We start from the raw sequence: 72,089 nt of genomic DNA, 5'->3' as shown, positions 1-72,089 counted from the left end.
TTTTCTTGTCTGATTGTTGCCGCTAGAAGTTCTAGTTGTATGTTGAATAGAAGTGGCAAGAGTGGGCTTCCTTGTCTTGTTACTCATCTTGTAAGAAAACCTTTCAGTTTTTCACCATTGAGTATGATGTTAGATGTGGGTTTTTTATAAATGGAATCTATTATATTGAGGCATGTTCTCCATAAACCCACTTTGGTGAGAGTTTTTATCATGAACGAATGTTGAATTTTGTCAAATATTTTTCTGCATCTATGGAGACAGTCATGATTTTTATTCTTCTTTTTGTTGACTTGTATCACGTTGATTGATTTGTGAATATTGAGCTGTTCTTGCATCCTCAGAATAAATCCCACTTGATTGTGGCGAATACGCCTTTTGAGTTGGCTGGGGCTGATATGCGTAGGAGCCCAGGGCCCACTGAGGCAGCAAACCAGTTAGCACATGTGGGCCCTGCACTAGTCTGTGTTTTTGAGGTGGATGGGGAGCCTAGACCATGTCTACCACCCGCTTTCACCCAGAGTGGGTTCCAGCAGCTCCTTGGCTATTTGGTGGCAGTCTAGGAATGGCTCTTCTATAAACTAGTTGTTGTTTTGAACCATTGCTTTTTTTCTGGGCCCAAAGACAGATAAATCTGCTTCTGGTCCTTGAGTACTATCCCTTCTCATTGCAGTTTGCAGTAGTAAGAGTGGAATGTTTATTCATTGCTGTGTTTTGATCTCTCTTGCTCTTTTCTTTTGCATTCTGTATTTTGTTGTGCTGAAGCTGTTCAGTCAGGCCTTAATTCTTCAGGAGGATTGCTCTGTAAATAGTTGCAATTGGTGTGTTTCATGGAGAAGGTGAGTTCAGGGTCTTACATTGCCATCTTGGACCAGAACCTCCAGCAAGTGTGCTTTTATATGTATGCCTATTCAGTCCAGGAATGGCTCATTGTTTTACAGAAATCACTTATGCATTTTTTAATGTAGAGCTTGTAATAATTAAATACCCAAACCAAATAATTAGAAGACTAAATAAATGGCATAATATATACCTTGTTCATGAAAGCTTGGATCTGTAGTCTTTAGACTTTTTGTCCCATGATTGGGGCATTGAAATTAGGAATTTATTCAAAAGACTAAGGAAGGGATTTAAATGTGTCACTCTTTTGTTTTTATTCTTCTTGTGAATAATAATTTGTTCAAACAAATGTTATTCTAAAGCAAGACTCAGAGGAATTCCCCAGCTATCTTGGCCTTCATTTATCATAATGGGTCTTCTGAATATAGACTTAATAAAGACCAAGTGATAAATGAATCTTTGGCCCAGATCTTGCTCTCAGTGAGAACAATGAGACTGCTGATAACAGTATCATCATTTCTTTTATTCGCAAGTGGATAATTGAAATACTTTTAGCAGCTGACAAAGTTCTCATGTTGGTTACCTGTCTTGCAGATAATTGTCCATTGTGATAAAAATGGCCACGTGTAAGCTGCTAAAATTTCCCCATACCCAGAGAGTAAAGCAAATGCAACACAGAGTTCTAGGAGGAATTACAGCAATTATTGCATGGTAAAAGATGTATTGGTGGTGACCATTATCATATCTTCCTTCAGTCCATTTATATTGCCTCAGGGAAAATAAACTTTATTATGACAGGTAATAATGAATTTTGATGTAAGCTTAGTCAAATGGTAGCCGCAGTTGTATCTGTTATACTGAATGTGGTGTGTTAATTAGATAGATCAATGTCACCTATAGATATTGCAGACCAATAAAATCTTTAATGCCCAAGTAGAGTAAATGCAGTTTTTAAAGGAATAGAAGTATACAAGGGAACTGATTTTTTTTTCTTTAGCCTAAGGCTTTAATGTTTTTCACCTATTTTCTTTTATATGTCTGCTAAAATAGTTAGGTTCGTATATGGATTTTACAATGTAAACTTATTTGACTTTGCTTCCTTAGGTAATATGGTGATACAACATGTTCAAAATAGAATTTTCTTTGGAATCAGTAGTGTACACAAAGAAAATATGGTTTATTTCCCAATGTATATATCCAATTTATACAGATTTTTCCAAACAAAATAGGCTTTATGTGTTTTTATTGTACTTACATGTATTATCAGGTTTTTTTTTCTATCTTGCCCCCCTTTAAATGACTAACCAGTTAGTCCTTCACATTATTTTTTAACTTAGATGGTAACCTAATGTCGAGATAATCTTTCTCACTAATGAATATAACTTTGTATCTATTTTATGTTTTAACTAGCACAGATCCTAGCTAGTCAAAGATTCACAGTTCTAAAGATAACTGTATAGCACATATGCATGAATAACAAGTTAAGCATTCCACCTTAAAAAGAATTTACGTATAGTTTACATGGATTTGTGTTTACATTTAAAATTCAGGACTGAAGAAAATGCAGATAGTTTTATTTTTTGTTTTAAGGCAGGTCCCTTAAATATAGACACAATTTGCTTATTGACAGTTACCACTATATAATAAGATTTTATGTTAAAACATAAAGAGGAAATATAGCAGAATATGTTATGCAAGTATTAGTAAAGAAAAAATCCCAGAATACTTTTAAGATCAATTCAAATATTTAGTTAATATCTGACAAGTACTAGAGCAGAAAGTTCTCAAAGCTTTAACTTTTAAACACGATAATCAATTCTAACTTACTTTGTCAGATTTCAAAATTTCAAGCTTTCTAGTCATTTTTAACAACTTATACATATTTGTATAAGTTATGAAATATTAACCATTAGTGCAATGAACAAATAATTAATGGTATCTTGATTATAATTACCATATATTTAAAATTTATTTGCTCAAAATGGAATATATGACTTATTTGTTACTATAAAGGGTACAATAATGTAAATTTAAAAATAAAATTAACCTGGTGATATGTTACAAGAGAAAATATTTTAGGAAGCTCATAAAAATGCTTAAAATATATGTTATTTACAATTGTCAAGGGAGAAACAAGAAGAATCAGCTGAGATATATTGAAATTAGTTGCCACTGAAATGTAAAAGTTATCTTAGAGAATTAATTTTAATTAGTTAATTAAATTAATAAATTAAGTTAATAAAAATTAGTTAATTTTTGTTGGCATATAATCCATTATTATGTTAACAACTTAAAAAACACTTTGACCATCTGACAATTTCAGAATTCTGGGCATGACTAATTGGGTTCTCTGTTGTGTGTCTCCCAAGGCTGCAATCAAGATATCTACTAGGCGGCATTCTCACGTGGAGCTCAAGGTCTGTTATCAAACTTATTCAGGTTGCTAGCAGAATTTAGTTTCTTGTGGTCGTAAAGCTGAAAATCCCATTTTTTTGTTGGCTGCTGGCAACAGGTTGTTCAGTGACATGCTCAGTGAGTAGAATGGTCTACTTTCAAGGATGGCCCTCAAGGACTTTGCTCTTTGTATATACAGTCTTGGCCAATAATTATTCTGGAAGTGTGGGCTCAACCCAATCACCTGCTTCTAGAAAATAAAATAAAACAAAATGAGGCAATGTCATTTTCATGATGAGGTTAAAATGTCTGTCATACTAGCTCTCTCTGCTGGAATGCTAATTAAACAGGATGATATATTGAGAGATGTTCTTTGGGGAGGTGCACACGGCAAGAAACTGAAGAAGGCCCCTGGTCAAAGGTTTGGGAGGAACTCAATCCTTTCAACAGACATCTAAGCCAGAACCACAGAAACTGGGAGGTGGCAAATTTTCGTGTTTTAATGAAATACATTTTGGAGTAGTTTATTACATAACAATGTATAACCAACACAAGTTGTAGGTATACATTCATTCAAATGGTAACAGTTACACTCAGTTTAATAATTTTTGAGTGCTCTTAAAATGACATTTTTGCATTTATATGGAATATTTTGCACTTGATTTATCCTTGTGATGTATGCATAGAGGGAAAAAAATACCTTTTATATTAAATTAAAAACTATTACCTCCAAAGTTGGGTCTATGTTATATTTGTTGAATTATTGAGAAATTTTAAGAATAAGCAGGTATTTTAGAAACATATGAATTTTTGAATTTACTATGCAGATTTTTTCCCACTATGATGTAAAAACCATTTGTATGAGAATCACTAGGGTTTAGACTTATTGGAAAAAAATACTAAAATGCAGGCCCAATATCCTGTGAAATAATCTCTATATGTAGAGTCAAGGAATATACATGGTGACTTCCCCATCCCAAAGTAGTCTTTCTAACCAAAAAACCCAAAAGTCACTGCCGTTTAGTTTTATTTTATTGATCATGTTGCAAAAGGGTGAGTCACATCAGAAAATAAGTTCACATTTTTGAGTGCTTATTTTATGAATTAACGTAAATGAAAAATGAGTAATTTTCCTAAAGGTGGTATTCAAAATCACTGCTCATTTTTCTTTTTGTCACAATGATTTCAAATATATAATGATGACCTAAATAAAGATGAATTTTATCTGTTTTTTTCCAAGAGTAAATGAAATATTTTTTTTTTTTAGAATACTGATGGAAAAATCTTTAATGTTGCATTCCATAATATTAGAAAATAAAGGTAAAAGGTGGATAACTCTTCACATTGAACCAGAAATATAACTTAAGGGTGCTACCTGCCTCTCTTTAAATTATTTTTTGTTAAATGTATTGTTTCTTTTCTATTTTTGTAGAAAATATTTTATAAGTTTGATAATAATATTTTGGCAAATGAAGATTTACTTTATTTTAATATCTACATAATTCTGAGTTAGGAATGTAAACATCTAATCAAATAACTTATTAATTTGATTATTTTTTTCAAATTTTGCTTTTACAATGCTGTAATGAATATTCTTATCTTACTATTTTATACTTAAGTAATTTTTATGGATATATCATAAAAGTCATATTTAAAAGCCACCATGAGACCTCCTTTACTTCCAGTAAGTTTCTATCAAAATTCTTTGTCCCTCTTGGAAAAATAATATCTTTGAGTGGTTAAGCCTGGAGTTTGATAGCAGGATTCAGAATATGCATCTTAGCTAAGTTTCAGCTAGGTAACAAATTTATTGAATCTTTTAATACTTCAGTTTTATTTTTTGTAGGGTGGTTCTAATGATAATGCCCACTCCCTCAGGTTAGTGCTTAAGAGTAAATAAGACAGTTAATATATATAAAGCACTTAGGTTTGATTTGGACACATGGAAGGGACCCAATAAATTCTGATAATCATGTTTATTGATGTCATTATTGTTGAAGTTATTATTCTGGTTGTGCTCTTCTTATCTCTTATACCTAGTCGTACACTCTTTAGAAATAGGTTTTGGGGATTCTTAATCTTCATGATCTAAAGCATATTAGGATTGCAACTGGATATAGGTGGAATTCAATAAATGTTTATTTAAAAAAAGATTTTATTTATTTATTTCACAGAGGGAGAGACGGGAGAGAGGGAACACAAGCATGGGAGTGGGAGAGAGAGAAGCAGATTTCTGGCGGAACAAGGAGCCTGATGGGGGGCTCGACCCCAGAACCCCGGGATCATGACCTGAGCTGAAGGTAGACGCTTAGTGTCTGAGCCACCCAAGTGCCCCAGTAAATGTTTCTTTAAATAGATGTTGAGAAGACATTACTCAACTTTGATCCAAATTCATTATGCCTCTACCATGACAAGAGGTTCTGACTGATTAAAAGGGAGCTCAGCCTGATCATAGTCCTGAATTAAAACTTTTCTAGGAGATGCAAATTAATGCAGTATGTAGTTTTGAAAGTCCCCAACTTGGCACCTTATTCTCCACAAGTAACCACTTTAAAATCTTTCAATATTTATTATTTATTTATGTAGATCTCTCTCTCTCTCTCTCTCTATATATATATATATATAGCTCTTATATATATAGTTTTATTTATATAAATATATAGATGATAGATAGGTAGATAGACAGATGATAGATGGATTGGTAGATAGATATAGATTGTCTTGGTTCCTTGTTTCATTTTCTCTAATTTTACATACTGTTTAGTAATTTCCAGCTATGGAAAAAGTGTAATAAATCTACTTTACAATCCCTTGCCTGCTCCAGTTGACTCTCTTTCCTCTCTAAGACTACCAATAAAAATTACATCACAATTTTATGCCTATATTTAAATATTGTTTATGTAGTGGTGCCTGGGTGGCTCAGTCATTAAACATTTGCCTTCAGCTCAGGTCATGATCCAGGGTTCTGGGATCGAGCACTGTGTTGGGCTCCCTGCTCAATGGGAAGCCTAGTTCTTCCTCTCCTAATCCCCCTGCTTGTGTTCCCTCTCTCGACATGTCTTTCTCTGTCAAATAAATAAATACAATTTTAAAAAATTAAAAAATATTGTTTATGTAAATATTGTTTATGAATATCATCAACATTATAATTTTATTTCTGTTGGGTTTGCTCTGTCCCCAACCTTTAGACTGATATGTGTTTGTTTATTGCCATTATTTAGCATTTAAATCTTCTTACATAAATATTCTTTGCAATTTTTTAACTGTAACTCCTCTCAATAAAGGCAAACATGTAAATTAAATTATTAATTCCAATATATTCTTGGAATAAGCTTTCAGTGGTCCCTCTACCATTCTTCCTCTATCTAGACCTTTGCTCACTAGACTTACTGCACAAAGACTAGATGCTCTTCTCACCATCTTCAGGGAAAATCTCTTTATCTTTCTTTTCCTTCTATCTTGAATCCTTTAATCACTGGATCTTATGTCTCATTTTAAAATTTTTGTTATTTTGTTATTTTGTTTGCTCATTTTTGTAGAGTATGCCATCTCACTGCTTTATGTTAAAGAAAGAACTTGTGTATTGTGAAGTTATTTTATTACATATTTTCTGGTTAGAAATAATTTTTTCCTTAGAAATGTAAAATACTTATTTTATTTCCCATTTTGTTCCTGTAAAGATTTATGTCATTTAAGTCACAATCATTTGCATGAAAATATATTGTTTGTTTCTTCATATTTTTGTTTTTGTTGTTACTTTCCTAGTTTTCACATTGCAATCTTTAGGTTCCCTCTCTATATTTGATGTTTATTATTCTATTACACACACAAACACACTCACACTAGGATTTTTCAGTTATTATTATATTAGACTCAGAGTGGGTCTTCTCAAGCCAGAACCCTAACAAATTTGCTTTTGATGTATTTTAACTATTATTTCTTTGGTTCATTTTGTCACTCAAAATTTTTCTCTTTTTCAGTTCTCAAACTCTCATTGGTTGAATAACGGACCTCCTGAGACTATTCTGTTCTTGGCATTTTTTCTACTATTTTTTTCCACTTTCTGTAAGATTTCCTTAACTGTATTTCTCCTCTGAATACTTGTTTTCTGTTTATTATTTCTCATTTGTTTTTCATGGCAGAGGCTTTCATATTTGGTGTTTCTTGGTTGCTCATTCATAACATGGTGACTGGGTACTTGTTCTGGGTTTATACGCATGTATTATGTGGTTATGAAGAGTCCCATGAGGCAACTGAGACATTTGACTGAAGATGAGTCCTCCAAGTGACAAAATATAAAGAAAAGTTGTTCCAAACAGAAATATTTCAAGATTCTGCATGAAAGTTACAAGCCCAGCTGTGCTGCTGAGTATCAGAAGGGGACTAAAAATTTCATTTTACATTGTACAGATTAGAGGTCAGCAAATGATGGCCTATGGGACAAACATTGCCCACAACATATTTTTGTACTGACTACAAGTTACAAATGGTTTTAATATCTTTTAACGATTAAAAAAACTCAAGACTATCTTATAGCACTTGCAAATTCTATGAAATTCAAATGTTTTTGTCTCTAAATAAAATTTTTATTAAAATCCACCCAAATTTATTTGTTTATATATTGCCTGTAGCAACTTTTGCCCTACAACATCAGTTGTACTAGTTGAGCAGTTGTGACTGAGATTGTAGATGAGTTCTCATCGCTTCACACTGTTCTTGGGCTTCTTGTAAATTGCAGTGTTGTAGTTATAACTTGGCAATATTTTGAATGTCATATATAACACAACACATTTTTTCTTACATGTAGTATCAGTAAATATATATCATGTAAAAAGAAAAAGTAGAGTTCAAATGTCACATTTTTAGGCACAGTGGAATATAGATTATTTTGTTTTATAATATGGCAAAGCATTTTCGTTATTATGTGAGTATCCTCTAGCTGGGTTAAAATAATGAGCTATACAATGATATTACAAGAACAGGCATTTATCACAATATTCCCGATTCACAAAAAAATGAACAGAGAAATTGGAAAAGTTAAAACAAAATATTTTATCAAAATCGAATTTCTACACACACACAGTCAACATATAGCTGAAACCAAAGTACGTTTCCAAGTGACTCATTTGTTAGCCAAGCAGTGAAAGCTGTTTACCTATGGTTGCCTTAATTAAATAATGTTTAATTGCAAATGCTGAAGAAATGTGTTCTGAGAAAATAAATTGTTTAAGACTATTAACCTCCCATTAGAACAGTGGCTTTACCAGTTGAAGACCTCAGGAACAATATCAATAGGCAATTAAAAGACAAGTAGAATTTATAGTGATTTTTATTTTGGGTCTTGATGAATTGATAGATGTTCCCAACACTATCCAGTTGTTTTGTTTGAAAAGTCAGTGCTGAAATTGAAGTGACTGAATAATTAGCCTGTATGAATAGACTATGTGGAACAATTATAGTCAAGAAGTTGAGAAAACATAAATTAAGTACCATCTGAATTGGAATTTGCTGAGACAAATTACAATTGATGGGGGGAGAAAAGATGTGTGGAACAGAAAATGGCAAAATTGGACAAATGTTAAAAGCTGGCAAGATTTTAAGAAGTTTAATGTTATGTTTATTCATCAGATTAATTATTAGAAGGTAAATATGAGGAAATTATTTGAATCTCATGTGTAATTAAACATAGGGGTCAGTGGTGAACTTCATTTGATCTTATGGACTTAACCAACCTCAGCTCTATCCATTTTTGTTAAAAATAGGAGTTAAATATTTGGTTTTGCCCTGATACTTAGCTGTGTTGAAAAGTTTTAAGTGTTATTTCAATTTTTTGGGCTCAGGGCTGAGATCGAAATTTTTATGAAAGAGAAATGCTCTCAACTACTACTGTCAGACACTGAATGTCTTTGGAAACTAGCTTTTCCTGCAGACTTGATAATATTCTTTAAATGAATTCAAACTAAAATTACAAGGCCAAAAAAAAAATTCTAATGCACACAAATTATACTACAATAATGTCATTTAGATGAAAACTAATGTTTGAATCACCAGTAACATCAGATGTTTCATATACTTGCCATGCTGTTAAAAGCTAAAGTAAGGGGTGCCTGGGTGGTTCAGTTGGTTAAGCATCCGATTCTTGATTTCAGCTCAGATCATGATCTCAGGGTTGTGAGACTGAGCCCTGCCATCAGTCTCAGCACTGGTCATGGAGCCTTGTTAAGATTCTGTCTCTTCTTCCTCTGCCCTTCCTTCCCCCAACTCTTTAAAAAAAAAAAAAAAAAGTAAAAAGTGAGGCCAACCACTCCTCACCCCATTTACAGCAGACATATTTTCTGAACTCAAACTAAAGCTTTTTTTCAGATCTCCATGAAAAGGCAAAGGAAATTTCCATATTTCAAAATACATTTAACCATTCAAATGAAGAGCTTCCACCTAATTTGTAATCCGGAGTGATTAATCTGCAAAATAATGATGTGTTAAAAAGCAAATATCAATAGAACCTAAGAGAATTTGGTATGTGCCTTCCAAGTCTTGAATAAGCTTAGTTAAAATCATATACTCATTGATTTATATCAGTATCTGTCAGTCCTTTCTTTGTGAAAAGACATTTTCAAAGATGAAATACAAAAAAATCTCATCACATATCGTGATTAACAGATTAGCATTTGAAATCTTTTTTTGATGATAGGGAATACTAACCTTGAATTTTAATTAAGTGGAATATTACCCCTAGTTTGCTAGGAATGCCATACACAAGCACCACACACTGGTGGTTTTTAACAGCATTTATTGTCTCTGTCATTATGGAGCTAGAAGTTCAAGATCGGGGTTTTGCACAATTGTTTCCTTCTGAGGGCTGTGAAGGAGAATCTGTTCCAAGTTTCTCTTGTGGTGGTTTTCCAACAACTATGGTGTTCCTTCACTTGTAGAGCTTTCACTGATCTCTAACTGGTGGTCATAAGGCATTCTCCCTGTGTGTATGGCTGTCTCCATTTTTTTCCGTTTTATAGGGTTATTACTTCTACTGGATCAGGGCCCACCTCATTTTAGCTTGATTACTTCTGTAAAGACACTATCTTCAGAGGAGGTCACTTTCTGAGGTACCTGAGAGATATTAAAGCTTCAAGATATGATTTTTGGGGAAAGACAATTCAACACATAACTCTCTCTGAAAATGAATTTCATTCTTATTAGAACTATATTATAAAAGTCATGTTTCATTTATTGTTATTGTTTTATTTTTATTATTATTATTATTATATAAGTGTCACACACTATACTTGATGTAAATGTGTTATATATTAGTGCTATCACTTGTTCTCCTACATATCTGGTGATTCAGTTTACCCAGGTATGCATTTTGCATTTGTAGAAAGAAATGAATACATAGCTAGAAAGTTCTATGGAGAAGACTCAGTAGGTTGTTTCTTTATGTTCAGTCATTTTCCCTGATTAAACTCAATTCTTCCATCTTCCAACTACTGTACCTAGGGTTTGTAATTCTGAAGGTTTTCTTGGATTATTATATACAAATCACATCTACAGTTAGTTTTCAATATATATATATGTATATTGCATTCTGTTAAGTCATTAACCATGTATGCACTTTTCTGCCATCTGCCCATTTGTCCATCTGCTCTGTTGTACCCAGTATCAGATTAAATCCTCAATGAAGCAATACTGAGATAGATATTAGGAGTGGAAAGAAATGGCCAGATCCTAGTACTCCCACATGCAGAGCTATAGTCTAGAGGTAGTCTGAGGATAGCATGACCTCAGTGTAAATGCTAAGGCAGATGCTAAAGACAACAAAGGTTGTAGATCAAATGCACTTCCTGTTGTTAATGGCAAGTTCTTGTTTGAAGGGATATCTGAAAATTACATTTCAATTGCTGACACTGTTCATTTATGCTACATGTATTTATTTTCTTCATTCTTAAAAAAACAAGTTTTAGTTTCACAACAAAATTATAGAGAATGCAGAGATAGTTCCCATGTATCCCATGTCCCTCCACAGGTATACAGTCCTCCATTATAAATGTCCTTCACCAAAGTGGTATTTTTGTTACAATCCATGAATCTTCACTGACAAATCATAATCTCTCACAGCCCACAGTTTAAATTACAATTCCTTCCTGGTTTGTACATTCTATGGATTTAGACAAATGCATAATGGCATGTATCCACCATTAAGTATTACACAGAACAGTTTCACTGCCTTAAAAGTCTTCTGTGTTTCGCCTGGACATTCCTCCCCAGCTACTCCTCTGCAAACTGTGGCAAGCATTGATCCTTTTACTATCTCCATAGTTTTGTCTTTTCCAGAATGTCATATATTTTCAATCATACACTCTGTATTCTTTACAGATTGTTTTCTTTCATTTAGTGATGCATATTTAAGTTCCCTCCATTTTTTTTCATAGCTTAATATCATATTTCTTTTAGTGCTGGATAAAACTCCATTATGGATATACTATTTATATATCCATTCATCTACTGAAGGTTATCTTCTTAGTTTGGCAGTTATGAGTAAACTATAAACAATTGTTTATTATTTGTTCTATAAACAGCCATATGAAGGTTTTGTGTGGAAATATGTTTTCAACTTCTTTGACCAAATACCAAGGAATGTGATTGCTGGATTATATGATAAAAGTATGTTCAGTTTTGTAAGAAACCACTAAACTCTCTTCCAAAATGGCTGTACCAGTTTGCATTCCTACCCATAAATTTGCTTTTAAATGCACATTTGAGGTATAGCTACTCTTGGGTTTCAGTGTTTTGTGGGGATTTTTTTTGTTTGTTTTTTTCCCCTGAGGAGAATCTTTTAATTTGGGGTGATCTTAAAGAACAACAGACACTTATCATTTTCTTCCACAGTTACAGATTCTAAATTGCCTTTGTCCTCAGCTATTGCTTTTGCTGGTCTCAGTGTCTTAGCTGGTGAGGTGACCAAAGGCCTTTTCCTGAGAGGCCTGAAGACATATTTCTCTGGTAGCCATGTTTATCTCATGCAGGATTGGGGCTGCTGAGAGCAATTTTTCCTTTATCTTCTTATGTTCAATGTCTGGGAGCCTGTAAATCAAACTGACAAAAATACAGATTAGCAAAAGAAAAGACAATTTTTTTTTTTAAATTCCCATACAAACATAGGAGTTCACAGAAAAGATGTGACTAAACAAGGTTGTTAGAATTTCAGATATATTTCATCTTAATAGAGGAAGAAGGCAAAAAAGAGTGCTTATGGAAAATAAATGACATTTAGGAAAAATAAATGAGCACTTAGAAAAATAGATGGGTGGATGATGTGATACTTTTGTGACAATGTCTCTTTCAGCATGCTGCCGACTTCTCTCTAGTGATGAGTCACTGGTTGCAAAACTCCTGGGGAAAGGATTTATGACAATTGAGTTCTTTTGGGAGGTTCTGCTTTCAGGCAGGTAAGGGAGTTTAGGGGGGAAAAAAGCCTTTTCTCAGAGGCTCAAAATAACATTTATGTCACAGGGACATATTCTAGACCCCTTTATAATGTACTTGTTCATTTGTACATAATTGGGCAAGGGAATAGCCTCAGGCAGTCTGGATTCCATGTGCTTACCTCCATGCCTTATTGTGTAACAGCAACTTTACTTCATTGGTTATCCCCGCCAGTATTCTGACTTATTTTTTACCTGCAGTTCCTTGGACACAAGACTACAAATTTTTCAGAAGGCCCCCATATCTTGTGGCTTTTCCTTTGCAAAGTGTGACCTTTTGGGGACAAAGACACTTCTTTGTGCCTTTCAGGACTGTTGGTGCTTTGTCCTTTATATCATTTATATCTTGCAATGGATTGAGGCTTAGCCCTCCAGAATTTATGACTCTGCCAGTATGTCAGGATCGGGTTCTACAAGTGACCATCCATTCAGAAGTGCTCATCGGAAAGGGCTCCACGACTAATGAGGCACTGCTACACTAAAACTCTTTTTCAAAAGATGTGTAATTTTGTCACGTAAATGATATGATATGGCCTTCCTCCAGAACCCAGAGGTGGGGGTTAACTTTTGATTCTCTCACTGGGCCACAAAGTCCACACTGAAACTTTTTTTTTTTTTTTTTTTACAGTCATCAGCTTTAGAGTTTACAGACTTTATGTCCTGAATTGTAGGGCTGCAGGCATTCAGATCTGAACACACTGCAGAGCCCTTTCTTGTTGCAGACCTATTGAAAGTTTTAAGCCATATTGTCCTTAGGTTTCTGAGTTGGACAACTCTTAGGCGAGAAAGATGGTTTATCACACACTATGTTTCTTTGTGATGACAAAGAATACAGGATGCAGCAATATACTTCTTACTTTGGAGGTAAATGGCCAGTGTGCCCTTTTCCTTTGACTAGTAAAACTCCACTGAAGAAACACATCTCCGATTCTTCATAAAGTTTACTTCTACTTTCAGGAGTTACATGGGTATTGCTGAACCCTCCAGTGTGCTAACTGCCCCCTAAGCAGTCTTCCCTAATAGCAGATATCATTAATTTAATAGATTTCTGTAATTTTTTAGGATGACCAGATGACTCAGATCTTTTCATACTGTATTATGACAGAAAAGGGACACATTAACAGAGACTTGAGACAGAGTTTTGAAGGTATATTGTTGACAATTCCATGTGGATTTGAACCATTTCTGATCTTACCTTTTTGTTTTTAGAGGGCAATATAAAGGAACACATTTAGCAAATCAATGACTGCATATTATATACTTGAGGTTTTAATATGTTCTAGCAAAGGTAGCATTCATGGACAGCAGCTACTCCTGTGACTATGTCCTGGTTGAGCTCATGAAAGTCTATAGTACTTCTCTAGGACCTAACCGAATTACATAGTATCTAAATATGTGATTTATATGGAGATTTGCTAAGGACCACTATTCCTGCACCCTATTAAAACTTAAGGTAGCATTGATTTCTCATATTTTCCCAAATATGATATTGTTGAGATTTATTACAAAGGTATTTCCACTATAATAATTTTTGCCCCAGAGTCCAAAGACCCAACTGGATATTATCCCAATTATCAAGTATTTTAGTTTCAATTACACGCACATAAGATAGATAATGATTAGGTAGATGCCTGGAAACAATGAACACTGTAAGCCAGTGTTTGACCAGGATTTCAATAATCTCTGTATGCTCCTGCAAAAGAGAGGCCATATGATAGTTTGTGTATCTGGGTATATTATCTTATAAACTGCAGCTATCAATTGTTGAAGTTTATGAGTTTTCGATTATCCCCACTATACAATAAATGTTGTTAGATCCTTTTAGGAAAAAGACTGGAGGAATTTTTTTTTTTAAGATTTATTTATTTGTTTATTTGACAGACAGAGATCACTAGCAGGCAGAGAGGCAGACAGAGAGAGAAGGAGGGGAAGAAGGCTCTCTGCTGAGCAGAGAGTCCGATGCAGGGCTCGATCCCAGGACCCTGGAATCATAACCTGAGCCAAAGGCAGAGGCTTTAACCCACTGAGCCACCCAGGCACCCCAAGGAGGAATTTTATATTATATAAGTCTTATGGTGTTTCTGTTCTTCCTCAGTTAAGTTCCTGCATTAACAGCCCTTTCCAAATATGTGCTTTTACATTTTTGCTGTCTTATAAAACACACACATGCGACATACACATGCATGCATTCATACAGAGTACTTTCTTTTTACAATAATGCAAGATCATAAAAATGCCCTGGCAAGCTGAAATCATGCAAAACATTCTAAGTGATGCATAAGAAAAATTATGATTTTTCCATGGCCTCCAAAGTTGTTTGTAAAACATTAAAAATTATCTTACTAAAATGGTAAATCTAATACTTATTTAGTGCATTGTAAGAGGTAAAGTGCCTTATTTTTTTGTAGAAAAATCACTTAGAACACTTTGAACAGTGGTTACCACTTTTTTACTGTATAACTTATAATTTGGAACAAAATCTTTTCTATGCAATGGGGAATTGGCATAAATCTGAATCATCTTCTACAATTTTATTCTTTGCACTTTCAATGTCATGAAAAATAGAGTTCCTTTAGTGAAACATTTTTGGCCAGTCTCATTTCCTCTGGAACATCTTTGTCTTTTCCATTATAACCACAGATCTTATTTACCAATAAATTCATTTTCACTAAATTCTTCTGGTATATATCCAGAGGCCTTTCAACTTCAACAGTTCAGCATTTCCCAAATCATCCATTTCTTCTGAAACTTCATTTCATCTGATTTGAATTTCACTTCCAGCATGAACACTTTTTGTTTGTCTGTTTGTTCGTTTTTTCTGTGGTTGACTACTTCCCTCTTTGATTATGCATTATTGTAGAATGTCCTATGGGCTGTTTGGTAGGAGAAAAATAGGTGGCACAATTACACACATTGCTTTGTGTGTGAATTGAATAATAAATGTGTATCTACAGAAAGGAATTAAGTGATCAGTCATTGATCATGGTATGCATTTGTTATTCATTTGAGATTTGTGGAAGGAAGACCTAAAGTAAAGCTGTAGTTTTTATAATTACTCTCAAGAAAACTGTGTAAGTGAAATTTGAATAGTGATGTACGGAGGCGAAGGATTCTTTAGTTAAATTCTGGTAACTGAAATGTATGCATATTAGAACCTATGTTCAGTGAGGACTGCCTCTGTCTGTGTGTGGAGTGTGTGTGTATGTGTCTATGAGTGTGTGACCCCACTCAAAATCTACTGAATCAGAAATCTAGGATAGAGCTCAGCAATCTTTAGTTCTACAAGACCTGCAAGTGATTTTGATAGATGCTAAGCTTACATACCCATGCACATGTCATCATCATTGTTGCTTGATCATCTAGTTTGCTGAGGGAATCATTTTCATGGCTTTGTGCTGGTCAAGCTATCTTGGCTGCTACGATTTTCATGACACCCATGTCTGGCTACTGGGGCCAAGCACTGATACCTGGTCTCCACTGTTCCAGGCACCATCATTCCCAAGAATATTAACAAGCCTACTCTGTGACTACTTCTATCATCTCTGACCTGCAGAGGGAAACTACCAGGGAACATAGCAATGCTGGCACCCTTGTCACTAGTTCTTTCTTTCTTTTTCTGTTTTTCACTAGTGAATTTCTGATTGGTCTGGTGAAGGTTGTGTTCTGGTTCTTTCCTTGAAGCATACCATGGGGCATCTGGGTGGCTCATTCAGTTAAATGTCTGCCTTAGGCTCAGTCATGATCCAGGGTCCTGGGATTGAGTCTTGCATTGAGTTCCTTGCTCAACAGGGAAACTGCTTCTCCCTCTGCCCTCCACTCCCCCTGCTTATGTTCTCTCTCTCTCTGACAGATAAATAAATAAAATCTTTAAAGAAAAAAAAAAAGAAACATATTTGGTGGATCTTCAGGCTTCTCATAGTATATCCATTCTAGTATGCCAGCTACACTTTAATCCTTTCCTCTACTGTTTGTTATAATAGTTCAGATATTTTCACTTGAGATGGAATGGGCATCAGTCCTTAGAGCCAGTTGTTTTAGTCTGTTTAGGTTGCTATAACAAAACACCACAGATTGGTGACTTCTAAACAAGAAACATTTTACTTCACAATTCTGGTGGCTGGAAGTCCAAGGTGCTAGTCAGGGTGTTAGCATGGTTGGATAAAGGACTTATTCTGGGTTGCAGAATTCTTATATCTTCATGTAATAGAAGGATCAATCAACTTCTCTGAGGCCACTTTTATAAGGGTACTAATCCCCATGAGGGATCTGACTTATAACCTTTCCAAAGTGCCCACCTCTTAATACCATCATATTGGGAGATGAGATTTCAACACACGAATTTTGGGAGGGGCACACACTTTCAGATCCATAGCACCATTAAACCAATTAGTTTGATCATGTATGGTCCTTACAAATCAGTGACCTATAACATGCATCTAAATCTTTGTTAATCTGCTCTTGCAAATATATCATTTCTACCCAAACACCCAAGGTCTTTGTCAGTGTGTTAAATATCACATACCAAAAGTATTATCTCCAAATCAAAACTGTTCAGTGTTAAATATTATGTTGTTTCCTTTGACCAAACGACCTCAAAATCCATTCCATATTACTGCCAATGCAAACTAATTCTTGGAGATTTTTTAGGTTATAATCTCTCTCCTTCATTACCTGCACGTGTAATATTTTGCAAATTAATCCTAGCTAGCAACCTGGCATCTAGAGATTAAGTGAGGACAGACATCCTAAAGGGGGACACTGTTGCTTTGAAGGCATGAAATTTCTAAAGTGTCTTCACATTGCAGGTTCCACATTCTTAATAGGGAGAGTTTGGCCACTTGTGAAGGAGATTAGGATATAAAGGACTCATGAGAATAAAAAATTTTAATGGTATCTATCCAGGTATTTTCATCTTAGGTGCCATGACAGATCTCTTCAGCAGATATCCTTTTTGAAACTTCACAAATCTATGAAATCCTGAGGTAAGCCTTTAGCTTTTCTGCTGTCTGTCATTAACCAGAAAGTTTCTCTGCTCTTCTTACCTAAATTTCATTGTTTATTAAAAACCTTCAGTTTTTCATTATCCCTCTGAGAACATCAGTTCAACTTATGAACAATCAGACAGTTCCGTTGCCCTTGTACGCATTGTTTTTCTAATTTTCAAAGACTTATTTATGCAAAATGCAGAACATTCCCCTTTACTGGAGCTTTCTTACAGATCACTTGATAGATACTTTAACAATAGGGCTTTCACACTGTGTTGAGACTATCCATGCCTCACATATTACCTCAGATGAGGGGTTCATTGTCAATGAGCTGGGTATGCCAGTCCTGAATTTCATCCTACCAACCTGCTTCAATGGACTCTTCCCTAAATGTGCTAATTCAGGACTTATTAGACACAGATGCTGATATGGAGCTGGGAGTGCAAAAGTTTTATTAATGGGATACTGTTGTGAAAGTAAAGGGAAGAGGAAACAGGACAAGGCAGGAAGACTCCTGACTGTGAGGCAAAAATCACATTAATGAAAAGAAATACAGAAGGAAGCAGAGGTAAGCAGAGGAAATCTCACACTGCACTGTGATTCTGACAATGTCCCAACCAACCCAATAAGGAACTCTGGAGCAAAAAAATAGCCAGACTTTATTTTTCCCACTGTGTTTAATCACTGGCTGCATAAATGCCTGGGAAGAGGATGACCACAGCCCAAATCAGGCAGATCCAAAAAGCACTACAGCTGAATACTGTCAGCTTAATAGACACCTCTTAAAGTTCAAAGACAAGTTCTTTTCTGGAAGGAGTTTCAAGCAGCACTTTCTTGCCATATAACCTCTCTTGAGGATTTATGACTTTATTATGGTTTCAGAGGAAGCAGATATTTTTAGATTATATTCAATATGTCAAAGAATGTATTTTACATAAGGAGCAAGAGAGTAGATAAGTTCTCTCAACACTGAAAATATCTATCTATTAATATGGTGAGAGAAAGTCTGGGATAATAAGTCTGAATAATGGTTGGAGTCTCCACAATAGAATATTTTTATTAATGCTATTATTTTAAAAGCAACAGTGATGAATTTTTTTCTTGTTTACTTTTTGCAATCAGATTCGCCAGATTGTCATCAGAACATTTTCCAGATGATTTTATTTATGTGATATAATAACTAAATGTAATCTCAAAATTATTTTTATCGGAGCTTCTTTTGTATGTCTTTACAGACCAACAGAGATTTTGCTTGTTTGTTTGTTTGTTTGCTTGTTTGTTTTTAACAAAAATTCATTCCTTTAGCGGTCTACATTTGGAATCCTGTCAGTTGTCACCAATCTTAATGCTCTAGGCATATTTGCTCAAAGGAATGTAGAGATTGTTGTTTACACGATTTTCCTGTATATCTGGTTGTATATAGGAATGTTGTCAAAGCCTGTTGTACAGTTTTGATTTTCCTAAGTCATATATCTCAGAATCAATAGATTTTGGGGGCTACTTTAATTAACATTAAAGTAATTAATGTTTGATTAACATTAAAGTAGCCCCCAAAATCTTTTTATTAGAAACCAGAAATTGTCTAAATGTTTTAAAAACAACCAAGAAGTATTACTGGTGTTTGACACACCTATCTCAAAGAACTACCCTACTCATTCTGTAGTTAATATCTATCATTCACTTTTCTAATAGTCCTACTCAAGAAATAAAGAAAAAAATATTTAAATTCTTTCAGTGAAAACAAAAAACAAAAAACAAAAAAACAAAACAGATTTTCCCAAATAATTTAGGATGAAGAGAAAAAAAATATTAAGTCATCTAATTAAGTGAAAATTCCACAACCATTTGGAAGGATTAGAATAGAAAAAAAAATCTTAAAAAAGGAATCTTAGGTTCCTCAGTTTCTCAGAAGTGTGTGTGTGTGTGTGTGTGTGTGTGTGTGTGTGTGTGAGAGAGAGAGAGAGAGAAATAATTGAAAGAGAGAGGACTATATGTTTTAAAACCTCATGCAGTTTTGATCTAAATGATGGATAAAACATTAAACAGTGATTTGCCCATAATTCTAGGTCCTTTCTAGCTTTAAATAAAGTGAATTGTTAACTAAGCAGAGATAAAAATGTAAAAGTACTATTTTAATTAAAATGTTTTATTTTTTTAGAATAGCTTTAAATTTATAGAATAATTGAACAGACAATATAGAGGGTACCTATATGCCCCCTCTCCTAAAAGTTTACTTTTGTTACATCTTGTATTAGCATGATGTATCTCTTATTATTAATGATCCAGTCTTGATAAATTTTTATTAACTACATTCCTTTGTCTGGAGTAAGTTTCACTCTGTATGTTGCACAATTCTCTGGGTTATGACAAATGCACAATGCCATGTATTCACTATTATGATATCATTCAGAATAGTTTTCCCACCAAAAATTCCCTGTACACAAAAATTCCCTGGTGTTTGACACACCTATCTCAAAGAACTACCCTACTCATTCTGTAGTTAATATCTATCATTCATTTTTCTAATAGTTTTTTTCTTTATCACTTATTTTCACTTTATCACTTATTTTCACTTTATCACTTTATCACTTTTTCTTTATCACTTATTTTCTCCCAAACCTTTAACAACCACTGATCTTTTTACTGTCTCCATAGTTTTGCCTTTTCCAGAAATCATACAGTTGGAATCATACTGTCTGTAACCTTTTCACACTGGCTTCTGCTACATAGCAATTCATTTAATATTTCTCCATGTCTTTTTGAAGATGCCATTTCTTCTTATCACTGAATAATATTCTACTGTATAAACCTACAAGAGTTTATTAATCATTCCCTTATTGAAGAAGGACATTTTATTACTTCTAGGTTTTGATAATTTTGAGTAAGTCTGCTACAAACATTCATGTGAGTACATGTGTGGGAAAAAAAAAAAAAGTTTTCAATCGAATTGGTCCTTCCTAGGAATAAGATTATTTGGTTATAGTTTTATGGGACTCATGAACACAGCCCTGCTGGCCAGTAGGGCCAGGTGATGAAGAGGAATTCCCAAGCTGGAAGATACAAAACCCCATACAGTAGACATGCACACAAACTCCCTTCTGGGAGAGAAGTGCAACCTGGAGGGAATCACAGGGAAGATGGCTCTCACTGGTCTTCCTTTGGAGAGTGTTGCAGTAGGCATCTACATTCTTTATTAAATTAGAAGCTTGCCCCCTCAAGCCCCAGCTGTTAAGATAAACAAACATGTCTCTTTCAAGAAAGAGTGCATCCCAACCCACCACTTCTGTGCTAGATTCTGGTGGTTAGCTACAGCTTAGCCATGGGTTAGCCATGGTGTGTCTGCATGAGCTGTTTAAGAACCATCTCTTAGTTCCTGATAGCTTTGTGTATCTCGTGGACACAAATCCTGTTGGCTTTTGAGGCTTGAGGTTTTAGAGGCCCATCTCCTAAGGGGATGTCTTAAAAATCATGCCATATGTGGCATCCAAACCTTTTGCTCTTCAAGGAGAAGCTCAGGATTCTGAATGCCATTCTGATTGTGAGTACCCACATCTAGGGACTGGGCTTAAGGCACAATTGTGTCTTAGTCTCTTCTACCCATTTGAATGTGGGTTTTTCTCATTCACTCGCCTAGTGTAGGAGTAGCTCACACAGTTTCTAGATTTCTTTCAGAGGAAATTGTCCCTATGTAGCTGTGAATTTTTTGTATCTATGTAAGAAGGTAAATTCGAGAGCCTATGAGTTAAATCAAATACTTCAAAAAAGAGGTAGCCATGACAATTAAAGGTCACTTTAATTGACCACAGCTATACATTTAAAATGTATGACATTTGATATTGCTTTCCATAATATAGAGTAAATTTTAATCATCAAACAATCTAATTGCTTATTTCACAACTCATAATCCCATGAGTCATTGATTCCTTTAAAAAAAATAAGGACACTATTTTATTTATTTCCTTGTTATTTGTTTTGTTTTTTAGATTTGACATATGACTGAAATCATATGGTACTTGTCATCCTAAGTCTGAAATTTCACTTAGCATAATAGACTTTAAGTCCATCCATGTTGTTGTGAATGACAAGACCTCATCCTTTTTCATGGCTCTGCAATATTTTATTATGTATATACTCCACATCTTCCTTAACCGTTTGTTTATTAATGGGCACTTAAGTTGCTTCCATAGTTTGACTATTGAAAGCAATGCTGCAATAAATGTAAGGGTGCATGTATCTTTTCAAATTAGTGTTTTGTTTTGTTTTGTTTTAAACTGGATAGATACTGACTTATTGGATCATATGCTATTTCTATTTTTAATTTTTTGAAGAACCTCCATACCATTTTCCACAGTGGCTAGAGGAGATTTCCTGGTATATTCATATGAATTATATACATATATTTAATATTGGAAGTCTTTTCCTCATTACCCACATACTACTAAAAACCTTAACACTTTGTGTGTTTAACCAGTGGGAGGAACTAGTCTGCTATCTTTTCCTTCACAATTGGAATGGCACCTCTTCCTTCTTACCACTTGATGCCTATAAGTTACTACCATTTTGGATGTTTTGGGGCAGTTTTGTTTGCTTTTTTTGCAGTCTCTATCGATTTTGTTTCAAGTGTGCAGTAGCTTTGTGAATTGTTTATTTTACTTATTCTATATTTTGTTTTTGATATTAAGCTTATTAACAATAAAATTTTTGAACCTAATTTCTAGTTTTTTCTGAAAAACAGAGATCCATAAAATGTGTAAGGAGAAAAAGAAGAACTGAAAGACTTTGACCCTGGACAGATAAGAAAAATATATAGACAATTGTAAATTTTAATTACATTTTCTTTTCCAAGAAGGAAATTTTCTTTTTATTTTTCTCTTATTTAACAAAAAGAGAAATTTAGTTAGAATGTGTGAACATTTCCCAAGAGATTAACCTTAGAAATCAACAAAATGTATTTCTCAGTTTAAAATTCCATGAGGTACATCTCTTGGACAATGCAGTTTAATTAGTTCCTGCATATGTGTTTACCTAGGTCAGTGAGGATTTCTTAGATCTCAGTCACACCAAAATTACTTTCAAAAAATATTTTTATTTTCTTAGAATGGGTGGCATAGCAGAGGGTGAGGGAGAGATAGTCTTAAGCAGACTGTGGCACTGAGTGCAGAACCTGACCTGGGACTTCATCTCGAGACCCTCTGATCATGACCTGAACCAAAACCAAGAGCAGGCACTCAACCAACTGCACCACCTAGGCTGCTCACACCAAAATTACTTTTATTTTATCCCAAAGAATTTGTTAGAACTTGTAAGGAATTTTTTTCTTATTAAAATATTTTTCTTGCTAAAATTTTTAAACTTATGAAAAATTAACTGTTTTTCTTGTGAATTTCCTCAAACATCTTCAGGTGTTCAAGAACTTGAGGTAAGGGGTGCCTGGGTGGTTCAGCTGTAAGCATTTGCCTCTGACTCAGGTCATGATCTCCAGGTTCTAGAATCAAGTCCTGTATTGGGGTCCCCACTGGGCAGGCAATCTGCTCCTCCCCCTCCCTCTGGTCCCTCCCACCACTTGTGCTCTCTCTCATGCTCTCTCTCAAATAAATACAAGGAAAAAAAAAAAGAAACTTGAGGTAGGTCAGGATCTCTAGTACACATTCCATTTAAGATATTTTTAAATGCTAAAGGAGGAGATAAAGAGAATCTTTCAAAATTTTCTGTCTTAATGCATAATTCTATTCTAAGTTTTGGTTAAGTGTATTTATTAATGTACAAAAATTCTGATCTAGTATAGTTCTTAGCTTCTGAAATTCAAATCTGATAATTGTTGTTGTGTTAGGATTGTAAATAGGCATCAACAGATCATAATGTTCACTTTTTTAATCCTTTGAGTAGTGATTATGGAAGCATGAACAAATGGAAATATGGTTTATTTTCCCCAGATCTGGACTATTCTATCTTGAATTTCTATTGCATTATTTGACAAGACATCATTATGTTCTACCGAAATTCTGTATTTTGGATTTTGTTTCTTTCTATTGAAAACAGATCTGGGGGGCGTTTGAGCATTTGCCATTTGATTTTTTTTTTTTTTCTATTCTATATTTCTGTCTCTCCACCTTGGTCACAATTTCAAAAAATATCAAAAGTTTCTAACAACAACAAAAAGTGATAGATATGTTAATCAGTGATTGTGAGACTCATTTCACAATGTATACATGTAACAAAATGTTTGATGTACATCTTAAGTATATATAATTTATATTTGTCATTACAAATATAAATAAAAATATAAAATTTGTCAATTTTATATTTGTCAATGTATATATATAACAAAGTGTTTGATGTACATCTTAAGTACATATAATTTTATTTGTCAATTATAGCTAAACGAAGGTGGAAAATTTTTTAAAAATATATGAAAAATATTCCATGCACATTAATAACAAAGAACAATAAAGTTTGAGACTTAAGCAAAATCCAAGTGATATCATTCCTGATAGGCCTTTTGTAAAAAGTTAAGCTTCACAAAAACTTGAATAAGAAGACTTTGAAAAGTCTTAAATTGGGATGTGGTAAAATCTGGCTGCTGTGTGGAGAATCACTTGTAATAGAAATGTCAAAATTAGAACAAAGAGTAAAGGGCAATATTGCAGGGCAATATTCTTCTACCAGAAGAGCATAATTGCAGTTTTAAAAATGGTAATAGAGGTGAAGTGAGCGTACACCCACTTTTAATTTACTTTTTCTTTTTTTCACCTTGCTGAAGATATGAAATTTTTTTTTATAATCTTCAAGGTTGAAGAATATGACTGTCTGCTGTCATTGAAATATTATGACATTTTCTATTAAATTAATGCCATTAGCTTTTAGAAGTATAGCATTCGGCCTTATTCTAGAAGTTATAGAGTTGTTTATAAACTGGAAGTTTTGAATAATTTCACTTTAATGTGCCTATTTTTCAAAACTCCCCTCTATAATAGGTGGTCCCTCAGCTCAAGGTGTGAAATTGATTAGTAAATACAGAAAAATAACAAATGTAGGAAGCTAGGCATGAGAACAATATCCCCTAAAGTATAATGTATTAAGTGCCTTTATTAGTATGCACAAAACTAGACATTTCAAAAATACAACTTTACCTTGATTTGGAGTGTACTTAAAATGACAGATATTTGATTCTTCCTTATTGATTATAGTACTTACAAAACAAAGTCAACTTAGTCAAAAGTATTACTTTTTTAAAAAATTCATACTGATTATTGACTATATTGAGGTGCATAAAATTATTTGATTGATGATTTGCCAGAGATGAGTATAAAACTAAGCATATATTAAGGTCTTCTTAAAATACATTTCCAGGGACAACTAAAACATATCCTTTCAAAATAGTTTGACATAATAGAACTCATATATATAATACATATTATGAATTTCTATTTGCTTACTAGGAACACACTTAACATAAAATCAACTCCAAGAAACTTCACATTGATAGAAATGATGATAATAATAATAAAAGGAAACACCATGAAAAATACTGATTTTACACATAATTTAGTAAATATCACAAGTACATGTCAATTTTATTTGATAGAAAATGTATACATTTAAGATATATAAATAAGTGAGCATGGACTTTTGCAGATGAACTTAGAATGAAAAAAGTGGAAGAGGTAACTGACTATCAAAGATTTTATCACATTGCTTAGCTTCTACAGTAAAGAAAAAAATTATGAAAATTTTGGGGGCTTACAGTTTCTGTAAAGAACTTAAAAGTCATCATTCCTGTCCTCACAATTAAAAAAGGAAAAAGAGACCAGACAGAACTAAAAATTACTGACTTTTAACAGATTTGTCAGAGAATTGATGTCCCAGGACAAACTACCACCGTGGATAATAGAGAGACAGACAAATACAGAGAATCACAACTGAGATCAGCCTATCTGGAGCAGGAGCCGGTGGGGACAGTGATTGATAAAAATACTAAAATCTGAATTGACAAACTGCTGGAGGCTGTGTAGACTATCTTGTGAATTATTCACATTTAAAGTCTCAGTCTTTAGACGTCTCCACACTTTTGTGGGTTTTACTTCCAGGAAACTCACAAGTTTCTCCTGGTTCAGACTGGATATAAATTACTTTGTTTTTCAAGTAAGAACAGAAAAGTAATCATTTAAAACTATGCTCAGAATATTCTCCATAACAAGGGCCTATCCTCAGAAGAATCTACTAGAGCTTTACCTGACTTGGGAAAAGGGCATGTAGAAATGATCTTTCTTGCCTGCTAGTCATACTTGGGAGGAAGGGTGGGAAACTAAGAATCATTGCTGAATATCACAGCCCAGGGACTCAAACTTACTAAAAAACCTAAAATGTTTACCATAAAATTATAGAATGCCTCTCCCCAATAGCTTAACACCACATCAACAGGACTTCAAAACATTGATAATAATCAAGAGAGCTGTAACTTTCAGATGCTATTTAAGGAGTTCTTTGAGAAACCCCAGAAAGAAGAAAATAAACAAGGAAACAATAGTAAATTGAAGACTTTGGCAGTAATAACTTCAGCAAACTCAGTTCAACCTTAGCCAGAGTGATATAAACCACATGCCAAAACCCTGACTACTTCAATTCTTAGTACCAGATACATTATGTCCAATGTTCAACAACAAAAACTGCTAGGTATGCCAAAAGACAAAAATAAGCATATTGTGAAAAGCCAAAACATGCATTAAGACAAATGCAAATATGACATAGATCTTTATATTATCAGGTAGGGAATATAAAATAAAAATGACTAATATGTTAAGCACTCTGATGGAAAAAGTAAACAACATGTAAGAATAGATGGATAAAGTAAGCAGACTAAATCTAAGATCTAAATAAATAAATAAATAGGAATGCTAAAAATAAGAACTCCATAACAAAAACTTTAAAAAAATGATGATGAGATCATCATTTGATTAGACATGAATCAATGACCCTGAAACTATGCCAATTGTAACTTCCTGAACTGAAAAGAAAAAGAAAAAACAACATGAAGAAATTGAAGATAATATACAAAAGCGGTGGGAAAGTAAGCAAAGGTGCAAGATATGCATAATAGGAGTAACAGAAGAAAAAGAAAAAGGGACAGAAGAAAAAATCAAAGTAATAGTGATAGAGAATTTTCCAAAATGAAAGACATAGATCCAGGACACTCAGAGAACATCAAGTAAGATAAATAACAAGATGTCTCCATGTAAGCATATAATACTCAATCTATAGAAACCCAAAGTCAAGGGGGTGCCTGGGTGGCTCAGTGGGTTAAGCCTCTGCCTTCGGCTCAGGTCATGATCTCAGGGTCCTGGGATCGAGTCCCGCATCGGGCTCTCTGCTTGGCAGGGAGCCTGCTTCCTCCTCTCTCTATTCTGCCTGCCTCTCTGCCTACTTGTGATCTCTGTCTGTCAAATAAATAAATGAAAATCTTAAAAAAAAAAAAAAAGGAAAACCAAAGTCAAACGGAAAATTTTGAAAGAACTTGGTGATAGAGGATAGGGAACAAACAGAACCTAAATTTTAGGAGAACAAGGATAAGAATTACATTGGACTTCTCTTTAGAAGTCATGCAAGCAAGAAGGGAATGAAATTTGTAAAATGCTAAAGGAAACAAAACAAACAAAAAACCTAGAATTCTGTTTTCAATGAAGTTATCTTTTGAAAGTGAAGAATTAATGACTTTTTCAGACAAGTCAAAATTGAGAGAATTTTTCTCCAGAAGATCTCCTTTGTAAGAAATGTTAAATAATTTTAAGAGAAAAAAAAAATAGGTCAGAAGATTACGCAGACATAGAAAAAGGGGAAGAGCTTCAGAAAAGGAATAAAGGAAGGTAAAATAAAATCTTTTGTTTTTCTTAACCATAACCAATCTAGTAAGTAACTGTTTATTCAAAGAAATAGTAGACACAATGTATTTGGGGATTATAGTTTATAGATTAGTGAACTGAATGATAGTATTGTTATAAAAGATGGAGTGGGAGGGATCCCTGGGTGGCTCAGTTGGTTAAGCGGCTGCCTTCGGCTCAGGTCATGATCCTGGAGTCCTGAGATCAAGTCCCTCATGGTGCTCCTTGCTTGGCAAGGAGTCTGCTTCTCTCGCTGCCTCTGCCTGCCTCTCTGCCTGCTTGTGTGTACTCTCTCTCTCTCTCTCTGGCAAATAAATAAAATCTTAAAAAAAAAAAGAAAAGAGATGGAGTGGGAAATTTGGAGTACTTTTATAAGATAACCTGAACTATCTGTGAAGCAATTTAATGCTATATGAATATGAACTTGGATTATTTTGAATTATACTGCAAACTCTAAGATAACCACAAAAAAATACTTATAAAAGATATATACTTGAGGAGCGCCTGGGTGGCTCAGTGGGTTAAGGTCTCTGCCTTTGGCTCAGGTCACGATCCCAGAGTCCTGGGATCGAGCCCGCATCGGGCTCTCTGCTAGGCGGGAATCCTGCTTCCTTCTCTCTCTCTGCCTGTCTCTCTGCCAACTTGTGATCTCTGTCTGTCAAGTGAATGAATAAAATCTTAAAAAAAAAAGATATTTTGATAGGGATTGCATTAAATGTGTAGATTGCTTTAGGTAGCATGGACATTTTCACAATATTTATTCTTCCAATCCAGGAGCATGGAACATTTTTCCATTTCTTTGTGTCTTCCTCAATTTCTTTCATGAGTACTTTATAATTTTCTATGTATAGATTCTTAGCCTCTTTGGTTAGGTTTATTCCTAGGTATCTTATAGTTTTGGGTACAATTGTAAATCGGATTGACTCCTTAATTTCTCTTTCTTCTGTCTTGTTGTTGTACAGAAATGCAACTGATTTCTGTGCATTGATTTTATATCCTGACACTTTACTGAATTCCTGTACAAGTTCTAGCAGTTTTGGAGTGGAGTCTTTTGGGTTTTCCACATATAGTATCATGTCATCTGTGAAGAGTGATAGTTTGACTTCTTCTTTACCAATTTGGATGCCTTTAATTTCTTTTTGTTGTCTGATTGCTGAGGCTAGGACTTCTAGTACTATGTTGAATAGCAGTGGTGATAATGGACATCACTGCCGCGTTCCTGACCTTAATGGAAAAGCTTTCAGTTTTTCTCCATTGAGAATGATATTTGCGGTGGGTTTTTCATAGATGGCTTTGATAATATTGAGGTATGTGCCCTCTATCCCCACACTTTGAAGAGTTTTGATCAGGAAGGGATGCTGTACTTTGTCAAATGCTTTTTCAGCATCTATTGAGAGTATCATATGGTTCTTGTTCTTTCTTTTATTAATGTGTTGTATCACATTGATTGATTTGCTGATGTTGAACCAACCCTGCAGCCCTGGAATAAATCCCACTTGATCGTGGTGAATAATCCTTTTAATGTACTGTTGAATCCTATTGGCTAGTATTTTGGCGAGAATTTTTGCGTCTGTGTTCATCAAGGATATTGGTCTGTAGTTCTCTTTTTTGGTGGGATCCTTGTCTGGTTTTGGGATCAAGTTGATGCTGGCCTCATAAAATGAGTTTGGAAGTTTTCCTTCCATTTCTATTTTTTGGAACAGTTTCAGGAGAATAGGAATTAGTTCTTTAAATGTTTGGTAGAATTCCCCTGGGAAGCCATCTGGCCCTGGGCTTTTGTTTGTTTGGAGATTTTTGATGACTGTTTCAATCTCCTTACTGGTTATGGGCCTGTTCAGGTTTTCTATTTCTTCCTGGTTCAGTTGTGGTAGTTTATATGTCTCTAGGAATGCATCCATTTCTTCCAGATTGTCAAATTTGTTGGCGTAGAGTTGCTCATAGTATGTTCTTTTAATTGTCTGTATTTCTTTGGTGTTAGTTGTGATCTCTCCTCTTTCATTCATGATTTTATTTATTTGGGTCCTTTCTCTTTTCTTTTTGATGAGTCTGGCCAGGGGTTTATCAATCTTATTGATTCTTTCAAAGAATCAGCTCCTAGTTTCATTGATTTTTTCTATTGTTTTTTTGGTTTCTATTTCATTGATTTCTGCTCTGATCTTTATGATTTCTCTTCTCCTGCTGGCTTTAGGGTTTCTTTCTTGTTCTTTCTCCAGCTCCTTTACGTGTAGGGTTAGGTTGTGTACTTGAGACCTTTCTTGTTTCTTGAGAAAGGCTTGTACCGCTATATATTTTCCTCTCAGGACTGCCTTTGCTGTGTCCCACAGATTTTGAACCCTCCATTTTTTTTCAAAGAAATTGAACAAATAATCCTAAAATTTATATGGAACCAGAAAAGACCTTGAATAGCCAAAAGAATATTGAAAAAGAAAGCCAAAGTTGGTGGCATCATAATTCCAGACTTCAAGCTCTATTACAAAGCTGTCATCATCAAGACAGCATGGTACTGGCACAAAAACAGACACATAGATCAGTGGAACAGAATAGAGAGCCCAGAAATCGACCCTCAACTCTATGGTCAACTAATCTTCGACAAAGCAGGAAAGAATGTCCAATGGAAAAAAGACAGCCTCTTCAATAAACGGTGCTGGGAAAATTGGACAGCCACATGCAGAAAAATGAAATTGGATCACTTCCTTACACCACACACGAAAATAGACTCCAAATGGATGAAGGACCTCAATGTGAGAAAGGAATCCATCAAAATCCTTGAAGAGAATGCAGGCAGCAACCTCTTCGACCTCAGCCGTAGCAACATCTTCCTAGGAACAACGGCAAAGGCAAGGGAAGCAAGGGCAAAAATGAACTATTGGGATTTCATCAAGATCAAAAGCTTTTGCACAGCAAAGGAAACAATTAACAAAACCAAAAGACAACTGACAGAATGGGAGAAGATATTTGCAAACGACATATCAGATAAAGGGCTAGTATCCAAAATCTATAAGGAACTTAGCAAACTCAACACCCAAACAACAAACAATCCAATCAAGAAATGGGCAGAGGACATGAACAGACATTTCTGCAAAGAAGACATCCAGATGGCCAACAGACACATGAAAAAGTGCTCCATATCACTCAGCATCAGGGAAATACAAATCAAAACCACAATGAGATATCACCTCACACCAGTCAGAATGGCTAAAATGAACAAGTCAGGAAATGACAGATGCTGGAGAGGATGTGGAGAAAGGGGAACCCTCCTCCACTGTTGGTGGGAATGCAAGCTGGTGCAACCACTCTGGAAAACAGCATGGAGGTTCCTCAAAATGTTGAAAATAGAACCACCCTATGACCCAGCAATTGCACTACTGGGTATTTACCCTAAAGGTACAAACATAGTGATCTAAAGGGGCACGTGTACCCGAATGTTTATAGCAGCAATGTCTACAATAGCCAAACTATGGAAAGAACCTAGATGTCCATCAACAGATGAATGGATAAAGAAGAGGTGGTATATATACACAATGGAATACTATGCAGCCATCAAAAGAAATGAAATCTTGCCATTTGCGACGACGTGGATGGAACTAGAGCGTATCATGCTTAGTGAAATAAGTCAATCGGAGAAAGACAACTATCATATGATCTCCCTGATATGAGTACATGGAGAAGCAACATGGGGGGTTGGGGGATAGAAGAAGAATAAATGAAACAAGATGGGATTGGGAGGGAGACAAACCATAAATGACTCAATCTCACAAAACAAACTGGGGGTTGCTGGGGGGAGGTGGGGTTGGGAGAGGGGGAGGGGGTTATGGACATTGGGGAGGGTATGTGCTATGGTGAGTGCTGTGAAGTGTGTAAACCTGGCGATTCACAGACCTGTACCCCTGGGGATAAAAATACATTATATGTTTATTAAAAAAAAAAAATTTGGAAGGGGAGGCAAACCATAAGAGACTATGGACTCTGAAAAACAACCTGAGGGTTTTAAAGAGTCAGGGGTGGGAGGTTGGGGGAACAGGTGGTGGGTAATAGGGAGGGCACGTTTTGCATGGAGCACTGGGTGTTGTGCAAAAACAATGAATACTGTTACACTGAAAAAATAAATAAAATGGAAAAAAAATTTAAAAAAAAGAAAAGATAAATACTTGATGTTCTACGAGGGAGAGAAAGTGGAATAATATAAAATAATCAATTAAAACCAAAGAAGGTAGAAAAAGAGTAAGTTACAAAGAAAAAAAAGCAAATGCAATAAAAATACTTATGTTTTTAGATATTAATAAAACTATTGCAACAATTATTTTAAATATGAATGGGCAAAATATTCCAATTAAAACACAGAGATAATAAACAACAAACCACATGTAATTTAAAATAAATCCACTTTATTATTTTTTAATTTTTAATTTTTTTGTATCAAAGTATAATTAACATACAATGATATATTAGTTTCAGGTGAACAATGTAAAGATTAAATAGTTCTGTACATTACTCAGTGCTCAACACTATGAATGTACTATTTATTTAATTTACCTATTTCATCTATTCTCCCACCAATCTTCCTTTGGGCAACCACCAGTTTGTTCTCTATGTTTGGGTTTATATTTCTGTTTTTCTCTTTTTTTGCTTATTTGCATTTGTTTCTTAAATTCTACATATGATTGAAATCATATGGTATATGTTTCTCTCTGTTTGACTTATTTTACTTAGCATTATACTCTCCAGGTCCACCCGTGTTCATTGCAAGTAGAAATCTCTCATTCTTTGTTATGGCTGAGTAATATTGTGGTGTGTATCTTCACATCTTCTTTATCCATTCATTTATGAATGGACACTTGGGTTGTGAATAATGTTGCAATAAACACAGAAGTGTACATATCTTTTCAAATTAGTGTTTTTATTTTCTTTGGGTAAATATCCAATAGTGGAACTATTGGATCACATAGTCATTTTTTAAAAATGTTTATTTGAGAAAGCAAAAATGTGAGTTTGGGGAGGGGACTATGGAGAGGAAGAAAGAGTCCTTAATACCCTCTGCCTGATGGAGCCTGATGGGGGACTCAAACTCAAGACCCTGAGGTCATGACTTGAGCTAAAACAGAGACTGATGCCTACCCAACTGAGTCACCTAGGCACTCCAGATTAATATAGTAACACAATTTTTAATTTTTTGAGGAAACTCTGTACTCTTTTCCACAGTGGATGAACCAATTTACAATCAACCAAGAGAGCATAAGGGATCCTTTTTCTCCATATTCTCCCCAACACTTGTTACTTCTTATCTTTTTTATTTATTTATTTATTTATTTTTTAATTTTAGCCACTCTGACAGGTTTAAAGTGATATCTCATTGTGGTTTTGATTTGCACTTCACTGATGACTAATCATGTTGAATATCTTTTCATTTGCCTGCTCTCCATTTTGGATGACTTCTTTGTAAAAATGTCTATTCAGGTCCTTGGCCCATTTTTAAATTGGGTGATTTTTTGTTTGGGACATTTTGGACATTAACTCCTTATCAGAGATATCATTTGCAAATATCCTCTTCTATTCAGTAGACTGCTTTGTCATTTTTGTTGATAGAAGAAACTTAATTTAAATGTCAAGAGGCAAATACCTTAAATACAAAGGGATGGAAAATGATATATCATGCTAATACAAATCAAAAGAAAGATAGAATAGATTATTGATTTCAGACAAAACATACTTCAGAATAGGGCAAATTATGAGACAAAGATATATATTGTATAATAATTAAGGAGTCAATACTTCAGGAAGACATAACAATTGATACTGTATAAGTATCCAACAACAGAATCTCAAAATGGGCAAAATGGGTGAAGGGCAGTAGGAGATGCAGGCTTCCAGTTATGGAATGAGTAGGTCACAGGAATAAAAGGTATACCACAGGAAATAAAGTCAACGATATTGTAATAGCTAACAGATGTTAGCTACAATGTGGTGAGCATAGCACAACGTATAGAGGGGTTGAATCACTATGTTGCACACTTAAATCTAGTATAGCAATCTGTGCCAACTATACCCAAAATAATTTTTAAAATAAAATTTTAGTTCTATATAAAATATATACACGGGGACCTGGGTGGCTCTGTTGGTTAAGCATCTGACCCTTGATTTCAGTTCAGGTCATGATTTCAGGGTCATGAGATGGAGCCCCCAGTCAGGCTCCCTGACAGCTGTAGAACCTGCTTAAAATTCTCTCTCACCCTTTTCCACTCTGTCCCTCTCCCTCTTCCCCTCCCCTGTTCTCTCTCTCTCCATATATATGTAACATATATACATATATAACATCTATACATATATAACATCTATTACATATATATATATATTACATACATACATATTTTGAACTATAAGAAAATAAAAATATAAAACTTATCAAACCTCATGGGATACAGCAAAACAAGTATTTAAAGGGAAGTTGTAACACTGAATTCATGTATTAGAAAAGAAAGATTTAAACTCAGTCATCTAAATTTCACTCTTAAGAGCAAAAGAACAAAGAAAAAATTAAATGTAAAGCAAACAGAAGGGGGGAAGAATTATAACAAAAATCAATGAAATAGAAAATAGGAAATCAATAACAAAGTCAAAAAAGCCAGGGTTGATTCTTAGCAAAGATATAAAAATTTGATGAACATTTAGCTATATAAACCAAGAAAAGGAAAAGAGAAAACACATATTTTTGTATCAGAAATGAAAGATGAGTCATTACTATTACTAGTACTATGAGCATTAAATTGATAATAAAGAAATACTAAAGAAGAAAAATTATATGAAAATATCTCTAGATTCAGAAAAATCATATAATACCCATTTATGATAGGAGTTCTCAGCAAACTAGGTAATAGAATGGAAATACCCCAGTTTGACAAAGTGACATCTCCAAAAGAGAAACAAAAAATGTATATATATTTCATAACTAATGATGAGAAAATAAATCCTTCTCCCTAGAATCAGAAGCAAAGCAACTCCTTTCATTACTTCTAGTGAACATGGTATGGGAAATGAAATAAGACTACAAAAACAAATAAAATATTGGGAAGGAGAAAATAAAACTATCTTTGTTCTCAGATGACATTGTTTATGTAGAAAACCCCCAAAGAATCAATAAGAGGAATCTACCAAAATACAAACACTGTAACAAAGTTGTAGGATACAATTTAATATACAAATATCACTTTCCTATAATCCAGCAAAAAAACACTGGAATTAGAAATTAAAATACAGTAACATTGACATTAGCACCAAACAATGAAGTATTTAGCTATAAATCTAACAAAATATGTATAGTATTTGTATGTGAAAAAACTATAAACTTCTGATAAAAGGAATGGAAAATGATCCAAATAAATGGGGAGTTCTTTCATGTTCATTGATAGAAGAGTTCAATACAACTAAGGTGCCAATTTTTTCAAAATTGATCTGTAGATTCAACTCAATACCATCCCAAATCCAAGGAAACTATTTTGTGGATTTCCATAAACTGTAAATTTTATATGAAATGGCAAAGAAGTTAAAAGTGCCCATCACAGGGGCACCTGGGTGGCTCAGTGGGTTAAGCCGCTGCCTTCGGCTCAGGTCATGATCTCAGGGTCCTGGAATCGAGTCCCGCATCAGGCTCTCTGCTCAGCAGGGAGTCTGCTTCTCTCTCTCTCTCTCTTGCTCTCTCTCTGCCTGCCTCTCTGCCTATTTGTGATCTCTCTCTGTCAAGTAAATAAATAAAATCTTAAAAAAAAAAAAAAGTGCCCATCACAGTACTAATCAAGTCAGAAGACTGGAACTATTTCACTTTCGGACTAACAATCAAGCTACAGGAATCACAACAGTGTGGTAGTGGTGAAAGAATGGATAAATTGATTAACGGAATAAAGAGCCTAGAAACAAACCCATACAAATATAGTCAACTGATCTTTGACAAAGATGTCAGGGAAATTCAATGGAAAAAGGATACTATTTTGAACAAATTGTGTTGGGTCAATTGGACATACATGTGCCAAAAACAAAAACAAAAACAAAAAGAAGCAAAGAAAAAAAAAAACCTAGATGCATACATTGCTTACAAAAAAATTAATTAATTAAAATAAACCTATACGTAAAATGATTTATTTATTTATTTTTTTTTAGATACAGAGAGAGAAAGGGCAGAAAAAGGATCTAAAGCAGGTTCTGCCCCAGTACAAAGCCTGATCCAGGGCTCAATCTCACAACCTTGAGATCATGACCAGAGCTGAAATCAGGAGTTGGACACTTAACCAACTGAGTCACCCAGGCATCCCTAAAATAGGAAATTTTAAAGCTTTTAGAAGATATCATAGGAGAAATTCTGGGTAGCCTTAGTTTGATGATGAGTTTTTATAAGTAACATCTAAAGCATGATCTGTGAAAATGATTAAACTTTATTAAAATTAAAAACTTTATTAAAATTTAAAAAATTAATTTCATATAATTAAAAAAATTTAAAAAGATTTTTCTCTGCTAAACACATTATCAAGAGAATTAGAGTATAAGCCACAGACTAGGAGAAAATATTTGCAGAAGATACATCTAATATAGAACTTTTATCCAAAATACACAAAGAACTTTCAAAATTCAACAAAAGAAAATAATACAATTAAAGAATGAGCAAAAAATCAGAACAGATACTTCATCAAAAAATATATACAGATGACAAATAAGCATATGAAAATATACCTAATATGATTTGCTATTAAGAAATTGTAAATTTAAAAAAAAGTTATATGTGTGTTAACTATACTTCAATAAAAAATTATGCAATCCCACTATACAGATATTAGAATTGCTAAGATACAAAAACCTGAGAAATCCAAATATTGGGGAGAATGCTCACCAACAAGAATTCTCACCTGTTGCTATTGGAAATGCAAAATGGGTGCTCGCTTCGGCAGCACAAATACTAAAATTGGAAATGCAAAATGGTACAGGCACTTTGGAAGAAATTTGGCAGTTTCTTACAAAGGTGTTGTTTTTAAATATTTTATTTTATTTTATTTAAATTCAATTAACATATAGTGTATTATTAGTTTCAGAGAGTTCAGTGATTCATCAGTTATGTATCACACCCACTGCTCATTAGATCACGTGCTTTCTCTAATACTCATCAACCAGTTACCCCATCCCCCAAAAATCTTCCCTCCAGCAACACTCTTTGTTTCCTATAGTTGTGTCTCTTATAGTTTCTCTCCCTCTCTAATTTTGTCTTGTTTTATTTTTCCCTACCTTCCCCTATAATCCTGTTTTGCTTCATAATTCTACATGAGCAAAATCATATGATAATTGTCTTTCTCTGGTTGATTTATTTCGTTTATCATAATACCCTCTAGTTCTATCCATGTGGTTGCAAATGGCAAGATTTCACTCTATTGATGGCTGAGTAATATTCCAATTATATATATACCACATCTTCTTTATCCATTCATCTGTTGATGGATATCTTAATTCTTTCCATAGTTTGGCTATTGTGGACATTGCTGCTATAAACACTGGAATGCAGGTGCCCTTTTAGATCACTACATTTGTATCTTTGGGGTAAATACCTAGTAGTGCAATTGCTGGGTTGTGTAGTAGCTCTATTTTTAACTTTTTGAGGAACTTCCACACTGTTTTCCAGAGTGACTGCAGCAGCTTGCATCCCCTCCAGTACTCAAAGATGTTCTATTACCATATAATTTAAAAAAAAAGACAAATGGGAGTATTTGTATTTTAAGGACACCTGTCAGTCTATATCAGACAAAAACAGATATGAAACCAAATGATATAATTAAATTAATTCATATTTTTAAGTTAATCAAATATGTTAAATTTTTGCCTGAATGAAATAATTCCAAATGCTGCTCTTAAGTTCAACTTAAAAAAGAAAAAAATGTAACAGGATACCTCAAAAACTTGTGGTTAGTTCTTATTTAATATGCTCTCTGATATTAGTTATAGTATTATGAACTCATCACTGCCTGGAATTTTTCATATAATGCATTCAATTTAAACCATTTGAGAAAATATGATTGGTTAGATAGTCTTAGATTCAGAATCATATACTATAATCATTGTGGGTCCATACCTAATAACCAATTTCATACTTTTTGTAAAAATTGACTAGATTAAATAAGTGAAACCATTTTTCCTCATAATTCTCAGCAATGAGATTATTTTAGTTAAAGCCTAATATGATCTAAAAATTGATCAAATAGAGTTTAGTTTGCTCATTATTATAATAGTTCAATATGCTATATTACATTTGTTTATTGGCATGCTCATATTTTCACAATTATTGTAGTAAGTCAATTCATATCTGTTGAATTATAAATAAATGCTTTTGGGAAATCCAGATTTTGGGGAGAGTTATTCACTGTAAAGAATGAAATCAAGATAATTTGTGACACTGGCAGAAATACATTTTGCATTACAAAGTAGTGTTTAATTAACATAATTTCAATTATTAGTGTTGATGTAAACATTTACACATGAGGTTTTATCTTCCCTGTATTCTCTATATTTACACAGTTGTGTTAGTCTAATTAAGCCAATAAATATTCAAATACTGGTGATATGGTATTTGAAGATGGGCATATAGTCTCTTCTTGCCATAATTAACAATGAAGTGGGGGAATAGGTACAGACACATTAATGTATATAAATAAAATATTAAAAAATCACAAAATATAGGGCGCCTGGGTGGCTCAGTGGGTTAAGCCGCTGCCTTCGGCTCAGGTCATGATCTCAGGATCCTGGGATCGAGTCCCACATCGGGCTCTCTGCTCAGCGGAGAGCCTGCTTCCCTTCCTCTCTCTCTGCCTGCCTCTCTTGTGATTTCTCTCTGTCAAATAAATAAATAAAATCTTTAAATACCAATTGTATTTAAAAAAAAATCACAAAATATAAATAATAAATAAATGAAAAACTACAAAATAAGGGATGTGGCAATGCAAATGAGTGATTCAAGTCCACGTACTGTCCTTCACTAGTTATAGAAAATTAATGTAGAATATTAATATTACACTAATTTAGCTTCATAATCATGGGAAATGATTAGAAGATGCCTAGTGCATAGAAAGCTCTTAAAAATTAAATGGTAACCATTATTAAGATGCCTGTATCACTCAGTCAATTAAGTATCTGGCTCTTGATTTAGTCTCAGGTTATGATCTCAGGATCTTGCAATTGAGACCTGTGTCTGGCTCAACAATCAGCAGGGAGTCTTAAGATTCTATCTCTTCCTCTCCCTCTGCCTCTCCCCTCCCCACTCGCTAGATCTCTGTCTCTCTTTCTAAAATAAACACATCTTAAAAAATTAAATGTCAACCATTATTAATACTATTATTGCAAACTAAATAATATGAAATTTCAATATCCATTTTGGTTATCAGACAAGGCAATGGGAGCATATAATGAATGCAGAACAAGAATGTGAGGGAAGCATAAATTGTAAGAGTGGGAGAAATGTATTTAATTACTGATGGAATGGGGGTAATTTTGACCTTTTTGTTTACTTGTGCTATATATATATATTATATATGTTATATATATACACACACACACACATATATATATATATTTAATATTTATGTATTTATTTGAGAGAGAGAGTGTGTGTAAGCAGGGGGAAGGGCAGGAGAAAGAATCTCAAGCAGACTCACTGCTGAGTGCAGAGTCAGACAGGAGTCTCAATCTCACAACCCTGAGATCATGACCTGAGCCAAAACTGAGTCAGGCACTCAACTGACAGCCAATCAGGCACCTCTGCTTAATTTTAATAATTTCAATAAATTATTGAAAAATTTCAATTATTTCAATTCAAAGGAGAATTATGTTTTAAGAATTCAGATTAGATGCTGGTTTTAAAGTAGATTAAGGAAGAAAGACAGAAAATATGAATTGATGACACACTACAATTTCTACATTAGTCTGGATGAAAGCTCTGTGTCTGGTAAAAATGGAAAGAGAGGATGGCTGGGGAAATACTCTGAAAAGTAAACTACAGTATAGAGTTTGGACCTTAGGATAAATCACACACACCCACCCACCCACACACACACCTACACACACACATACACACAAAATCTAAACCAGTTCTGCTTTGATGAAATAATGAGTAATGGGAAGGGAAGCTTCAAAGGAAAACAAAAAGGAATAGGTAGTTTGCAGATCATCTATTATTTATTTCTACTTGAGGGCAATCTCAACATCAAAGCTACTTTTCTATGTAAATTTATTTTATAATTTTTCTTACTCTTAAGGTAGTTAAACTTGCCCAATGAGCCATTGTAAATAGAAAGTTTTGTAGCTTTATATATATATAAGAATTCTTAGAATGTGTTAACATTTGGGCATCTAAATCTTGGTGTGCACAGAATCATCTCTTGATAAATAATATCAACTAGTTCTATTTAAATTACATGTTCTATTCAAAATGTGTATTTTATTGCCAGATCTCTCTTCTATATCATATAGTCTTACAAATGTCTACCTAACAACTTTTGGATATCATAAACATATCAAAATATGTCAAAATTTAAACCATTTAGGGGCACTTAGGTGGCTCAGTCGGTTGGGCAGCTGCCTTTGGTTCAGGTCATGATCCCGGGGTCTTGGGATGGAACCCTGCACTGGGCTCCCTGCTCAGCGGGAAGCCTGTTTCTCATTCTCTCTCTACCTTTCCCCTGCTTGTGCTCTCTCTCTCTCTGGTGAATAAATAAATAAAATCTTAACAAAAATTTATTCTCTTACTTAATTGCTATTTTTTAGTATATTTTAGATTTGCAAACAGCACTCATTTTTCCATGCCAAAATATTAAATATATATTAAATATTAACTTTGGACTCTTTCTTTCATATTCAGCACCTAGTCCATACATCTAATTGATTCCACCTTCAAAATACATCTTCTGTCCATTTATTTTGCATCACTTTCAACACTACTACCCTACTCCATCATCTTTAACCTAGATAAATTCAAGAGTCTTTTAGTTCTTCTTTTCATACTCTTGTTTCCTATAGTTTATCTCACACAAAGGAACAAATGTTTCTTTTATGTTGAATTCAGAGCATGTCAGTCCCTTGTTAACTCTCTAGTGGCTTCCCATAACAACTATAATGTGGAACTATTTGATAAGAAAGACTTTTTTATTCCATAAGATCTAACTTTATAATTATAATTTACCCACCTAAGATTATTCTGGACCTACTATAGATTACACACAGTGATATGACAACTGATGCACATGGTCCCTGAGGATGGTGTGCAGTGACATTTTAAGAAAAAGCTTCATAAGAATTTTAAAACTAAAAGTTATATGACATAAAGATAAACCTTTAGTATGATAAATTAGAAATATTATATTAAATAATTCAAAAAGGATATGAATGTTCCACAAGAAAGGTAGTGTGTAAATACATATTCTATAATAGGTAATTATACATATAATTTCGCTCTTGTCAAGCAAATAAAATAACTTAACATCTAGATGTGTATACATTTCCTGAGGGGTGATGTGTATGCATGATGTTTTGTATTTGGAGTAGCATAGTTGAAAAGGAGAGAATTCTGAGGTATGTGGATAAGAGTTTAGTTATGCACTTCAGAGAAATTTAATTATTAAACTTTCAGAGAATAAAATGTCATGTATATCAAGAACCATGATAGGTCAGAGAATTTACCCACTCGGAAACTAAGAAGTTAGCTTGCTACAGTTTCATAGATGCTGGCAGAAGACATGAGACTCCTAACTAAGCAACAAAAGAATTTATTACTCATTGTACAGCAAGCAGCATGATCTTTAAGTTCACATGGGTTTCCTTTGCAACCTAAGTAAGTCCACATGGAGTAACATGAAATGGACCAGCTGGAAAGTCTCCACACAATGTTTGTGTTTCAGCTAAGGGACTGAATGCATGGAAAACCTTCAATCTTATAAAAGCATTGTTTTTATAAGCAGCTTTATAAGCAAAGCTGTCTGAACTTGGCCCCATAAGGAAACATTACCTTTATTTTCCTGGTCAGGAAAATATTCTGCCCCTTTTCCTAGAGGCGGACATATCTATACATTCCAAGCATGTTTCCTATACACACATTCTTGAAAATACAGTGTAGGACAAAAACTCTCCCAAGATGTACAAAAATGTATGGATAATGGCCATCCAAAAACATAAAACATTTTATTATATGCTTAAAAGCCATTGTAAAACATTTGGACTGATGTTCATACGAGAGAAAAGTAACTGATACATAGTCTAAGACTCCCGAGAAATAAATCTCAATTTTTGTGTTGTGATCTTAACCTGTTTTATGACTTTAACTATCAACCCAATGACTCCCAAATTTAAATCTCCCAATTTTAATTTGATGTAGATCATCAGAGTTTCTGTGTATATGATAATATAAATTTAGTTGCTTGAATTCTGTTTATTTTTGAGAACTTTAAAGTTTAATAAATTTCATTATGGAGCTAAAAGACTCCATTCCTATTAACCATTGAGTCTTTGCACCAAATATCCTGTATAATCTGTTCTAGTAAACCATTAGGAATTAGGTTAGCAATCTAAATTTATAAAGATTTTAATACATAATGTTGCAAAATATGATATTTACATATATGTTACACATACATGATGGATGAATTTGACATTTTCTTTTTTATTTTATGAACCAAGGTGACAGTTTAATGCTTTTTAATTTTTAATTTTTATTTTTAAAATTATTTCTGAATTTTAAATTCAGAATTGAATTTAAATTTTAAATTCAGAAATTTAAATTTAAATAAATTAAATTAAATTTAATTTAATTTAAATTTAAATAAATTTAAATAAACTTAAAATCATCTTCTTAGAGAAGAAAATTACTATGTAATACAACACTCTCATTTCTATTTCATAAGGATTTATCTGTATGATACAGATATAAGCAATGCTTATTGAGAATAGCTGGCTGAATAGAGAGCCATATTTGCACATGGAAGCAGCTTGTAGCTACTTTCATTTCATAATAGTTTCATATTATGTACTGCCTATAAGCAAAATATCTTAATAGTGATATCATTTTTCATACAGGTTATGACATATGCATTGAGTGTGGGAATAATATGGCATATGTTTTCCTCTAAAAGTCTAAGGAATTGACTAGTTTAGAGTTAACCTTCAATAATAGGCATGATCTTTTATTTCTAAAATTATTCCAATTGAACTCATTAAATATCAAATCAGATACATTTTATTTCAGAAAACTTAGATCTTAATTCCAAATTTATCATCTGCTTTCTTCCCTTACATATTCTTTCCTACATAATCAAAATTACCTTTTGTTCCTTAATTATACTGCTTTTATAGTGTAATTATACTGTTAAAATTATACATTTTTTATACCAGTGATAACAGCTTATTTTTTAAAATGATATAAGCGGAGTCTGAGTGGCTCAGTGGGTTAAATGTTGCACTTGATTTTGTCTCAGGTCATGGTCTCAGGTTTGTTGAGATGGAGTCCTGTGTCAGGTTCTGTGCTGGGCATGGAGTCTGCTTAAGATTCTCTCTTTCCCTCTCCCTGCTTCTGCTTCCCCTCCCTCTCTAACAAATTAACTAATCAATTAATTAAATTAAAATTAAAAATGATATAAGGACTAGGCCATCATTGGTTCAGCTTGTTTCTTCCCCTAGCATCTATCTTCACATGATTTACCTAGTTTTGGTCTTTTCATTCCTTAACAGTAAAGATACATATGGATTTCTGGAATGGTGTCTGAAACAAGGGCAATACTACAAAACAGGATTCAAAAGTGTCCTCAGCTATATGCTCAGATCCTCTGTTTACACCTGTATTCAAATATCCTACTTACTTATTTATCTTTTCTAGCAATCTATAAATTTCTTAATGGAGGTGCAGATATATCTCACTTACAGTTTTATTTCCATGACCTATTACAGTACTTTATGTGTATACAAAAGCTCAGGAAACATTTATTGAATAAACAAATAATCAGAATTAGTAAATAAGAGAAAACAGATGCTGAAAGAAGTAGTTTTAAGTTTGTTTCTAGCTTTATGGTGACATAATTGACAAAAATTTTATATATTTAAGGTATACAATTGAAGGTCTTGAAACATGTATGAATTGTGAAATAACTACCAAAACTAGATAATAAACATAGTCATCACCTCATGTAGTTATTAATTGTGTGCGTTTGTGCATTCGTTTAAGACTAACTATTTCCTTCTCTTTCTTGCTTGCAGTTCCAATGACTTCCCATCACAAAGCCACCTCATATCCTCCCACCACCCCCTGTTCATGAAGTTTCAGTCACAGGGCTTCATTCTTATTCCCACGTCAGGGAATAAGACAGGCTTACTTTCTGCTCTGGAACTTTTACCACTGTCTACTTTCTCTCAGGAACGCTCTCTATCCTTGTTTTTCTTTGGCCAGCTCCCTCTTAACCTTCAGTCTTCTGCTCAAACACCACATCCCCTTGACTAATTTTCTACATAGAACTTATTCTGGGAGGGGTTTGGTGGTGTGTGGGTGAATATATGTAAGGAGGCAGATTGTTTATATACCCTCTCAACTATTATCATGTGGTATTTTATTCTTTTTTCCTGCCCATTTCTCATTCATTCTTGATTTTTGAATTTTTAATAACTTCAATCTCTAAAGATAGCTTCAGAATTTAAAAGAACTCTTACCTTCATATGCTAATCATAATTCTTCCACTTTGATAATGAAGCTAAAGTTAAAAGAAATGAAGTGAACTGGCCAATCATGAGTGGTAGGGCTGGATCTGAGCCCATCTTTATTCAGTGCTTTTCTCATGGATGTAAACACACTTTTCACAATGTCCATAGTTGTTCCTACTAGTGTATTAGGAAATGATATATGTGCTAACTTCAAGCTCAAATATTCATTTTTATATGTGTAGAGCACCATTCAAAAATTATCTTTAAAGCAATTTTATATCTATTTTCTCAAAACTGTCTATGTAGGTAAGAAATAAAATAATTTCCTTTCTATAGATAAATGGCTCAAAGAGCTGAATCACTGAATGATAATAGTGGTCTTGAGTTCCAGTTATAATATTTTTCCATTAAACCTCTCTGGTTAACCAAATAAAAATATTTAAACTATTGATACATAAAGGACTTATGATAAAAATAGAAGTTAAAATTGTAACTATATTATCCAATGAGTTGGAATTTGCTTATTTAATTATGGAGCTAATATAAAGAGATATTGGGGCACCTGAATGATACAATTTGTTGAATGTCTGACTCTCGGTTTCTGTTGGGGCCATGCTCTCAGAGTTGTAGGACTGAGCTCCACAGTTGGCTCTGTTATCAGCAGGCTGCTTGGGGTTCCCTCTCCCTCCATCTCCTTCTGCTCTTCCCACCATTTGCATGCTCTCTCTCTTTCTCCCTTTCACTCTCAAATAAATAAATAAATCTTAAAGAAAGAGAGAGATCATGTGTGTTGGCACTCCCCTGTCTAGAGGCAAGGTCAAAAAGGAGTAAAGCAGAGTTAGAAAATTATGAAAGTCACAGATAAAAGAAAACCTTGACCAATGAAGTACTCTTTAAAAATTTGAACATTCTGCCTTGTTGATTTTCCCATCTAACTGGTGTAAGGTGGTATCTCATTGTGGTTTTGATTTGAATTTCCCTGATGACTAGCAATGTTGAACATTTTTCATGTGTCTGTTAGCCAATTGTATGTCTTCTTTGAAGAAATGTCAGTTCATGTCTTCTGCCCATTTTTTTACTGCATTATATGTTTTTTTTTGAAAGTTGAGTTTGAGAAGTTCTCTATTGATCTTGGATATCACACCTTTATCTGTAATATCATTTGCAAATACCTTCTTCCATCCGGTGGGTGGGTTGTCTCTTAGTTTTGTTGACTGTTTCCTTTGTTGTGCAGAAACTTTTTATCTTGATGAAGTTCCAAAAGTTCATTTTTGCTTTTGTTTTCTGTGCCTTTGAGACATGTCTTGAAAAAAAGTTGCTGTGGTCAGTGTTGAAGAGGTTACTGCCTGTTTTCTCCTCTAGGATTTTGATGGATTCTTGTGTCACATTGAAGTCTTTGGAAAACAGTATGGAGGTTCCTCAAGATATTAAAAATATAGCTACTTCATGGCTCAGGAATTGCATTTACTCCAAAGATACAGATTTAGTGAAAAGGAGGGGGTACATGCACCCCAATGCTCATAGCAGCAATGTCCACAGTAACCAAACTGTGGAAGGAGCCAAGATGCCCTTCAACAGATGAATGGATAAAGAAGATGTGGTACATATACACAGTGGACTATTACTCAGCCATTAGAAAGGATGAATACCCATGATTTGCATTGACATGGATGGAACTGGAGGTGATTATGCTAAGTGAAATAAGTCCAGCAGAGAAAGACAATTATCACATGGTTTCACTCATATATGGAATATAAGAAATAGCACGAAGGACCATAAGGGGAAGGAGGGAAAACTGAAAGGGGGAAATCAGAGAGGGAGACAAACCATGAGAGACTATGGATCCCGGGAAAAAAAAAACTGAGGGTTTCAGAGGAGAGAGGGATACGGGTATGGCATAGCCAGTTAATGGTTATTAAGGAGGGCACATGTTGAGATAAGCACTGGGTGTTATACACAACTAACGAATTATTGAACACTACATCAAAAACTAATGATGTACTATATGGTGGCTCACTGAACATAATAAAAAAAAAAAAAACTCTGAGCATCATAGTACTTCATATAGCTTGTAAAAAATTTGAAGAACTTAGGAAACCATGACGGTAGTAAAGATATAGATGTTTATAAAAAGTAGCATAGATAATTTTTGAATTGGATAAATGTTAGCTATTAATAAATTTAGAATATAGCTAGTCTTTAAAATGTGTGTTGGGGGGCCAACATGATGTCCCATGGTGAAGGAATCCTAGAACACATGGAGTATATTTTTGCTCATTAATTCCATGTTCCCAAAAACAAGACAAAAATTCAATATTTATCCAACAATTAAGTGTAATTCAACTCTTAATATTTTTAACCTGAAAGCAAAATTTTGAGCTTCATGAATGATTATAACTAGAAAAATCCACCTACTTTAATAATCTGTTTAACACTTTACTTAAGGTGGATTTTACCTTATAGAACACAAACATTCAAGTTTCTTCCCTCTGTTAAAATTTTAAAAATTGTGAATGCTTATGCTGAAATACAGAAATGTCCACAACAACTAATAAATGAACAACAGGACTCAAAATTATGCACACACACACTAAGTATATTGGTATACTCCACATCAAATAATACTAGAGTGTTGACAAATAGTTGGTAATGTACAAAAGCAGTTTTCAAGGAATTTACTTAATCAGTGAGTAAGCCTAGAAGGTCCTAGAAATCTGTATGGGTTTTTTTGTTTGTTTGTTTGTTGTGTTTAAAAAAAAATAAAGAAAGAGCACCAGATGATTATAAGTTTTGATTAAAATCTTGGTTTGGGGATGGAATTTTAACTTTCACTGTGTATCACATTTCATATGAAATATAATTATAAGTTATTTACTTGAACAAAAATAATTTCTTCACATAAAATTGGATATCTAAAATATGGTTTTAAAATGAAATGAAATGATATTATGAGTATATAGCTTTAATTATAATGAAAATATGTTAACCAAAAGCTACAAAACAATGAGACACATTTATGGAAAATTTAAACATAAATTTAGATATTCCTCTGAATTCTAAATGTTTCATTGAGTATCAGAAACCACCAAAATTTTAGTCTTTTACTTGTATTATTCTGTATTCACATTCTCTGCACTTGATTGGATACCTGGATTTTATTTCCTTTTCTGTATGACATTTTCCACAAATTAATATGACTGGTTGCTGCTTTTGGGATTGAACATCGTTCTGGGTGTTCACTGTTAGTCCTTATGCAACAGTGAGAAACTTCTTATGCCAGAGAAAATTACTTACTTTCCCTTTGAAAGAAAAGTGGAGCATATACTTTTTTTTTTTTAAATCACAGCTAGACTAGGATTTTATGCCCATTTTGCAATAAAGACTCCCATAACTTATAAGCATGATGCCACTATAACTTTTAATGTTCAGGTCAAAGAGTAGAGTAGAATCATTTGTCTTCACCATTGAAACAAACAAACAAAAAAGTTAAGGGAAGAAAGTACAATTATTTTGTTTTCTGCTCTCCTTGAGTGTGAATATCTTGGGATGAATAACTATATAGTTGTCTTTTCTCTATTTTTATATACCTCAAGTGTTTCCGCCCCCGCCCAAAAAAACAAAACATCCAATATCACTAGTGGCCACAAATGTTAGATGTGTTTAATTATTACAACAATATCAGATAAAAGGACAAGTGAATTCTACAGAAAAGTGTCATCTTAGCGATTTTAAAAATGTACATTTTTATTTGCAGTGATATACCTATTGGAGACAGGAAATCCATTTTTCTGTGAAAATAAGACATTCAGTTAGAAAAGTTTATTAAAGCATTTAGTCAACAGATTACTTCTATAACCTTTGTTCTGTTTGTGAGAAACATTTATATGGCTGTTTCTAAAATCTATAAACTGATATACTCATACCAAATTAAAATGAGCAACACAGATTGGTTTTCATACACAATAGCATTTTTATGGACTCTCATTTCTTCATAGACCACTTAGCTGTAAATAATCCATGCAAATAGCAATTAGACCTTTCCTGGTTTATGCATATAAACATAATGGTTATTCAAGGAACACAGAAATGCTTCAAGCAATTTTCTATATAAAATATGCATATTTAAAACCATATGTTTGAAAGTTTCAGCAAATGATTTTAAAATGGTAATGTTCTGTATGTATCTTTGTTGTGCAGAATCAGGTCAACCTCTACTTACCACAGCAAACAAGTTAAAAACCTGTTGAATTTTCTATTGCTATCTTAATGTATTCTAAGTCTATTATAAAATGCTTAAAATTTTCTTTCTTTATGAATAAGAAATAAAAAATAAAGATGTTCTTTTACCCATAATGCCATTATATAAATTAAGAAATTAACATTGATATAATACTAGTATCTAATGCAATGATCTTACTCAAATTTTGGCCTTTGTCCCATTGATGTCACTTAACAGCAAAAGAAAAAAAATCTGGTTCTGGAATTAAGCCAGGATTTTATCTTTTCTTCAATTATTTCTCTTTACTCCCTCTTAATCTGATGTTTCTTTGGCCTTTTTTTTATGCCATTGATAGTTTATAAGACATATTTCAATTTATATTTGTCTGATGTTTCATCAGGATTAGGTTCAGATCAGGGTTTTTTTGGCAGAAATACTAAAGATGGTTTTGTCCTTTTCTGGGCATGATTGCAGAGTGAGCATGATTTTTACTTATCCCATTATTGGTGATAACTTTTTCCACTGATGTTGACTTCTGCTCTTATTATTTTTTTCTATTGCTAATTAATAACTGTTTGGGAAGTACTGTGCTGAAAGTTAACTAAGATTGATTCTTTATTTTGGACTTGCAAAGGGCATCAACATTAAGTGTCTGAAAGGATGTTATGCCCATTGTGCAGTTATTCACAAAGACTTTAAGATTTATGTTGAGTAGAGATGAGGAAGAATCTGGAGAGGGATCTTCTGTAACAAGAGTGTGGGCAGAATGTAAGGATAAAGGCAGGAAAGTTGGACTATTTTTTAAAAAAAGGACTTTCTTTTCTTCCATTAGTCTTTTTATTTTCTGTGAAATAGATGGCAGTTTGATTTAAAAAGAGAGAGAGAGAGCAGATGTTAGAGACTGGATGAGAGAAAACAGCTATCCCAGGAATTTTAGAGAATTTATCCACTAGGGAAAAAATAGCTCTGCCTAACAGAAATAATACACCATTTGAGATGTATGAGGATCTCAGTTCACTTAGAATGAAAACAGTGAGCATGCCTGTTTAGCTTTTTTTACAATCAGGTTCTTCTCCTTGGATGCTGTCAATGAACATGAAATGATCCTGTTTCAGAGTTAGAAATTTAATAATCAAGTATAAGAAATGCAGAAAGGGTCAAGACAATGGTGAACCACAGTCTTTCTGTTACATAAAGAGAAAATGAAGAAATGACAGGTGTACTAACATTTAAAAGGTGATGGTGTCATTGACACAAAGTAGTGGTAGAATAATTCTGGAGAAATAATACAGAATACTGGAATAAGTATTTTTGATAAAAGGAAAGAGATAGACAGTATTTACATGTTTTAAATCATGATCTTGGAGATGACACAGTAGTTAATATATACATGCACACACACATACACACATGTCAGTAGGATAGCGCAAATGAATTAGGATGTGTCTAGTCTTATGACAGTTTGACTTTTATTAGAGGAAAAGTAATAAATAAATATCCTGGAAGTCTCTGTGAGGAGAAAAAAGAAGAGGAAACCAACCTCACCAAAAAACCTGTAGGTCTTATAGTCATTAAAATGCAGGAAAATACATATTCAACATTTGATATGACTTCAGGGGAAACACTATCCAAAAGGTATAACCAGAACTATTAAACACACTTTTATTTTCACTTAATTGTAGCTCTTACTCCATCTTTATAGAATATTTGTTAAAAGTTCTTGGGAAGTATTCTTTGGCTGGTGTCATTATTCTGATAAATTGAGACAGTCCTCCTCATGAGCTATTGCAGCTTGTTCCCTAACAACTGTTCTTTCTCTCATTCCACATCAATATAATATTAAGCTAAACTACTGCCACTATAATAACCACAAAAAAAAAGGATACTTAAAATAATACTAATAGTTAAGACAATATGTAAGTAAATAAAATGTGATGTTAATGACTTTTACTATAAATGTCAGTTAAAAATTCACTTGTACTGGGGCACCTGGGTGGTTCAGTCAGATCATTATCCCGGGGTCCTGGGATTGGGCTCTGCATCTGGCTCCCTGCTTGGCAGTAAGTCCGCTTCTCCTCTCTATCTCCCATTCCCTCTGCTTGTGTTTCCTCTCACGCTGTCTATCTCTCTGCCAAGGAAATAAATAAAACCTTAAAAAAATTCAATTGTAGTATTTAAAATATTCAAAGAAGGAATAGGAGAAGAAGAAATAATGCATTTGTACCAATGCATCTTCGTGAAGATTAGAAATGTTCATAAAAAGCAGAATGGAGCAGTAAATTGTGGATTGCTAGGCATCAATGCAATGAATAAACTACATCTATATTCACGATGTGGATAAAAGTCACAAACATTTGTAAGGAAGAGTAGACAAATCATGAATATGCAGTCTGGTGAATTATTACAGAGTGACATGGAAAGTTACCTCAGAGGTCAAAAATTAATAAGTAGAAAGGATAATAAAATTAATCACAAATTAAATCTATAATGAATAACACATTTTCCTAGTGAGATTGACAAAGATATGAGAAGTTGAAGAGAAAGTTAAGGAAAGCTGATAATTCAACACACTTTATTTAGGGATATATTTGTTTTAATTGTGATAATGAGGATACTAGTCACTAGCTACCAATTCTTTAAATGTCCCTTTAAGACTGAATAATCACACTTCTAGAAATGTATTATATAGAAGTATTCCACATGTAAACTTTGTAGTAGCGAGGCATAAAAATAACTTCATGCCCATTAGTAGTGTGATAATTAAATAAACTAGCACATATACACAAAAAATTCATTCTTTTAATAAGATAGACATAAAATGTATAATAAATTGCACTTTATAAAATATATATGACATATTAAGAGTGAATTTTGTTTACTCTTTGAACTTGTATTTCATGAATTACATATTTTGTTTTGTTGTTCAGTAGTTTATTGACAAGTTAACTAACCTTTCTTTTATGCCCATTGCATTTATTTTTAAATCATTCAATTTTATCTGTCCTACTTATTAACATATCTACGTAGGTAATACCTTTCTTTTGTAAGTTAAAAATTCATTAATTTTTCTAATGACTTTGTCCAAATTTCTGAGTTATATATCTACTTCATTTATCTGATTTTTATGTCAAATATTTATGTGAATTTTTTCTAGCCCAGTTTAATTATATTGAATAAACTTAAATATACACAATAATATATTAAAATTCAATATTTTGAGTAAAACTAAGCAATTTGTATAATTTCAAGGAGTAAAATTACCCACTTACTTTAAAACCTAGATAGTATTGGTCTAATTATATTTATTCTTTTATTTTTATGCTTTTTTATTTATTTTTTTTTCCATTTAATCCTCATCATCTATTTCTCCCATCCCCCCACGACCACCTCTCTGGTAACCATAAATTTCCTCTCTATAATTGAGAGTCTGTTTCTTGTTTTATCTTTTTTTTCTTTGTTCATTTGTTTTGTTTCTTAAATTTCCACATATGAGTGAGGTCATATATTTATCTTTCTCTAACTTATTTCCCTTAGCATACACTCTAGCTTTTTCCATGTTGCAAAAAGCAAGATTTCATTCATTTTTATGGCTAAATAATAATTCCATTGTATATATTTATATACACCACTTCATCTTTATCCATTCATCTCTCAATGGACACTTGAGCAGCCTCCATAGTTTGGTTATTGTAAATAATGCTGCAATAAACATAGAGGTATGTATATCCCTTTGAATTAGTGTTTTTGTATTTTGGAGGTAAATACCCAGTAGTATGCTTACTGGACCTTAGGGTAGCTCTATTTTTAATTTTTTGAGGAAGTTCCACACTGTTTTCCAGAGTGGCTCCTGCAGTTTACATTCCCACTTACTGTGCAAAAAGAGTCTTTTTCCTCCACATCCTTGCCAACATTTAGTTTTGTGTCTTTGATTTTAGCCATTCTGACAGATGTGAAGTGACATCTCACTGTGATTTTGATATGTATTTCCCTGATGGTGAGTGCTGTTTAGCATCTTTTCATGTGTTTGTTGGCCATCTGTATGTCTTCTTTGGAGAAATGTTTGTTCATGTGTTCTTCCCATTTTTTTAACTGGATTATTTGTCTTTTGGTATTGAGTTTTATTGGTTCTTTGTATATTTTGGATAATAACCCTTTATTAAATAGGTCATTTGCAAGTATGTTGAGGTATGTTCCCTCTAGACCATTTAGTTTTGTTAATTATTTCCTTCATTCTGCAGAAAATTTTTATTTTGAAGCAATCCCAATAGTTTATTTTTGCTTTTATTTCCCTTACCTCAGGAAACACATGTTTCTACAGTCAGTGTCAAAGAGATTACTTTCTGTGCTTCTTTTTAGAATTTTTATGGTTTCAGCTATCACATTTAGGTCTTTAATCCCTTTTGAATTTATTTTTGTGAATGGTGAAAGAAAGTGGTTGAGTTTCATTCTTTTACATGTAGCTGACCGGTTTTCTCAACACTATTTGTTGAAGAGACTTTTTCCCACTAGGTAGTCTTTCCTCCTTTGTCAAAGATTAATTGACCATATAATTATGAGTTTATTTCTGAGTTATTTTGTTTTTAAGATTTATTTGTTTATTTGAGAGAGGGAGAGAGAGAGGCCATGAGTGGGGGAGGAGCAGAAGGAGAGAGAATCCTCAAGCAGACTCCCCACTGAGCGTGGGAGTCCAATGCAGGGCTCAATGACAGGACCCCAAGATCATGAACTGAGTCAATATCAAGAATCAGATGCTCAACTGACTGAGCCACCCAAGTGCTCCAACTAGGTTTTCTGTTCTAATCCATTGATCTATGTATCTATTTTTATGTCAGTACCATACTCTTTTAATTACTACTTCTTTGAGTGTAACTTGAAATCTGGAATTGTGATTCCTCCAGTTTTGTTTTTCTTTTTCAAGATTGCTTTGGCTACTCCAGATCTTTTGAGGTTCCATACATATTTTAGGGTTGTTTGTTACAGTTTTGTGAAAAATGCTGTTGGTATTTTGATAGGGATTGTATTAAACATGTATATTGCTTTTTTGCGTTATAGACATTTTGACAATATTTGTTCTTTCAACACATGACCATGGACTGTCTTTCTATTTCTTTGCACCATCTTGAATTTCTTTCATCAGTGTTTCATAATTTTCAAAGTACAGGTCTTTTACCTCTTCAGCTAAATTTATTCCTAGATATTTCATTGTTTTGGGTGGAAATGTAAATGGGATTGTTTTCTTAATTTCACTTTCTGCTACTTCATTTTTAGTATATAGGAATACAACAGATTTTTAAAAAGATTTTATTAATTTATTTGACAGAGAGACAGTGAGAGAGGGAACCCAAGCAGGGGGGAGAGGGAGAAGCGGGCTTCTGGCTGAGCAGGGAGCCGATGCAGGGCTTAATCCCAGGACTCTGGGATCATGACCTGAGCCAAAGGCAGACGTTCAACAACTGAGCCAGCCTTATGCCTCTACAACAGATATTTTTAACAACAGAATTTTTTGTACATTGATTTTGTATCCTGTGACTTTACTGAATTCATTTATCAGCTCTAGTATTTTTCTAGTAGAGGTTTTAGGGTTCTCTCTATATAGTATTATGTTATCTGCAAAGAGTGACACTTTTACTTCTTCCTTACTCATTTGGATGCCTTTCATTTCTTTTTGTCACCTAATTGCTGTGGGTAGAACTTCCAGTACTATGTTGAATAAAAGTTGTGCAAATGGATAACCTTATCTTCCTGATCTTAGGGAAAAAGCTCTCAATTTTTCACCATTGAGTTTGACATTAACTGTGGGTTTTCATAAAAGGCCTTTATTATGTTGAAGTATGTTCCCCCTAGACCTAATTTGCAGAGGGGTTTTATGAGGAATAGATGTTGCACTTTGTCAAATGTTTTTTCTGCATGTATTAAATGATAGTATGGTTTGTATCCTTTCTTATTGATGTGATGTATACATTGGTTGTTTTGTGAATATGGAACTACCACCCTAGCATCCTAGAAATAAATCCCATTTGATTGTGGTATATGATTTTGTCAGTATATTGTTTAATTCTGTTTGTTAATATTTTATTGAGAATTATGTATATTCATGCAAGATACTGGCCTGTATTCTCTCTCTGCCGTGTGTGTGTGTGTGTGTGTGTGTGTGTGTGTGTGTGTCTTTATCTGGTTTTAGCATTACGGTGGTACTGGCTTCATAGAATGAAATTGGAGATCTTCTTTCCTGTTGTATTTTTTTTTTTTTTTTTGAATAGTTTGAGAAGAGTAGGTATGAACTTTTCTCTCTTTTTTTTTTTAAATAGTCTTTTTTTTTTTAAAAGATTTTATTTATTTATTTGACAGAGAGAGATCACAAGTAGATAGAGAGGCAGGCAGAGAGAGAGAGAGGGAAGCAGGCTCCCCGCTGAGCAGAGAGCCCGATGCGGGACTCGATCCCAGGACCCCGAGATCATGACCTGAGCCGAAGGCAGCAGCTTAACCCACTGAGCCACCCAGGTGCCCCTGAACTCTTCTCTTAATGTTTGGTAGAATTTGCCTGTGATACCGTCTGGTCCTGGAGTTTTGTTTTTTAGGAGTTTTTTGATTACTGATTCAATTTCATTGCTGGTAATTGGTCTTTTCAAATTTTCTATTTCTTCCTGCAATTTATGCATTTCTTCTAAGTCATTCAATTTGTTTACATACAGGTTGTCATAATATTCTGTTACAATTATTTGTATTTCTGTGGTGTTGGTTGTTATTTCTCTTCTTAGTAATTTTGTTTATGTGAATCCTCTTTCTCTCTCTCTCTCTTTTTTTTTGATGAGTTTTGCTGGAGGTTTAACAACTTTGTTGATCTTTTCAAGGAATAAGCCCCTGGTTTTATTATCTATTATCTTGTTTGTATATCATTTATTTCTTCTATAATCTTTATTATTTCCCTCTTTTTTCTGAGTTTGAGGTTTATTTGTTATTTTTCCAGTTCCTTTTAGATGTAAAGTTAGGTTGTTTACTTGAGATTTCACTTGCCTCTTTAGGTAGACCTGTATTGCTATAAACTTCCCTCTAGAACACGTTTGCTGCATCCCAAAGATTTCGTACTGTTGTGTTTCCATTTTCATTTGTTTCCATGTATTTTTTATTTATTTATTTTTTGGTTTTTTGGTTGACTCTATTCATTGTTTAGTAGCATGTTATTTAACCTCCATGTATTTGTGCTCTTTCCAGAATATTTCTGTGTGGCTGATTTCTAGTTTCATAATGCTGTGATCAGGAATGATGAGTAATATGTCCTCAATATTTTAAAATTTGTTGAGGCTTGTTTTGTGGCCTAATATATGATCTGTTCTGGAGACTCTTTTATGTGCATTTGAAAACAGTGTGCATTCTGCTGTTTTAGGTTGAAATGTTGTGAATATGTTAAATTGATCTAATCCAGTGCGTCACTCAAAACCATTGTTTCCTTGATGATTTTCTGTTTTGATGACCTGTCCTGTGATATGAGTGTGGTGTTAAAATCCCCTGCAATTACTATATTACTGTTGATTATTTCCTTTATGTTTGTTATTAACTGCCTTATGTATTGGATGCTCTCATACTGGTTGTATAAATATTTCCAACTGTTACATCCTCTTGTCTGATTGTCTCCTTTATCATTATAAAGTGTCCTTCTATGTCTCTCATTAGTCTTTGTTTTAAAGTTTGTTTTGCCTGATATAATTATTGCTACCCTGGTTTTCTTTTGACATCTGTTAGCATGATAAATATTTCTTCATCCTCTTACTTTCAATCTTTAGGTCTGAAATGAATAGGCAGCATATAGATGGGTCTTGTTAGGTCTCATTTTTAAAATAACATTAGTATAAGCTTGATCTATATGAGTATTTATTTATTTAAGAGAGAGAATGAGCAGGGGAAAGGGTAGAGGGAGAGAGAGAGAATCTCAAGCAGGCTTCACACTAAGTTTCTCTAGGTTTTAGCAAGCATTTTGGCAATTGATAATAGACATTTTTGGCTGGCAATAAAAATGATTTTATTTTTAATGATTTTTGGCTGGCAATAAAGAGATAAATTTAAAAAACAGAGGAACTTAATGTATAGGACTTTATAATTAATTATGTGACATAAACAAGGAAGAAGGTAATGATAACTTGAATTTTCTGACTATATCTAGTTTAGAAGATAATACCAGAACATTGATTAGAATGAAGTAGAAGAGAAGATTTCATGGGAAGTTCGAGATTTGAATTTATATAAGTCTGGCATCATGACAGAAACCAAATTTTAATATGGGCATTTACCATAGAAATTCATACTCAGTATATTCCTATTATACTTGTTCTGGCGACACCTGGGTGACTTAGTTGGTTAAGTGTCTTCCTTTAGCTCAGGTCATGATCCCAGAGTCCTGGGATTCAGTCCCACATTTGGCACCTTGCTAAGCAAGGGACCTGCTTCTCCCTCTACCTGCCACTCCCCTTGCTTGCGCTCTGTCTCTGTCTCTTTCCCATAAATAAATAAATAAAATCTTAAAGAAAATAAAGATACTTGTTCTGACTTTTAATGTCCTTGTAATGATGCAATGTACATTAGTGCAAGAGTAAAACACAAACCTTGGGATTCAAGTAGTTATGGAGGTCTACTGAAATGAATAAGGATACCAAATTTGTAAGAAATTGTATTTCCTTTATTGATCAGTATTTACATTTTTAATATAGTGAAGTGAACACTAAAAGAAACATTAGGTGATATATCACAATGCACTGTCTACTTACATGTCTGATGATATAATCTGACTATATTGGAATAGTAAGAATATTTTCTTATTTTGAATTTTTATTTCCTATCCCTGTTCACTTATATTTATAATTGGTTCTTCTTCAGTTCTTCTATAGACTCAAACAGATTTCATTATGACTCAATATATGAATTTGCCTTAATGTTTATTACAGTAGGGGACCTCTATATCTGGTAACAATTGTCTCAGATTCTAAGTGATCACAGATTTCCATTGATCCAAGATGAACATTACTACATAATAGGGGTTGCAATTCGTGATGACTCTGAAGTGATGTCCTGGTAAAATTAGATTCCTATATTTTCAAAATCATCTGGACATGTTTAAAAAGTTGAAGAGGTTAAAATTTATCTATGCTATGAACTTAACAGAAATGAATTTCTTTGCGGGAACTATCTGATAAATAAAGAATGCTACTATTGGAAAGTCTTTGACTGTTTCCTGATTTAAAAAGATAATTAAAGCATTCAGTTAGCATACATGGTTTTCTCTGATGTTTCTATAATCATAATATTGATATATGAACAGAATCTGTGCAAAAACAAAGGTAGACCAAAATTGGGAGTTAAAAAAATGTCTTAAACAACATGAATTATTTTTTATGACAGAATTTTTATAGGGTAATTTACCATGCTAAGTAAAATTTTCAGTCATTCTCACATAAAAATTTTTTTTGAAACTTTCTAAGAGATTTGAGAGAATAGTTTTTTGTTGCTGTTGTTGTTGTTGTTTTGTTTTTGTTTTTTGCTTGATAGGGCATATATTTATAAAACTGAACAAGAAGTGGGCATGTGTCTTAGTCCGTTAAGTATCTAACTTTGGCTCAGGTCATGATCTCAGGGTCCTAGGATTGAGTCCTGCATTGGGCTTCATGCTCAATGGGGAGTCTGCTTATCCCTCTCCCTCTCCCCCACCTCCACTCCTGCTATATCTTTCTCAAATAAATAGATAAAATCTTTTAAAAAATGATCATGAAGAGTGTCCTTTGCTATACATCTGACTTCAAGAAGCTAATTTTGTAATCTTGAAAAACTGTCAAAGAAAACACCATCAAAAAGAAAAATAACCCCAGATTAATCAGGAGCAGAGAAAAAAGTGAGAAAATAACTCTTGTAGCTATTGCTTAACAAGTCACTACATCTATTTCCAGCACTATGTCACATGCATATATCAACTGCTTCAGTAATTACTTCTTAAGGAAGATTGATATAGAAGAAGAATAAAAATAAAACAAATTGAATGCACAGATGATAATATTCAACTTAGAGGAGAGTATTATTGCATAACAAAACAAATTCTCAATAAATTTTTTGAATGAATTTCATTTACTGAATTGCAAACATTATACAAATCAGCATTATCAAAGAAAGGTATTAAGCATAATACATTGTGTTTCTCTTTAGAATAAGCACAAAATGTGTGCATCTTTTTAAATGTTTACAGTGCCAAAATTCTACCATTTACTCAAGATTTCTCCTATCCATAAAGTGTGATATTTAAATAGATAACCATGCTGGTACACTGATTCTACATTTTGAAGCTGTTTTAAAGAGAAATTACTTTTCCAAGTTAATTGTTAGGAACAATTTTTGCTAGTAAAGCAAAATAAGTTCTGAATAAGATTTACACTTTATCCAACAGGAGAATACAATTAGAGAGTAATCTCTCGAAGTCATTTTTAAAATCCCACTTTACACTCCTGTGATTTTGCCTTAGGGAAGACATAAGATAGAATGTATCTTCTTGGCAAAAATACAGATATTAACATGTTGTTTTAGGCAGATGTTGTCCCAGATGTAGAGGAAGATTTAAGATGTGCTCTGGCCAAGCAACAGAAATTACTCTCACAGACGAGTAAGCATCCATACCAAACACACTGTTACCAGCCTGTATTTGTGTGTAACAGATAATGAAAAACCATCTGTCCAATGCAGTAATTTGCCAAAAGGACAACCCAATATACTACTTGATTTCTCTATATTTAAAAATAAAATAACAAACAGTATCTCTTATCACAGCTCTTTTTTTTCTGTAATATTTAAAATAAAGTGCTCTCCAAACACCTGGAAAAAATGAGTTAGGGAAAGATGAATTTTTGTGGTTCATAATGAAAACAAAACTTCTAATTTTCATGCAAAAGAAAACAAGGTTTGTTTTTAGTAAATTCTTTTTACCTTTTTTTTTCAACAGTTTTATTTTTAAGCAATTTTAGAATTACAGAAAAATTGAGCAGAAAGGACATGGAGTACTCATGTACTCCCTTTTCTTGCCCTTAATTTTCCCTATTATTAATATCTTGCATTCACGTGGTACATTTGTTAGACTTGAACTAATACTGACATATTATAATTAATATTTGTAGCTTACAGTATATTTCTCTGTGTTGTATACGTATATAAGATTTGCCAAATGCATAATGACAAATGGTTACCATTACATTACATAATATAGAATAGTGTCATACAGAATAGCGTCACTGCTTGAAAACCTGCACTCAGCCTATTCACCACATTTTCTTAGCCCCCTCAGTCTCTTGACAACCACTGATATTTTTGCTGTCTTTATAGCTTTGCCTTTCCCAGAATTTCCTATATAGTATGTAGCATTGGAATCACACAGTATTTTTATTTTAGATTAATAATGTTTAGATCAATAATTTTAGATTGACATCTTCCACCTTGCAATATGCATTCACTTTTCCTCTGCATCTTTTCATGCCTTGATAGCTCATTTCTTTTTAGCAATAAATTTACACATAGTTATACACCCATGATCCTATCACTTCCATCAAGATAGGGAGTATATCTGTAATTCCCCCAAACTTCTTTGTCCCATTTTTAAAAATAATATGCTAAGACTATTTTTGAGAAGTTTTAGATTTACAGAAGCATTGTGTGAAAATATCCAGAGTTCCCATAGACCTCCTTTGGGCAGCCCCGATTTATCCTGTTATTAATATCTTACATTAGTGTAGGACATTTCTACAATTGTTGAGTCAATATTGATGCATTTTTATTCACTGATGCCCCCATTGTTTACATTAGAGTTAACTCAGTGTTGTACAATCTATGGATTTTGAAAAATTTTAATGACATGTATCCACCATCACAGTATCATACAGGATAATTTCACTATCCTGAATATCCTTTATGCTCCACTTATTCCTTCCCCCTCACCCTCTTTAAACTTTTGGAAAACACTGATCTTTTTATTGTCTCTATAGTTTTCTCTTTTTCTGAAGGTCATGACTTTAGGATAATATAGTGCATGACCTTTTCAGAATTGACTCCTTTCACTTGACAGTATTCATTTAAAGTTACTCTTTATCTTTTGGTGGCTTGGAAGTTCATTTCTTTTTATTGCTGAGTTACACTCCATTGTAGGGATGTAGCACAGGATGTTATTCTGTTTGCTTATTGGAGGACATCTAGGTTGTTTCTCATTTTGGGCAGTAATGAATAAAACAGCTATACACACTGATGTGCAGGTTTTGGTATGGACATAAGTTTTCAACTTGTTTGGGTAAATACCTAATAACATGTGATTGCTGGATCACATGATTAAACTATGTTTACCTTTTTAAGAAAGTGCCAAACTGTCTTCCATTTTCTTTTGCAACCAGTGAATAAATTTCCTGTTGTTCCACATCCTTGCCAACATGTAGTGTTGTCAGTATTTTGGATTTCGTGCATTCAAATAGTTGTCTCATTGCTTTAACTTGAAATTTCCTAGTAACATTTGATGTTGAGCTTCTTTTCATATGCTTATTCACATTTGTATTATTTTCTTAGATGAGGTATCCCTTCAGATCTTTTGTTCACTTTTTCATTGAGTTGTTTTCTTATTGTCACTTTAAGAGGTTTTTTTTTTGCATATTTTACATACATATCCTTTAACAGATATGTGTTCTGCAAATATTTTCTTCCAATCTGTAACTGTCTTTTCCTTCTCTTAACAGTGTCTTTCACAGAGCAGAAGGTTTCAATTTTAATTAAGTCCTATGTCATTTTTCTTCTTTAATAGATCATGCTTTTCTTTTTTTTTTTTTTAAAGATTTATTTATTGGACAGATAGAGATTACAAGTAGGCAGAGAGGCAGGCAGAGAGAGAGAAGGAAGCAGGCTCCCAGCTAAGCAGAGAGCCCGATGTGGGGCTCGATCCCAGGACTCTGGGATCATGACCTGAGCTGAAGGCAGAGGCTTTAACCCACTGAGCCACCCAGGTGCCCCAGATCATGCTTTTCTGTGTTGTACCTAAAGTCTCTGCCAAATCCAAGGTCAGCTTGGATGTTATTATCTAAAAGTTATTTTCTAAAAGTATTAAAAGTTTTGTATTTCTACATTTGGATCTATTGTCCATTTCAAGTTAATTTTAGTGAAGCTGTAAGGTCATTATATAGACTTATTACTATTATTATTTTTTGCTTATGAATATCTATTCCAGTAACCTTTGTTGAAAAGACTATCCTTTATCCACTGCATTGTCTTTGCTCTTCTGTCAAAGATCAGCTGATTATACATCTGTGGTCTATTTTTGGCCTCAGTATTCTCTTCTATTGATGTGTTTGTGTATTCTTTTACTATTGCCACACTGCCTTGATTACTATACTTTATAGTAAGACTGAAGTACAAGAGACTTGGTCCTCTGATTTTGTTCTTAGTATTGTTTCAGCTAACTTGGGTCTTATGCCTTTCCATATAAACTTTAGAAGCAGGTTGTCACTATTAAGAGAATAACTTTCTGGAATTTCAATTGCTATTGCATAGATTGCATAGAATTTTTAAATTGAGAAAAACTGGCATATAAACAATGTGAATATTCTTATATATGTACAGAGAATAACTGTCCATTTTTTTAGGTATATTTTGATTCTTTTATCAGAGTATTGTAGTTTCCCATATGGAGGTTGGGTACATATTTTGTTAGATTTATAACTATTATTTCACTATTTTTGTGCTAGTGTAAACAGTGTTGTGTTTTAATTTCAAATCTCAGTTGTTCATTGTTAGCATGCAAGAAAGTTATTAACAGTGTATCCAGCAAAAATGTAATAATTCCTTATTAGTTCTAGGAATTTTTTGGTTGATTCTTTGGGCTTTTTCTCATAGAAAATCATGTTATATACCAAACATATTTTTGCTTGCCCAGTCTGTATACCTTTTTCCCCCTTACTGCAGTACAGTGTTGAATAGGAATGGAGGGAATGTACATCTTTGCATTGTTTCTGATCTTAGTAAGAAAGCTTCTAGTTGCTTATCAATAAGTATGATGATGTTTTTCTGGAGTTGTTTTGTCAAATTGAGGAAGTTCTCTAGTCCTACTTTGATAAAAGCATCTATCATCAATGTGTGAGATGTTTTTTCTGTATCTAATGATATGATCATATGATTTTAATTCTATAGCATTTTACTGTGATGAATTACATTAGTTGATTTTAAAATTTAAACAAATATTGCATAACTAGAATCCATCTCACTTGGCTTCAGTATATAACTTTTTTAATATATTGGTGGATTTGAGTTGCTAATATTTTTTGAAGATATTTGCATTTGTATTCATGAGAAATACTGGTTGTAGATTTCCCCTCTTGTAATGTCTTTTTCTGGTTGTAGTATTACAGTAAGGCTGACCTCACAGAATTAGACAGTGTTTCATATGCTTCTATTTTCTGGAACAGATTACAGAAAATTGGTATAATTTCTTCCATGAGTATTTGGTAGAACTTAAAATTGAAAACCTCTGGGGGCACCTGGGTGGCTCAGTGGGTTAAAGCCTCTGCCTTCAGCTCGGGTCATGATCCCGAGATCCTGGGATCAAGCCCCTCATCCGGCTCTCTGCTCAGCGGGGAGCCTGCTTCTCCCTCTCTCTGCCTGCCTCTCTGCCTACTTGTGATCTCTGCCAAATAAATAAATAAAATCTTTAAAAAAAAAAAAGAAAGAAAACCTCTGGACCTGGCACTTTCTCTTTGGAAAGATTATCATTATTTAAATTTCTTTAATAGATATAGGACTATTCAGATAATTTCTGCATCAATGTGTGAGTTCTGTTACATTGTGTTTTTTGACAAATTGGTCCATTTTATTTATCAAACTTTGAAGCATAAGCTAGTTCATAATATACCTTTGTTATGCATTTAATGTCCATGGAAGCGGTATTGTTGGCCTTTCCTCCAGTTCTGATATTATTAGTTTGTGTTTTCTTTCTTTCTCTCTCTCTCTCTCTTTTATTTTCTTAGTCACCATGACTAGAGTTTTAGCAGTTGTATTGATCCACAAGCATTATTCGCATATGTTGGGTCACTTATAGTTTTCAGTGTTGGAAATAATACAGTCAGGTATGACATTTTACTCAAGATTTTTATGTTATACTTGCAATTGAGAGAATAATGTGTACCTTATAGAGTATAATAAGATATTGTAGAGGTTTGTGAAAGAGAATTCCAAGTTGTGGGGTTCCTTTGCATAAGAACTTGAGAGCAAATCATAGGGTAACTGCAGTTTAACTGGAACATAATATGTATGACAAGAATAGTAGTGCACATCATTAAAAAGATGGATGAGAGAGAATTTGTGGAAAGCTATGAGTGACTAGCCAAAAATGTGATGAATAAAATTATTCAGTGAATTTAAAAGTGAACCAATTTGTTGAGTTTATTTGCTCTTTAGAAAGAACTCACAGAAATAGAAATGATTTGAAATAATTTCCTTAACAAGAGTAGTAGCGCCTGGGTGGCTCAGTGGATTAAGCCGCTGCCTTCGGCTCAGGTCATGATCTCAGGGTCCTGGGATCGAGCCCCACATCGGGCTCTCTGCTCCGTGGGGAGCCTGCTTCCTCCTCTCTCTCTGCCTGCCTCTCTGCCTACTTGTGATCTCTCTCTGTCAAATAAATAAATAAAATCTTTAAAAAAAAAAAAAGAGTAGTACAGATTTTATATATTTGTTGGTTAATTATAATCAAATTATAGTTTTATTAAACACATAGTTAACAAGATAATTATCACAAGATTAGTACAACCTTTTAAACTGAACTTGTTTACCATTTAAACATATTCAAACAGTCTTCAAAAAATAAACTAAACATGAAATTAATTTAAAAAAAATTAAATAGCTTGGGGCACCTGGGTGGCTCAGTGGGTTAAAGCCTCTGCCTTCGGCTCAGGTCATAATCCCGGGGTCCTGGGGTCGAGTCCCGCTTCGGGCTCTCTGCTTGGTGGGGAGTCTGCTTCCCCTCCTCTCTCTCTGCCTGCCTCTCTGCCTGCTTGTGATCTCTGTCTGTCAAACAAATAAATAAAATCTAAAAAAAAAAAAAATTAAATAGCTTTAAGGTTACAAATTAACAATACTGGGAATAAATAATTAACATTTGAATTTATATGAAATTATTTTTCCTTCCTAAAAAACTGACTCATGCAGAAATTCAACTTTATATTTACCTTTTATAATGGTTATATATCCTTTTTGTTTGTTTAAATTTTTTATTTAAATTCAATTTAGGTAACATATACTGTATTATTAGTTTCAGGGGTAGAATATAGTGATTCATCAGTTACATATAACAGTCATTACTCATTGCATCAAGTACCCTCCTTAATGACCATTACCCAATTCCCCCTACCTAACCCCCCATCTCCTCTCTAACAACCCTCAGTATGTTTCCTAGAGTTCAGAGTCTTTTATGATTTGCCTCCCTCTTTGTTTTTATTTTATTTTTCCTTCACCTCCCTTATGTTCATCTGTTTTGTTTCTTAAATTCCACATATGAGTGGAATCACATGGTATTTGTCTTTCTTTGACTGACTTATGTTTATTAGGATAAAACCCTTTAATTCCATCCACACCATTGCAAATAGCAAGATTTCATTCTTTCTGGGGTGCCTGTGTGGCTCAGTGGGTTAAAGCCTCTGCCTTCAGCTCAGGTCATGGTCCCAGGGTCCTGGGATCAAGCCCTATATTGGGCTCTCTGCTCGGCGGGGAGCCTACTTCCCCCTCTCCACCCCTCTCTCTCTCTGCCTGCCCCTCTGCCTACTTGTGATTTCTGTCTGTCAAATAAATAAATAAAATATTAAAAAAGAAGATTTCATTCTTTCTGATGGTTAAGTAATATTCGTGTGTGTGTGTGTGTGTGTGTGTGTGTCGGTGTGTGACTTCTTTATCCATTCTTCTGTCAATGGACATCTGGGCTCTTTCCATATTTTGGCTATTGTGTACGTTTCTGCTATAAATATTGGGATTAATATGCCACTTCAAATCACTATGTTTGTATGTTTTGGATACATACCGAGTAGTGCAATTGTTGGGTCATAGGGCAGTTCTATGTTTAATTTTTTTTTTCAAAGGTTAAAATTTAAATTTATTTATTTTTTCAGCATAACAGTATTCATTGTTTTTGCACAACACCCAGTGCTCCATGCAAAACGTGCCCTCCCTATTACCCACCACCTGTTCCCCCAACCTCCCACCCCTGACCCTTCAAAACCCTCAGGTTGTTTGTCAGAGTCCATAGTCTCTTATGGTTCGCCTCCCCTTCCAATTTTTTTTTTTATAAACATATAATGTATGTGTATAAACCTGGCGATTCACAGATCTATGTTTAATTTTTTGAGGAAACTCAGTACTGTTTTCTAAAATTGCTGCACCGGTTTGGATTCCCTCCAACAGCATAAGAGGGTTCCCCTTTCTCCACATCCTCACCAACATCTATTTTTTTTTTTCCTGAGTTGTTAATTTTAGTCATTCTGACCAGTGTGAAGTGGTATCTCATTGTGGTTTCTATTTGTATTTCCCTGATAGTGAGTGATTATAAGCATCTTTTCATCTGTCTGTTGGCCATTTGTATGTCTTCTTTATAGAAATATCTGTTCATGTCTTCTGCCCATTTCATGACTGGATTTTGTTTGTTTGTTTGTTTGTTCTGGGGTGTTGAGTTTGATAGGTTCTTTATAGATCTTGGATACTAGCCTTTAACTTATCCCCATCTCACATTTAGGTTTTTCATCCATTTTGAATTTATTTTTCTGTTTAGTCTAGGAAAGTGGTCTAGTTTCATCTTTTTACATGTGGTTGTCCAATTTTCCCAATGCCATTTTTGAAGAGACCATCTTTTTTTCCATTGAATATTCTTTCCTGCTTTGTCCCAAAGAGTTGGAGGTCCACTTCTGGTAATATAGTTGAGATACTGATGGTGTCTATCACAAGTGACTCCTTGGACCACTAAGATATACTGGTGATTACTTATGTTAACTTTACTCTGAGGACCTACAACTACTCAAGATGGAGTCTGGTTGCTATTTCTATAATTGTAACTTCTAAAAAGAAGGGCAGAAAAAAATTAGATGAATTACTGTCCTCATTACCACAGCTTGTCCCCAAACCACACCTGGAATTTATCATCTTCTTCCTCAACATTCATTCCAGACTTGCCTCACACTTGGGCAGCATTTCTGCTCATCTCATTGCTGCCCCGTGTCTCAATCTAGACATAGGTAGTTCTGGTGTCTAAGAAGCTTATTGCTCTGTCTTTCATACAGGGTCTTTTTCTATTTGCTTAGTGTGTTTTTGTTTTTGTTTTTGTTTTTGGTTATAGATGCTGCTTAGTGAGCCATGATGTAAATAACAAAGATCTGAATTCTAGGTGCCCTCAGAGATTCATCCACCTGCTTTTTCTCTGGATTTGTCTCTGCTCTCTCAGCCCTGAATTTTCTAGACCACTTACTGTCCATCTAAGTGAGCTATGAACTACTATATACTTATATAGTTCTCTCTTATCTTTTCTTATCTTGTTTATATTACATCTTCTTGTAGCTAGGTTGATTACCCAGATTTCTAAGCTCAGTCCAGTGGCAATGTTTTTCTTCACAAGTGCCTTTTAGGCTTGCCCTGATAAGGGCTATACTATATATGTATATGTATGCATACATGCATATGCATATTTATATTTTATATATATTAAAATTAAATAATGTATATTACAATTAAATATAAATTATTTTATGTTTATGTATTTTATATATATATATATATAAATAAATATATTTAGTTTTGAGGGAAAGAGAAAATTGGCTCACATAATTGTGGAGACTTGATAAGTTGAATATCTACATGGTAGACAGGCAGGTTGGAGACCAGGGAAGAGTAGTAGCTTGAATCCAAAAACTGTCTGCTCTCAGAATTCCTTCTTGCTTAGAGAGGTCAGTCTTTATTTTACCAAGATCTTCCACTGATTAAATGAGGTCCAGCCACATTATGGATAGCGATCTGCTTTATTCAAAGTCTATCAATTTAAATGTTAATCTCCTCCAAAATCACCTTCACAGAAATGTCTAGAATAATATTTGGCCAAATGCCTGGGAAATGTTTCCTGACAACTTGACAAATAAAGTAAATCATCACAGGCACTAATTATCAAGTGCATCCTTCACTATCAGCTCACAGGGAATCATTCACAGACTACAGTTATTAGGTGCAGGAAAAGAATTACAGCAAGACAAATATATGCATTGGGGAGGAAGGAGGGATTCTATCATTTTCAAATCTAATTATTTCAGCTGACACTAGGGAGTCCAATTCCATACCAGCATGTCATATAATTTCTTTGCCTTGGGTCATCTGGATCTATTCAGACCCAATCCTGAATATGCCATTTCCATTGTGAAAGATTTATGCTGTACTCACACTTTTAGCTTAGTGGACCTGTGAATATTCAACACATGTCATGGAGCTTCTAGAAGAAGCATACTCACTTGAGGTCTCAGAGTCAGGCATGTGGTGTCCACTAGTGTTAATAGTGTGCTGGAAGCTGCTTCCTAAATTATAAATAATTTTCTGTTAAATATGGCATAGCCCAAAATCTTATGCTATGACTTCCATTTGGGGACAGTCAGAGATTCTATACAATGTTCTTATGACACAGAAAGTACCATATGACCTTTACCAGGTCACATAGTCCACCTGTCAGTAATAATTGAACTATGGACTGAACCTAGAGCAAAATCCTCTCTTGTGGAGGGCTCCACTTAAAACTATCCACCTTCCAAATACAAGCTACATTCACAAGTGTTATATTCATCATTTTCACATTCCAAAGAAAATAATCAAGCACTATGACTTTCTTATTGATAGAAGTGCAACATACATAAACTTCATTTCACTTTGGAAGGTAGACATGCCTCAGCATATGCCATAAATCTGGGTCTTCTAAAACTTTTTATTGTGGCAGACCCATGAAAATTCTACATATGGTCCCTCATTGTCTTTGTACATCTTACTGGGGCATCTCAAATGTTTACCTCTTTGTGTTCTCAAGTTCAATTGCAAAGTGCCATCATAATAATGAAACAGTGTCTTGTCAGCATTAAGTCAAGATGGCCAATTTCACTTGTTCTATATTTTGATAGAGATAAGGAAGGCTTACTTTGCCCTAGAGAAAGATCCTTGGTTAGTGAAAACTACTTCATATTCCGTTTTGACAAAAATTAGAAGGAACATATTCACTAGACCAAAGACATTGCATCAGAACACATGCTGTAGGGGTGCCTGGGTGGCTCAGTGTGTTTAGCCTTTGCCTTCAGCTCAGGTCATGATCTCAGGGTACTGGAATTGAGCCCCAAATTTGGCTCTCTGTTCAGCAGGGAGCCAGCTTCCCCTCTCTCTCTGCCTGCTGCTCTGTCTACTTGTGATCTCTCTCTCTCTGTCAAATAAACAAATAAAATCTTTTTTGTTTGTTTGTTTTTTTAAGAACATATGTTGTAGTAAAGATTCTACACTTACAGAGCAGCCACAGTTAAGACTACACCATCATCTCTCATGATGCCCTAGTCTGGATAGATACAACCAGTAAATTTCATGTGTACCTCTGGATTGATTATGTCTTTTAGGGTGGAATTAATGTCTGTCATTTTACTTGAGATGTGCTATTGTTTCTGATTTACCATGTTGGCTGTAGGAGTTTCAAAAGCTTCCACTACTTCTGATATAAATTTTTATTACTCTACATGAAGGCAACCAATGTGACAGTCTGCCATTTGTCAAATAAATCCACACCAATTATTCACATAGGGACAGGAGAAATAACTACAAAAGTGATTAACTCTATACATCCATTGCAAATTAGATCTGGCCCATGACTATATTTATCACGTCATGTTCATATACTCCCATTCTAGTGAGGGATATTGAATTTCATTTTGGCTCATCTGGTGTTAGTTTTAGCTGAGATATTCATAGAAGTTTCTAGTTAAACCACTGTCTTCAATACGCATTAATCTTTTGTGGAATAGCTACCAAATATACTCCATGAGCATTTTAGGGTCATTGTTAAAAAGAATTTGTCCTTTTCTTCAATCAGCTGGCTCTGGATCTGAGAATTGGCTCATCTCTGGAAATTGAGTTAGGCATCATGGTTTTCTATTACAGCAGTAACTATTAGCTATTAGCCATTAGCCCACCCACTCTTAATATTTTATGGTTTTATAAGGAAACAAACAAAAACCCTACATTTTGTTGTGTATCTTTTACATCCCTAGGAGTACCATACTCTATTTGTCATTACCACAGAACCCTGTAAGTCAAGGATCTCTATTTGCTGTTGCAGTCCTGCTGGTCAATGCAGTACTTTTTGTCTGCCTTCTCATGGGTGGATGCTCCCACCTATTCTCTTGTCATCTCTTTTCTTATTTGACATCATTGTTCTCAAGTTTGAAGCAGCAATTCTAACCAAATAGAAAACTATTTAAAAGCATTTATTTAAATTAATAATGCCCTGATACCAATAAAATCTCACTTATCTAGATTTATGGTACACATCCTGTGATCTAGCACTTTCAAAATCAATTCCCAAGCATGTCCTCATGGTTCTTTATAGAATGTATTAGCTATACCATATAGATTTCTCTGCTGAATAATAATGTTTCTCCTTCTAGTAGGGTTATAGCCACTTAGGCCATGCTGAATATGTTTTAAGAGCAATAAGTGGGAAATGGGGAAACCATCAGATACACATAATCTTGTAAGTTATTTTTTTTTCCAATGAAACCAACTGAATGCTCTGCAGATACTAAGAAAATGTTCACTTCTAAAAATTGTGAAGGAACTATTCCTTCCAACCCAAAGTTTCAAGGATTCTTGGGGATAATTTTTAAATACATACAGAAAAATATTTTAATCCTTGCTTCAGTTCTGCTCCCTTCCTTTTAATGTCCTCACTTCATTTTAGGGGACTTACAGAAAATATTTATTTGTTTTCCTGTAAAACTCTTTCATGCTTAAAATCACTTCTAAGGCCAAATTTACAATAGAATCAGCCCTATCACTGCAGGACATAAAAGTTATTTTATTTTATTTTTTTAACTTTTTAAAAAGATTTTATTTCTTTATTTGACACACAGAGAGAGAGAACAAGCTAGTGAGAGTGGGAACATTTTAATTTTTATTATTATTATTATTTAAATACAACAAAATGTTTAATGAGCAAATTCGTCTTAGCAAATATGAAACTGCCACAGAGAGAAGAGGGAGGGGGCCACGGGGCTGGGGCACAGGTCAGGGAGACTAAAGAGGAGAGTCAACTATGTAAGAAACCAGGGAGGGCTCAGGTACCTGAGGTCAGGAGGATGGGAGCTGTGGTCCTGGAAAGGGAGAAGGCAGGCACTAGGCAGACAACAAAATTCAAAATAGTTTGGCCATAAAATATAAACACACTATGTTTCTACAGTGGGGAAAGGGAGGAGGAGGGGATAAGGGAGAAGAAGAGAGACTGTTCTGGGGAGGGGCTGTTGGGGTCCTACCCCGCCCCACTGTGCACCCCTTCCCCACCCCGACATAAGTGGGAGAGGAAGAAGCAGGCTTCCTTCTGAGCAGGGAGCCCAGTGTAGGGATGGATCCCTGAACCCTGAGATCATGACCTGAGCTGAAGGCAGATGCTTAAGGACTGAGTCATCCAGGCACCCCCGTAAGAGTTATTTTAATTTTTTGGTTTGTTTTGTTTTCTTAATTTTTAAAAAATTTTTTAATAAACATATAATGTATTTTTAGCCCCAGGGATACAGGTCTGTGAATCGCCAGGTTTACATACTTCCCAGCACTCAACATAGTAAGAGTTATTTTAAATACTACTTTGAAATCCTTTGGCATTCAAGTTGTATTCTAAATGTTCACTTTGCTAAATTTAGTCTTATGTTTTCATACCATTGGGCTTCCATGGCAATTAGTAACAGCCAACCCATTTTATAATCATGAAAATAACCATTGTCTCCATCTTCCAAACATCTAAGCAAGTACTTATCCAGTATAGCCCTTCTACTCAAATCCAATGCCAACTCCCCACAGATGAAAGTCTTAGTAATTTTCATTGTAAAAATGCCAGAAAACATCACACTTCACTTAGCTTCAGCAAAGTTGTTGGCATATGGTCAGCACTATTAATCTCCCACCCTCTGTGTCTACTGGTAGGAGTATTTCAAATACCATGTGACTGAGTCTGGGTTTCCCCAAACACAGACTTTAAACTAGAACTCAAAAAACATTCTGAGGGGCGCCTGGGTGGCTCAGTGGTTTAAGCCGCTGCCTTCGGCTCAGGTCATGATCTCAGGGTCCTGGGATCGAGTCCCGCATTGGGCTCTCTGCTTGGCAGGGAGCCTAAAAAAAAATTAATAAAAAAAAAAAAAAAACAACAAACAAAAAAAAACATTCTAAGGGTTAGCTACAGGAGTCATCTGTAGGTGAGTGGAGAAATGAAAAAGGAGATGAAGAAAATAAATTCAAGATATAAATATATGGGAACATATATATTAAAAATATATGCATTTATATATAACATATAGATGTACAA

The 72,089-nt window shown here is 34.0% G+C and overlaps 1 protein-coding gene across 1 annotated transcript; it reads right to left on the bottom strand.

Moving 5' to 3' along the window:
- Nucleotides 1-47,330: 47,330 nt before the first annotated feature.
- LOC123936870 (DNA-directed RNA polymerases I, II, and III subunit RPABC4-like) lies at nucleotides 47,331-48,616 on the bottom strand. Its single transcript, XM_045997406.1, is given in 3 exon segments — nucleotides 47,331-47,376; nucleotides 47,378-47,513; nucleotides 48,613-48,616. Coding segments are annotated over 3 exon segments (186 nt in total).
- Nucleotides 48,617-72,089: the final 23,473 nt, after the last annotated feature.

Source organism: Meles meles, chromosome 2 (assembly GCF_922984935.1).
Source record: "Meles meles chromosome 2, mMelMel3.1 paternal haplotype, whole genome shotgun sequence".
NCBI lineage: Eukaryota > Metazoa > Chordata > Mammalia > Carnivora > Mustelidae > Meles > Meles meles.
The sequence above is the reverse complement of the archived record's forward strand: the minus strand, read 5'-3'. Positions and strand labels throughout refer to the sequence as shown.